Genomic DNA, 72,089 nt, shown 5'->3' with positions numbered 1-72,089 from the left:
CAATGTCTCAACCATTCAAAGAGTATTTCCTTCCATTTCAACCATTCAGAATTGACCATTTGGTTATGTAAATATGGGAGTGGGAGGAGCCACGGTGAACATCGGAAAAAGTCGACGCTCCTTTTGAGGGGTCAGAGGCACGGGTGTGAGGTTATTTCAAGTTATTAAAGCTGAAAAAACAAAAACAAAAATGGGAAAGAAAAAAGCCCCCTCCAGGCTGGATTAACCCCATGTAACGGGGTCCAGTCTTGGGGAAAAAGAAAGACTGCTTGGAACAGAGGTATCCAATCTGGACTATCCCTATTTAGGGGGGTCCAAACTGGAAGAAAAGGCGCAAGGCCAAAACAAAAGAAAACCCAACTCGCCCCGGTGAATCATCACAACGGGACAGGAGAAAAGAAAAAGAAAATAAAAAGTAGCTAAAATGCGGCCAAAACACTCTTTTCACAATTTACTGTTACAAGTTACTGGAATGTTGTCTCCTTATGGGAATAATCAGGACTGGAGTCCTGCTCAGTGTGTTCTTAAAAGGCATCCACAGCTGCAACTTGTCCTTAAATTGGCCTGGTCAGCTGTGGTTGTTAAAGCAATGCGTCACCCTTTAAACAGGGCTCCACCTCCACACTGAACATGCCCCTGCTTTATGCCACAGTTAAAACTCTAACAAAAATTAATTTGATCACTTTATGCTACCCATTCTGTCAATAGTAGCCAATTCCAGACATGCAGATGACAAAGAGTACTGTACCGTGTGAGGTCAGAATTGGCTGAAACAACTTAAATCTACAGTGGCAGATAAAAAATGGGTGTGGAAGGGAAAAGAGAATGGATGTGTTTATGAGAAAGAAAGAATTTTGACATCACATGATAATAGGCTATTAGGTAGGACTTTGTTTTTATTATCATAGACAACTATGTTCAAATTAATTCATGATAATAAAAAGGCTCAACATGGTTGCTCGACTAAATTTGTTGCTACTCTGATGGTTATTAGGCTCCTCAAATTACTGATGTTTATTTTTGTGAAAGAGGTCTGGAGTCCAGCATTACGAAAAAGTATTTTTAAAATATTAATGGCAGGAAACAAAACAAAATCGGCTACAATATGAGCAAAAACACAAATAATTTGAAGTAACACCAGAGACATCAGCACCCAGACAGTTCTGCATTGGAAAGAGACTGTAAAGGGGTAAAGTAGTGGGAGAAACAAAATAACCTTGCTGTAGACATCTGGGCCACAGGCCCCAGGGACAATGGCAATCCTTTGTTGTAAAATGCCACTGCTGTACATTGTGGGTCTTTAGCAGACAAACCCTTTTACATTGCTGTCTAACTCAGCCTCACAAGTTAATGACATAACATCAGCTTAAACGTTTTATGCATCACAGGAAGATAGGTTGGTGTAATGCTTTACCCCGCAGCTACTTTGTGGGCCCAGCTGGCAGAGTCACATCAGCCAGTTATGTCATTGCCTTCCAGTGTCCCCATGCCGGTTGCCATGGAAACGGAGCACCTGGAGTTGGCTTACGGCTACACCCTGGACAGGTGTGGTTTAGAATCAAGAAGTGGATCTGACAGAGCCCCGGGCTCCGCCATTGTGTGTTGGCACTGAGCCCCTTGACCTTGGTTTCTGTGTTCTGTGTTCTATGTTTCTTTCTCAGATTTCCTACTATTTGGGATTCTCTCTCAGACTCCTTACATCTTGGTATTCTCTCTCTTGGATCCCCTACAACTTGGTATTCTCTCTCAGATTCTCTTCTCTTTGGTATGCTCTCACTTGGATTCTGTAACGAAGTTTTCTTTCCAGACCCTATGCAGACGACGCAATCCGGGGACAAGTGAGGAAAACACAGGGAAAAAAGCATGCAGGAGTCAGGAATGTAAACAGGGGGGTGTCCATAGTGCGCAGGTGTTAAGGGGGGTGAGTCTGAGGCAAACAATCCAAGACAGAATCCAAAGAGAAATCCAAGACGAGGCAAAAGTCCAAAGCCAGGCGGTCCATCCGAGACGAAGACCACAGGATAAAAAAACAGATCCGGTGGAGAGTCGGGGGGATAAAGGGGGAACGGTACCAGACGCTCAAATCCCGGACTCGCTTGGTACGGGAACCAATGCAGAGCCTGGAACAGAGTGGGCGTCTGGCTTTTAAGGAGCGCTGGAAGGAGGCTGGAACAGGGGGCAGGTGCACAAAATCAAGTCCGAAGTGAAAGAGCCGGAGCGCCCTTAAGGGGAAGGGATTACAATCGTGACAGATTCCCTACAAATTGGTATTTTGGTCTACCTGGCTCTGAATTTAGATGGATCATTCCAACTCGACTCCTGGATTAAGTCTCTTGGTGCACTCCTAGCTTCCATGGTTCCCTGGCTACGTGTGGCACTGCGTCTGTCTGTGTGCATGGCTGCTCAGCACACCCCCTGTCTGGTGCCCTGCCACTCTCCCTTGAAGTGCACATTCTCCGTCCCACCCAGGAATGCATAGCTCTAGAACCCGGCCCCTGCTAATGTCTGGGTGGTGGTGTTGCGCTTGGCTGGCAGCCCGACCCGGTTACATTTCACACAGCTATTGGGTTCTTTCTTGTGCCTGGATTGCGCTCTGAGTCCCACCTCAATAGTGCATAGTAATAATTACAGTTGAAGGTCAGCAGTGTAATCGAAGTTGAAACCATGATCTATACCACTGGCCACGTTTAAGTGCATGGAGGATCTAGAACAACTGTGTTAACACTTAAACCCAGGAGTGCACACCTTCAGTCCTGAGGGGAAAAAAGGTTTGTGATTTTTTTTTCTACCTGAGCCCTTAATTACCTAAATGTATTTAATATTTTTTAGTTGGACAAGCATTTGATTATACTTACGTTGAAGATTTATAGAGACCTATAAAACCTTAGCGACAGCAGTCCTTCAGAACTGGAATTGTGCACCTGTGACTTAAGCACCCGATGTATTAACCATTTCCAATTGACCATGTCCAAATCAAAAACAGATGACTAAAATAACCCAATGCTGTAAATAATTAGCTTATTTATTTTCCAAAGGTCAGACTCAGGCGACCCCAAGGCAACACCTTAAAATACTGGAATAGACATGTAAACATCAGCAAGAAACAGGTGATCGCCTCAGTACAGAAGGTGACACATCCTGGTCACTGGAGGTGAAATAGTTTATTTTGAAGCTGATAAGAAGTGCCAGATTACTAGGTGATCTGGCTCCTGAAATGTGATTCCTTGAGGGACTGTATCAATGTAATGCATCTTGATTAACTGGTTTATATACTCAGAGGCTGTATACTTTATTTTTATTTAAATGCACTAAAATACACCTTATCCAGTCTTATATATGTACTCCCAACTGCTACATAGACTAGTTTAAAAAGGACTGGAAAAATACTGCACGTTTTTCTGTTAAAACAATTTGTAACTGTGGTTTAGTTTGTCATGTTTGTACTTATTTGAGATGTGGTAGATCAGAATATAACTCTGTTAATTTATTTCTGGCTTAATATCTATCCACTAATTTCTGTGATTTTTAAATATTTAAATTAATCTATATTAGTTGTTTGTTAGTATGTAGGTTACTACAATACATTGTCATGAAAATAAAGTTAATATTATATAATTAAATGAATAGAGTAGCACTCTTTGAGAGTTTGTGTTTTTCACTGGCAGAGGAATAGAAAACTAAGCAAAGAAATAATAAATTCCCAAGTTAATTGACAGTAACCTGCAGAAATAGTTTTTTTTACTTGATGAATGTCTGGTTTATGTTTATATGGTTTTTCATTTTAACATTCTTGCTTTGTAATTTCTCTTTTCCATTATGGCTATTAAAAGTTGTTTTATACAATATGTGTAGCAAGGTTCAAAAGAGAGTCTTTAAGTACCATGGTTTACAATGTGTAAAAGACAGTTCTTTGTAATTGATCATTCCCTTGAATTTCACAATACATGTTTGCTTTGACCACAAGGTGGCATGATTTACAATTTTTGTCTGGTAACTGTCTTAAACTATTTTATTTTATGTCCTGTTATACTTGGTTGGAAATTAAAACTTTCCATAAAAGTCATACCACCTGTTTATAGATATTCCAGTACAGTCCAAACCTTTTTGTAAATATGGAAAATTAATGACCAAGGCATATTTCATGGCACATATTTGAATCTGTATGGGGAGATTTAATAGAAACAGTAATTTTGCTCCTGCAATGCAGAGAAATAAAGAGCTACTACAGTATACCAGTACTGTATATTAACTTTATATAATTGCACAGAAGTGTAAATATTACTGATAGGTTTTTCTGTCTATATTGTTTTGAAATTCTGCCAGCAGCACGGAAAATCAGCCAGACCCAAAAAATGGTCTTTAAAGTGGATTCTAAAGATATTTAATGCATTTGCTCTAGGCAGACAAATCAGTTAAAACTCGAAATATTAAAGCAGTAGCATTAGGATGAATACAGAGCTATTTGCATTATCATAATTGAAGTGATGCAAGTCAGCTTTCTAGAAGTTGTCATGTAATCAAATCCTACTCATTAGTTTTGTTTCCTAATAATCTCAGCCATTTTGATCAATTTAACAACTTTAATTTTAGGTTATTTCTCAATCATTACATTTTTTGCAAGTTTTATTATCAACAGTCCAGTGACTAAGGGCATTAAGTTTAGATGCAGATAATTAGACTCATGAAGCATGTCTAAAACTGCAAATGTAATTGTGACAACATAAAGCATTAGAAAGATGAGCAATTAAACAAATCATATCCGTGATGCATATCAAAGAGTTTTGCTACATACAGGATAGGTTTTTGAAAACCACCCATATATTTGATTTAATTTAAATTGTAAAAGGTCAGATTTAATTAGCATTAAAAGTTGATAAAGCAATAATTCAACATTTGCATCATTTTTGTTTTTAAAGGCACATTCCTTTTTATTCAAACTCTATTGGTATCTATGATTACTGTATATCTGTTGATTCAGATTTACAGTCTTTACTTAACTAACTTACCTTATCTCAGTTCTCTAACAGTATGCAGGACATTGCTTTAAATGATACATTGGTATATTGTGATTTTCATTGTAAATGTTTTCCTTCAAGATGCAAGATAATGTCATAATATTTGAAAGTAAGATTTGCATTTAAACATTTTACAGTTATAGTTACAAAATACTAAATTCTGCTTATAGTAAGATCACTAGACCTGGCAATACCAGACATGGAAATATAAATGATAATGCACAGTTGGAACTTGGAACAGGCATGACAACTTTAAACTGTTATCTAATAGTTGATGGAGCAGCAACCGATGTTTAATATTACAGTGTTACCTAATCTCTTACACAATTTTAAAGATGTGGAAATGAAAGATGTTTCTGGAAGGATTAAAAACATTTCATAAAGTAGTTTGAATATTTGGTGCACACTGCAAAATCTGTTTTCACACAGATATTTAAAATTAGTCTCAGCTGTCACTAATGCTCTATATGATAAATAAATTGACCCTTCAAACAGACTGATTTGCTTCTGAGTTTCACTTCCTCACCAATATTTGTATTTTAGATGATAAAATAATGATTAAAATGTCTGGTACATAGTCTGGCACTGCTTTGACATATTAATAAAGAAAATCAACAATTTATTACAAAATGGTACTTGCTTGGAAGTCCTTGTAGAGCAATTAACATAATTCTGCACACATTTGTTTTTATCAAATATTAATGTTACCTGAAATATTTTTGTCAGTAAAACTTTACAGAATTCTCTACTAAATCAGCAAAAAGTTCATGTAAAATGTTCTTTTCTGAATAAAGGACTAATTTGTTTCTTGCTGCATTTTATTTTAGTTTTTCAATGTCTAGGAAAAGTATTCATACCCTAGCACATTTGATATCTGTCGCATATACTGTATAACTTACTCCACACATCCAAAGCAAAAAATAAGTAAATATGTATAATGAAAGAAAATAGAAAAGTCCTGATTGCTGTAAATATTCCAACCCTTTGCTATAGCAAGCCCAAATTAATTCAGGTGCACAAACTTATCTTAACAAGTCACACAATTAGTTGAGTAGTCTGAGTGACTGTGTGCAATAGTAGTGGTTCACATGTTTTCAGAGTAAAACTGCCTATATCTTTTACATCAATTTCCCTTCGGGATCAATAAAGTCTTATCAATCTATCTATCTTTTAGTTTCCTCAGTCAGGCGATGAATTTCAGGCAAGATTTTCATCAGAAGACTAAGGAGCTTTCAAAACAAATTGGTGATAAAGTTGAATTAAGCTACAAGTCAGGGAAACAGAATAAAAACCTTTAATTTCATACATTATTAGTATGTCTTTGAGCATGGTGAAGTTGACCATTAAAAAATTGAAAGAGTTACAGAGTTCAGTGGCTGAGATAGGAGAAAATGTTCATGGGTCATCAATGTCCTTGTTTAGTCCATCTAGAATCCTGCAAAAGGTTTTCAAATTAAGCTCTTAAATGATACTGCAAACATGTAGCAAAAGGTTTTGTGGCCAAATTGAAACTTTTTGGTCTAAATGCAAAGCATTACATCTGACACAATTGTGCATCTTTCCATCAACTCCATCCCTACTGTCAAACACAGTGATGCCAGCATTCTGTTACAAATCTGCTTTCCATCAGCAGGGACTGGAAAACTTGTCAAGACTGATGGGAACATACAGTAGAAGGAGCAGTGTACTGGGAAATTAGTGGGACACAACCCCAAAAAACAAGGCCAATACTACACTAAAGTGAATGTCCTTGAATTGAGCACTCAAAGTCCTGACTTGAATTCTACTGAGAAACTGTGGAATGACTTGAAAACTGCATTTAATAAGTGATCCCTAAGCAACATGAGAGAGTATGATCAAGACGAATCGGAAACCATACCACCAAGCCTGTGTACAAAGTTGGTAGAAACTTACTCAAAAAGATTTGCAGCTGTAACTGCTGCCAAAGGTGCTTCCAGTTATTATTGGTTTTTGCAATCAATATATTTGTATGTCATTTACTTTCACTTGTCTTACTCTTAGAAGTCTTAGGTTTGAGCATTCAGATCTTGAATAAAATGTTAAGTTTAAAAATGGGTATGCATCGTTTTGTTATTTCCCAAAATGGGACACCATAGGAAGGGTCTGAATAGTTTTTCAAGAGATATATTAACAGAAATATGTTTATAGTTCCTGGCAAATAATTGATATTAAATGGAGGAAATTGCAGCATGAGGTAATCCATATGTTAGGAAATGCTGAGAAAGCATTTGAGATGCAGACCTTGTGTTAATTTATGTATAACCTAATATTAAATAGATCAAGCCAGAATTAAAGGTTTGCTGTGTAATTGAATTTATCCAATACGGAATGAGTTTATTTTACAGATTTAATCATCCCAGAGGATGCTGCAAAGCAGAGCATAAACCTTTTATTTAATTATTCCAGCCCCGATGTGCACGTCAACAGAGCCAGATTTTCTAAAAGCCCAAACTGCTTGTTTATAAACAACAGGGAAAAGTAAATTAAGTTCGGTATTAAAGACAGAGGGAAATGAAAAAAAAATGGTAAGGGAGCATAGAATAGAACAAAATAAGTCTGACCAAAAGTAATGTGTAGCCATTAAAATAAAATTAAAACAATTTTTCTAGAAACATTTTTGCTTGAAGTATACATCCTTTGGCACCAAAATCGAACTATAAAAATATAATTATTTGTTGTTTATTGAAATACTTGTTCCAAATTCAAGTTGCAGTAAAATTCAAACAATTTCAGCATATTGTTCTTAGTAAAAAAACATGTTATCTAAAGGAGCCTAGCACCTATTGAATATTTTGAAATTTTGAAAGTCCTCCGCACAATGGACAAAGTTGGACATTGATGATAACAAAATCCAGATTTGATTGTAGAAACCTACAGTAAAGGTGTTGAGGGAATTTAACACATTTCACTTGTAAGACTGTGAATTCCACCTCCAATATATCTTCCTGTCACAACTTGCTTAGACTTTAGTGAGTAATGAAGGATGGCATTTTTTAGTCTAAATGGTCTGATTTGACTGTAAGTGCAAACAAAAGTAGGTTGAAGCTTGAAGTTCAATTCAGGTGTGTAAAGCCATGTTATGATGTAAATAAAATGTGAATGAACTTTCACTGGAAAACAGCAGTCATGTCATTTGTTGTTATATTCTCCAGCCATCACCAGCAGCAGGATAGAAGGTTATTTTATTGGTAAAGAAACAAGTGTTCACCTGGGGCTATTAAAAGTATTACTTCCAAGAACCCACTTCCCTTCTCTCGTCAGTGTCTTTCACACGTTGTCACACAGCCTTCTTCGTTGAGGGTATCACAGGCCAAAAGACACTGAAAAAAAAAGTCAACCTGACTGCGGCAAGAATGCAGAACCACTTAGTGCAAAAGTATTTATTTCAGAGGCTCCCTTCCAAAACTCCAAGAGCAGTAATCAACCAAACAAAAAAACTAACAATTAACTTGGTATCATCATCTTCCTTGTTGCTGTTGAAATCCTTTCTCTTTCTCCTCCAAACAATACACCCTTATATACTGTATATCTCAGGCTTCTCCCAGAGGAGCCAACCATTTAGATATCACAAAAAGTAGTTATTTACAAAATGACCATTTTTAATATGTTAGTCTTTATGTAACATTTCATACTTTTACAGTATACAACATTTTAGACAGTCTGGATTGCACATACAGTATAATTTACGTTATACTGGATCTCTTCCAGTTTTGTAGAACCTTTAACTTAAGGCCTGCTATTATGGTACTGTTCTGGTTCTTTGGGGTCCTTCAGAAAGGAGGTGAGTGTTAATTTTATCTGATATTTTGTATAAGCGTTTGTGATAAATTGAAAGGATTTTCCAAGCTGTTTTTTTACTTTGTGTCTCATAACACTAAAAAAAGTTGATTATATGTAAAACACATGGACATTGTGATGCTGCATAGGGATGTGCTTTGCAGGTTGTGACTTTCCTTTTGGTTTATGTCTGTTTTTTTATGAAACTTCCCAAGATGGTGGTGCTCAGATCCTGGTGAGTTGACAGACTTAACAATCACTGGAACAGGATCAGTTGCACATCCTGCTCCAGCCAGAATGAATAGAGAGCAACCAGGAAGAGGTTGATACAGATCACTCTACATTCACACTGCACAGACCAGACCTGTCTCTGTCTGGGAGGTTTTCTAAAAGGTTTTTCTTTCCCTGTATGGCTCTGATCGAAGAACAGCACCTCTGCTGTGTTTTTTCACCATGTGATCAAGTGAGGTTATATCCTCAGTGTGGTTATGGCCGGTTATGGTTTGATATCTTGGGAATGAGACAGATTACGAACAAGGGCTGCTCAGTAAAAAAATTATTCAAATTAGTGTAATTGCGAGTTTTTAATATATGATTTTTTTTGCTTAGGTTTCTAAGGAAAAAGCTGTGCCTCAGCTGAACTGTATGGTTCTGACTCACATACATACAGTACTGTCAGTTTTTGAGCATTAGCTGCAGTTGATATCCCTTTTGATTACGTTCTCACATGGGAGGCAGAGAGCTTAAATTGAATGCTTCTCCTCTATCACCCTCTTCTGGTGACAAGCAGAGTCTTGCCTTGATTCATGGAATTTCTTCTCTTCTATATTACGAATCCTCACATTTTGAATGGACGGCACTGGAAGGCAATTGTCACTGGATAAGGCATCAACATGTGGAGCGACCTGCTTGGTGCTCCATTGTTAACCTATTGAGCCGAAGAGCAAGAAACCACAGAGTGATGCAATAATTCTTGTTGGCATTCATCCAGGTCAGAGGGGCATGATCAGTAATTAAAGACATCGGAGAGTCTTCATGGCCCATTTTACGGCCAGGCATTCCTTTTCCTCCGCCTCTTAGTTTCTCTCTCTGGGAAGGAGCTTGCAGCTAATGTATTGGAAGGGATGTTCAACACCTTCAATTACTTGAGACAATACAGTGCCAAGTCCCCTCTCAGACGCATCTGTTTGGAGGAAAAACAGCTTTTCCAAGTCTGGCACCATTTGGACAAGGTTTTCACATTGGGTCCCTGTAGGTGGGCGAAAGCTTATCCAAAGTCCAGCGCACTACCTTCTGACCAGAATGTTTGCCCAATTCAGTAAGCAGAGTTGACCAGTTTGTAAACTCTGGGATGAACCTCCAGTACTATCCTACTAATCTCAAAGAGGTCCAATTCAGTAAGCAGAGTTGACCAGTTTGTAAACTCTGGGATGAACCTCCAGTACTATCCTACTAATCTCAAAGAGGTCCGCACCTGAGTTTTCATCTTGAGTTCTGGCCAATTCCAGATTGCCTTAACCTTGTCGATCTGGGGACAGATTTGCCCATTTCCTACAATGCAGCCCAGGTACCGAGAAGAAGAGAATCCTTTTTGTTGGATTAACTTGTAAGCCGGCCTCTGCTATAGGGGCGATCACAATCTTAGAGTGGAACAGGTGAGTGTCCTGGTTTCCACTGATTATCACAAAAGTGGTCAAGACTGAAGCACAGGAAAATTAGGTCTAAGTATGTACTGGGAGGTGGATGGAGCTTTGTGAAGGTCAAAAGAAGCTTCTAATGATAGTGACCAGAGTGGTTTGAAAAGGCAGTTGCTGGTTTGGTGACTGGTGATAGCGGAATTAGTGAACAGCCATTGGTCAAACCTAGTGCAGTAACATATCTTGCCTCTTCCTAATCTATCCTAAATCCAAAAGCTTGTCTACCTCAGGCATGAGATATGCATTGAAAAACCTCAAATTGACATACCTCCAGCATTTTCTGTACCTCCTGGTGGACCTTGTTACACTTGGCTTCAGGTACTGTATGCAGTATGGATGTACCCTCACAACAACTCCAGGGGTGTCCCAATATGATGCTGAATAAGGTGTATGTGCACTGGTAAGTTGGGTAAGTTGGAAAATACAGCAGAGTTGTGCTGTAAGAGAGTGATAGTTTTGTTGTTCTCGTTTGGTGACAGATTGGAAGAGAGATACAGGTGTTTCTGCTACAAGAAGATAGGAGCAGCAGCAGTGTGCAGAAGTCCCTTCCCCTGAGGAAATTTCTCACAATGGTTTTAATAAGTTGTTGTAGTATATTTTCTCTTTTTGGTTAGGGTCTGAATGATGTATTTTATACTGTAGGTCACAGGGCCCTTTTGTTTGAGGATTTAGTGAGAACCTTGCCATTGAGCATAAAGTTTGTAAAAGAGAGTGCAAAAAGAGAGCCGGTAAAAGGAGCATTACTCGGTCACCGAGATGAAATGTCTAGGACTGAATTTGGTGATTATAATAACAACACTGTCTCCCCTGCACTTTCTTAAAAATGCTCCTCAACAAGAGGTTTCAGGCAAGAAATTTGCTCCTAAATTTTGTTCACATAGGATATTTCTTGATTTTTGCAGGAATCGCAAACCATATCAAGAATTCCCTGGGGTTGTCTCCCATAAAGTAACTCAAATGGAGAGAACCATTTGGAGTTCCCCAGTAGCAAACATTAAAAGTGGTAGCAGTTGATCCCAGTCTTTATGTTTGTTTTTGGCCACCTTCTTAAACATTTGCTTCAGGGCTTCATTGAACCATTCTACAAAGCTGTTGGTTTGTGGATGATATACCAACATCCTTACAAATTTCTACCACAGAAGGCTTGTCCTCAGTTGCGTTACACTGTTATAGAAATTTCTTGTGGAATTGAGGAAAATCTCTTCCGAAGCACACCTGAAGAAGGCTCCACAGTCGAAACATAGTGTTTCTTTTCTTCTCTTTTTTCAGTATGGGATAAACCTTTTCTTGTTTCTTTGCAGAATTATTAACTGTGCCAAAATAGATTTTATTATTAAGAAAGATTCACATTGTCTCTATATAAGATTATTTATTATTAACCCTTTATTACACAATTATATTTTGTATTAAGGAGATCAATACACTTTAAATTGTGCAACAAAGATTTCTGGTTTTTGACAGGATCTTATCAGATGTGTTCAATATTTTATTAGAAATAAATTGTATTATACTGTACCTTTATACATTTTATTATACAAATAAATTCAACTGACTTAAAAGTCCTGACTTAAATGACTAAAATCAATTTTGTAGACTAAATTAAAAGTTACTATGACTTACAGATGCTCTAGTCAACTTGAGTAAGATTAAGTCAATAAATTAATAGTCTCTACAGTGTCTTGTGGAGTCATCTTTTGTAAGATGTGAGCAGGTTAAAATTTCAACTGAGTTGAAGCTGCTGTCTTCGAAGGTGTGGATACCATCCGCTTCACCATCTGTAGTCTTGCTTAAACTTATATAGTGCTTTTCTGGGCAATCTACTCAAAGTGCTTTACAGGTAAGGTGGACTCCCCTCCACCACCACCAATGTACAGCCCCACCTGGATGATGTGCTGGCAGCCATAGTGTGCATAGTACGGTCACCACACACCAGCTATTAGTGGGGAGGAGAACAGAGTGATGAAGTCATGATGAAGTGATGAAGGAGGCCATGATTGGTAAAGGCCAATGGGAAATTTGGTCAGGACATCAAGGTAACACCTCTTTTTGAGAAAAGCCTTGGGATTTTTAATGACCACAGTGAGTCAGGACCTCAGTTTTACATCTCATCCGAAGTACGGCTCCTATTTTACTGTATTGTGTCCTCGCCACTATACTGGGGCATTAGGACCACATTGACCACAGGGTGAGTGCCCCCTACAGGCCCCACTAACACCACTTCTAGTTGCCACCTTAGCTTTGCCCAAGAGGTCTCCCAACAAGGTGCTGTTACCAGGCTCACACCTACTTAGCTTCAGTGGGCTGCCAGTTGTAATATTCTCAATTGGGTGGCAGAGAGCTTGAATTAAATTTGATTTCTTCTCCTTGGATGCCCTCTTCTGGTGACCAGTGGAGTTTTGCCTTGATTAATGGGATTTCGTCTTCGCTGTGTCACAATGAGTACTGACGAAGAACAACCCTGTTACTGAATACTATGGTACTTTTCCCTGATGTTGATAAAAGAGCAGTGCTGTTCAGATATTTTTTCAGCCCAGCTAAGAAGATTGGTAACCTGGTGTGGAATTTTCATTGGCACTTACTTATCACAGGACTAGGTTTATTTTCAATAACTTTAAATCTTGTCTTGTGGGTTTGTCCATGCTTAGGGCCAGTCTAAAATTTGACCCCCTATTGCGGGCCATCCCACGCGGCATTCTGGCATATGTATGCTGTTGCACTAAAATGTATAAAATGGCTATATATTTTGTTGAGTAGAACATCACATATTAATACATACTGTACCTCTTCTGATGCCCTGATAAGAATTTCCATGTTTTGGGTCTGTATGCTATATCTCTTTCCCTTCTGTTGTTCTATGTGTGGAAAATAGCTTTTATTTTGATGCAGCTATGCTCAGTTATTTCACCTTCTCTTTTTGGAATAGCAGGATGAAAAACAATCATGTATAAATGGCTGTGATGACCTTTCACCCAAGTAACTGCTCAAAACTGGGTAACTCCACATAACTATCCTGCTATTTGATAGGTATTCTATCCCTACTTTGAAGTCCTTATTTTAAACAATTGTAAACATTTACAGAGTCCATGGATGTGAAGAAAATGAAATGGGGTATAACATACAAAAAACTGGTTTTATCTTTTTTAACAATCATATCTTCCAGTATTCTTTTGCATTAGGATTTTCTCCCCTTGTCCATTTGAACATATGCTTTAGGTTGATCTTTTCTGGCCAGACACTTTCAGCACTTTAAATATTTAAATCAAATCAAAATGAAGTCATGTTTGTTCTGTGTTCTAAGCACTCCATTATTTTCCTCTTTCTCATGTTGTGCCTGTTGATTCTTGGCATATTCTGTTTGCCTTTGTTTGGACTTACTTGATGTAATGATCAGAACTGCACAAGCTGTCTTGTAAATGCAGATACACAAGAGTATTTGTAAACATTCGTAGCTACTTGATGACATGATAAGAAGCTGTCTTGTATATGTAGGCACACAAGAGCATGTGTAAAAATTCAAAATTATCCAGATTCATGTACTCTTGTTCATTAAATTGAAATGTAGTTTGTAAACGTACTGTGCACAAAGTTTGTACATTCTTGTACATTGGATGGAAACTGAAAGCTTACAGGTCAAGAAGTGAAATCCAATGGACCTCTACAACGATTTTAACTTTGTAACTTATCATGTAATTGACTATTGTTTTTACCGATTCCCTCCAATTTCACTAAATTTATTAAATGTCTAGAAATTAATTGACCGCATTTGCAAGGAATCTACAGGAAATGAGCTGGTATTTGAATTGAAATAATCACCTCTAATGATTACCTCTAATTATTATTATTATTATTATTAAAATAATTTTACCTCTCAATGTAAAATATAGTTTGACACTTTTGAAGGAAACATTAACAAGAAATAAAACAGTACAAAACCTGTTTCCTAACAATTGATAATCGTTGGAGTAGTTCAAGTACTGAACCTATAATATTTGCTGCTCTGTTCTTGTCTTCCTGCATTTGATTTTCTCTTTGATTTAATTTTACCTAATTTATTTTCTTTTTTATTCAGTTACTTGTTGTTTCTTATGAACTTAGCTTTAACTATGTTAATGGAAGTATTAGATTGCTATTTTTGGACTATTTTCCAATCATTTTGTCTCTCATGAACAATCCAATTGTTCAATTGGTCAATGCCCAATGTGTGTATGTCAAATAACCTAGAGAAAACAACCTGTGCCTGATACATCGTGGCACTGCTGTATGTTTTTGATTGGTAAGCTTGAATCACATCATTTGAGGTACATAAATTCACCTGTGTCTAAAGAAAGAGAAAGAAGATCAAAGTTTCAGCAGAAGACTAGACTACAGCCAGGGAGTCCTGCGGGCCTTTGGAGAGACTCCATGAACACCTCCCCTGCTCTGTGGGGAACAACAGTAATATTCCTTTCTGTAGGCAACCAGGTATTAAATTATATTATTTTTTCATTTAAAAAATGAAAGTTGAACTCATTCTGGCTTGGACCTCTGCTCTCTTTTTCAAATCTACAGTAATTAAAATAAATGAATCTTTAAAATGGTAGAATATTCTAAAGAGATCAATTTTAATTCAGCCCCCCAAATAAATTGATATGGCTTTTGTAATATAAAAACAGAATATCTAATTTTTAAGGTTTTATATTTGATGTTCTGTCTTGACTCAGTGACAGTGGAGGCTGCAGTATCTCTAAATTAAATAAATTTATTGAGTACATAATATGGTTTATTTTTAAGTTAAACTGAAAACACCTGTGACATGTATTGCAATAAGAAAAGTATACAGAAAATTATTTTTACATTGTTGTAGTATGACCAGATACATAACATTCATAACATTCACTACTTCAGCAATGGTTTATATTTAAGAAAAAATGGTACATCTGCCAATTGAAACCAGTACTGTCTAGGTTTGCATTTTGCTATACACTTGTATACACTTGTTACCCTGTAGCTGCGATGTGTGCTGTATTTACAGAAATACAAAAAACACCAAACGACAGAGAACCTCTTGTTTTGCTGCTGTGCCAACGCATTGCACACTCTTCCAATGTCAGATGTAAAAAAATGCATAAAAGGTGCAGATTAGCCTTAAGAACATAAAAACCATTACAAACATGAGGATGTCATTCAGCTGCTCTAGCCCATTTGGTAGTTAGTAGTTGATTGATACAAGGAGCCCTATTTCTCAGCAGCATCCTTCATCCCCATTTGACACACTTTACAATCTACAGTAGGATGCTGTTCCTTACATGCAGGACTGAAACTTTCATGAAATAGATCTGGAAGAGCTGCAGGATACTTTTTTGAGAAGATTCACAATTTTGGAATGAGCAGACAGTGTTCAAACTTTACAACATTCTTCTCAGGGTCAGGAGGTGATAAAAGATTTATGATAAAGGTGCAAAATGTTAATGAAAATAAATGTATAACTGACCTATACTTGACCTGACTCCTCAAAACCCCATATATTGCTAGCGTGTCACCTTTTTTTACTTATAAGTGGTTTGTGTCTGTGTTTCCATGTTCCTAGCTCATTGGTCCCCTCTCACAGAAGCTTAGGCTGATTGCTCCTATCTCATGGTCTTCCCGAGTCTCTTCAGGCAACTTGTTACTCATTTCACATTCTGTTCTACACACTCACTAGATCTTCTCATTAACTCTTCACTCACTATATTCATTAATTTTTAGGCTCTTGTTATACTGCATCTGGAGGTAAACGGTGCTGTAGCGTGATGATTGGTCGAGGCCCAAGTGCAGGTTTCAGTGTTCTGTTTAAGATATAGAAACAGCGATGAATCGCACCATCGGGAAATACAAGTGGGATTTGATACATGCAGGAGAAGTGGACAGTTCATGAGGAGCTATCTTAAAAAAATAGGCAAGGCTTGCCTCCCCAAAAAATAAAAAGGGGAGGCTATTGAAAGTTGAAAAAATGATCTCCAAAAATGTGGAAAAAAGGACAAGGAAAAATGAGAAGAAATGTACAAAGAAAAATTAAACAAATGGGAAAAAATGAGGTGAAAAAAGATGACCAAGACAAAAAAGAAAAAAAAGAACCGCTGTATCGCAGCGAAGGCAAGCAAAGAATTTAATGAAGAAACTTTCATTCAGAGAGAAACATCCACTTTCATGGAGTTTGAGGCTCTAATGATGGAGCAACAATACAGCAGGTCCCAGTAACTAAATAAGGCTTCTAATTATCTAAATGGGGAACTAGATTGGGAGCCTGATTTAAAAAGGGTTGGCTTAACTGAACATCAGATCTAGCTTGAGTGAAAGGTTGGGAGCTCGTGAGAATCTTGCTGTTGCCAGGAGCAACATTAGCTGTTAGCTGTGAAGGGTCCTGTTACATCTATCACAATATCTAGTGATTAATATGCTGTCTTCCATTATAGTTGTGTTCCTTCCCTTCACACGTCTACTTTACTTGGCTACAGTTGACAAACAATATCACCATATGCAGCACTGATACACTCCTGTAGTAAATTAAGCACAGATGCTCTTGAACCTTGATTTACTTGTGATTCAAAGAATGTGTACAACTGATGTTAACCAATGATACAACGACATTCATAATTTCTTTGAAATTTAAATACTTCCTAATGTACGTAAGGTCTCCCGGAACCACAGCCCAATCCCTGATAAACTTCTTTGAATGACCAATAAAGCTTAGTTCCAACCACCAGTTTATCCAACTGCAAGATTAATTCATTATCAGTGGCTTTACTTGTTCTTTTTCTATATTTGAGTAGGGAGCAGTTAAGTTAAGGTTGATTCCATTGAGGAGAAATGTTTCAGCTGTTGAGCTTTCTTCAGGTGTCTGCTGAAGAAGGCACAACAGCCGAAACGTTGCATTTCTTTCTATTTCTGTGTGGAATTAACCTTTATATGTTCCTTTTTTTTATATTTCAGGTAGTGGCTCCACGGTCAAAAGGTTGTGTTTTCTTTCTTCTCTTTTCGGCATGGAATAAACCTATTACTTGTATTACTTTGTAAAACCACTAGGGGAGCTGTCCCACCACTGTCACCACATGTGGCTGGTTCCGCTAACCTGGCATCGTGTCATGGAGGACCTGCACACGTGCCCCCCTGTTATAAGGTACCTGTAATGGTGAAAACCTTCCCACCATGACATGGTCTATAAACTGCTTTGCTTCACTGGATGCCCCTGTAAAAAATCATTTTTAAATGAAGGGATGTCAGGTCTCCAGGCTAAAAACCTGCAGCAAAGACCAACACAAACGGCTCATAGAAACAGTTACTCTGTTACAATACCAAAAAAAACAAACAGTTACTGTAAATGGGTGCCATGACGAACCTTTTTGAAGAACAAAAATCGTAAACATACACGAAGTACAAAAGTATTACATGAACTAGGTTTGGTTTTGCCATTGAAGAAGCTGTTACAAGAAACAAATTTTCTAACTGTATTATCCTACACTGTGAATATCACATTATCATCTCCCTGCTTGACCACCTGAATGGCAAATGGCACAGGCTCCAGGGAACTTGTTATCTTAGACCTGACCAAAAAACATGAGACTGCCAGAAATGTATCTCCAACTAATCAATCAGATGTGCACTCATCCTTGGTATTTGTAAGATTCAGTAGTGTTTCCCATACACACAGAGAATACAGCCTTAGCTATATGAGAAATACCACTGGTCAATTAAAAAAGGAAAGACAGGAAAAACAGCTTCTTCAGGTGAAATATATTGTTCTGGACAAAGCTCTAAGTGTTCCAGTTAATTGACTGTACTGCATAGTCATATGCCAAGGAGCTAATTATGCTTCACAGTAGATACAGAGAAGTCATTTCACAGTAACCATATTTATGTGAATACTGATCTCTTTTGCATATAAAGATTAAATAAAGGTTGAATTACTGTATGTTTCCTTCACCACTTTCAACTTCTCCTAACTCTCTGGATTTGCAGAATCGTAGCAATTATCAGTAATGTAAAGCTTTTTAAAGATGCTATCCTTTTCCTTTGTTTCCAGACTTTATCTAAACCTCTTTGTTGGAGACAATATCACCCTACCCCCATAAAAGCCCCACAGCCTGCTGTAGATTTTCTGTATGTAGTTTTCACTGATTTTCTAGAATAATCCATCTTCCACGCCTTTTCAGGTCTCTCAGTGGGAAAGTGCCTCTAGCCATTGCTTCCATTTTGCTGTTATGAATCTAAATAAACTCTGTACTTCTTTTTTTTTTAAAAAGCTGCTGTATTCCCCTGAAAAGAGTGAAGTACCTATTTTACATTATTAAAACACACTCAATGTGTGACAGCTGAGCAAACAAATATAAAAATATCAGGCAGAAACTCAGGGTTGCCTGGATTTATTTCCGCACTTGCTCAATGTGTTAAAGGTCATTTGTGACTGTTTTTCTGTGAGTTTGGCCAATCATGATAACAGAGGCCTTAGGGTTTTACTGTTTGCCTCTAGGTCACTTCTAGCACAGAAATGGCCTCTTGTGGCACTGTATTTTATAATAGATCCATAAAACATTGTTAAGTAGAGTCAAATCAAAGTAGAATCACTTTAGGGAACCTCTTCTTTCAATTGTAAGGAATAAATTGTTAAAATGTCCTGGATAACAATTATTTTTTTTAACATAACTGAAACTGTCTGCTTAGGTTGATCATCCTATGATTTATTAATTATGTTTAGAGAAATATTCTTACATGCAGTCTGACAATATTAATTAATAAAAAGTTTCAGGATAAAGAATTTGAACTTGAAAAAGAATTACAAGAGGTAAAATGCTAATCTACTCATTCTTAAAACATGAATGCCTCATTTATTTTGACAGATGTGCTGAAGACAGCTCTCAAAAGCATCTGCCATTTATCACTGTAAATAATACTAAGAGTAATATCATTCATACTCTAACATGTACCATTCTGAACACTATATTAAGCTCAAAGTTAAAAGAAAACATTGCTTTTTTGTATCTTTGTTACGATCTGTGCTACTGTGTTAAATTACACACTAAAGTTTCTATAAACATTGTTTGACTCTAAAATACTTTGAAAACCTTAAAGAAAACCTATGGTTTTTAAAAAAATATGTTTTCTTTTAATTCAGCATTATTAATTCAACATTTTTGCATGTAATCATCATACATCTTTCAAATATTTTATCATTTAAATTATATCGTTCTGGCATTAATATCTTTCCTGCCACACTAAAAAGTTGCTTTGCAGGAAGAGATAAGACAAGTATGGCATGGTGTTTGCATGCAGATTGTGCCAAGTTGCAGCCATAATGCACACAGTATGCTCACCACACACCAGCTATCAGTGGGGTGGAGAATAGAGTGATGAAGCCAATTCATAGATGGGGATTATTAGGGGGCCATGATTGTTAAAGACCAATGGGAAATTTGTCCAGGGCTGGCCACTGGGGTAAGACCCCTACTCTTTGCAAGAAACACATTGGGATTTTTAATGACCACAGAGAGTCAGGACCTCATTTTTACACCTCATCCGAAAGGATGGTGCCTATTTTACAGTATAGTGTCCCCGTCACTAAACTGGGGCATTAGGACCCACAGAGACTGCAGGGTAAGAGCTCCCTGCTGGCCCCAATAACACCACTTCCAGCAGCAACCTTAGTTTTTCCCAGAAGATCTCCCATCCAGGCTCACACCTGCTTAGCTTTAGTGGGTTGTCAGTTGTGAACTGCAGAGTGATATGGCTGATATGGTGATATTTCATGGGTTGAAAATGGTCCAAGGCAGTATTAGCTCTGCTCCTGCTAGCCTCAGGGTCATCAGGACCTCACAGGGGTTTTGTTCTGAAAAATAAACTAAATTCCTAATTTTACCATATCTTGGACACTAAATCAGCATTAATTACATTTAGGTTAATTCTTACAGAACAACAGCCTAACCCAGAGCAATGTTTAACAGCAAATTACTTTGTGAAATAAACAGCATTAATTAAACAACACCTGAATTCAGTGGCTGGTGAGGTACATAATTGTTTTATGTGAAGTATTTATATTTGAATTTTACAGAAATGTGACAATATTTGTCATTTTGAAAGTCATTTAATAGAAGACTATTATTAGGTTTACCCTAATAAGACAAACAAGCATTAAGGACAGAATAATGAACCTTCACTCCTTGCACTCTTTCCTGAAGATGCCTTTTGAAGTGATGCCATTTGAGGTTGCATTGGTTGAACCACAGTCACTTATTAACATCTCTTTGTAAGCCAGGTTCAGGTAAAGGATGTTACATCTCAATCAGGATTGTGTAATTAATACCTTCTGGTATTAAAAATTAGAAATGGATAATTATAGACTACATTAAAATAGTAAAACAAAAAATGAACAGGCCACATGAAAGTCTCATTGATTTTTAAAAATCACATGTTTGAATCATGGTTTACAGCATTAAACAAAATACTGTACCCTTGGTATTATAATCAGTAGTGTTTGTAAGTAATGTAATAAATAAATGAGGCATTTGTGTTTTCAAAAGATCAGTTACATTGAATTTCTTGGGGTTAAATGCTATTTCTTTTCAATATAAATTCCAGTTCAAGAAATTAATTGGTATTTATCAGCAGTTTTCAGTTCAGTTCAAAATTGACCCCAACCCAGATCTATTGATTGCTTGCTATTCACTAAGATCCCAGTGAAATGATGCAGTGCATCTCATGAGATTTCACTGCAGGGAACACAATATTAATGAATTGTTTTGTGCTAGTGGAAACAGGGCCGTTGCCAGAACACAAAGCAAGGTTACATATAATGTATCATATACAATATTTTACAAAATTATTTACACCTTCCAATGATTTCCCCTTTTTTTCTCTAATTCACTAATCACTGCCTATGAACCCTCGAGACCAATGGTGTAGAAATTGGGGAACTATCATGATGTAAAAGTTATTTTTAGTTTCATCATCAAAATAGGCACAGACCAAGTTCGTTTTCTGAAGTACAAGGAGGGGGTACAAGGAGAATTAATCAGATGTTTGTATAAAAATATAAAATTTAGTTACGTTAAAAGAAAACTGTTTTTCAGATCCGATACTGTATTGCTTAAAAAATAAGGGACATCACTAATAGACAAATTGTACCACCCTTACATGTCATCTTAAAGTAACAAAATGCAGATAAAATACTCCACATTAGAATGCATGCTCTTACAGCAATCCCATGATTGCAGACAAATTCAAAACTATTTTAACAATTATAAAGCAATTATAACAGCTAAACCAGTTTTCATAGTTTCATCTTTTGCATGTGTGGATTCCCCCACTTTTATACGTATCTGCTTTTTTTCATGACTAACTCATTAACTTTGTGTCAGTTTGGACTTGCTCTGTTTAAAGTGTTAGTTACATCATTAATATTTCAAAACACTTATTTTGGAACTATTCTCTTGCTGAAAATGTTAATCAACAATGTTCACTTGGAAGAGACAGCTTAACACCATAATGACATTTTTATATGTTACTAATTTACAGCATTAATCCTAACTAAGCTGCAACATTCTTAAATACACATAAAAATAATTTATAGAGAATTAAAAATACCAAATATAGATACGTTTGATGCAATTTGTGCATCAATTTAAAATTTCATATTCTTCAGATTACTACATTTTTAAATAATCCAACTGCTGTAGCCTTGTATATGAAAAATCAGTGTCCTCACCATTTTTAAACAATAACACGACTTCCATTTTAAACAGTTAAACTTTAAATGTACAAAAAATGTAGTTTATTATACTGTAGTAAAACAGATTTTTACATCACCTTGTTAATCTGTCATTCTTTACCCATTTTTTAACCATCTTTTCTTGAATGTTTACTGAAAAGTACTATTTGTTCTATTTGAAATCCTGAATTCCAAAGCAATTGCTAGTATGAACCTACTATTACAAGAAATTATCAAACCGTGTCTGATTAGGATGTTTCAGTAACAGTTACAAAGCTCAGAGGCATAGTGAGTAAAAATACTTAACCCAGAAGACAACAGGTCCCAAAAATATTTTTATTTGATTAAAATAAGCTGCATACAAAACACGCATTACTATTCCTATGCTAGAAGTCATTACTACTAGCAGAAAAACAGGATTGTATATTTTGTTTATTATCATGGAATAAAGTATATTGATATAGTCATGCCCTCTGCAGCCAGAGGGTGCTCCTTCTCTGTCCTGTCTCTCATTTCCGGTTCTCTGCTGTCCTTCCAGTGTTTCTCTCTCTCTGGGACTAAATATTTCCGGGTCTTTCAGTCTTGCCTTTGCTCAGCATTGACGTTCGGATGTCCTGAGACCCGCCTAGCACCAGGTCTCCTCACGTCTGCTACCTGAGGGCATAGGTTTATATAGGCACTTCCTGAACAGCTGAACCCGGGCTAATCCCTGTCTCGCCGCTACGCATAGGGTCTTTACGCTCTCCTGCCATTCCATGGTTCGTCCCTTCCGACATCCGTGACAGATATGTCAACACTTAATTAACCTTAAGTGAAAAGTGGTTATGGAAGTTAAATACATTTGGCATTATATTAAAAAACTTACAAGTGTTCACGCTACTAGCCTTGCAGCCTCACCCTGCAATAGTTCATATACTGTAGATGAGGTAACATTCCAAACTTGCCAAACAGCATTAGAGTAGTCCTGCTCCAATAACTATGAAAGAGTGTAACTCCAGATCGAAGGCTGTCATTCTCTATGCAGATATACACAGATATTCTCAAGGGACTAATACAAATAGTATGACAACACAAATAATTCAAACTAATGTGGCAGTCACTTGCTGTTGTTCATTGCTTTAATGCACTTAAGGTAGTGATTCTAAAAACCCATAACAAGTCTAGGCATTCTGATAAAACCAATTTGTTAGCAACAAATGTGTCCTTTGGCTCTGAATGCTGTGTCAGCGGTCAGGAGTGGACAGGTCTGTCTGCTTTAAGTGGTCCAATGAGCTCAAGTTCCCTACTCCTAGTAGAGTAAAACAAAGTTCTATCTGCCATTTTGTATTGACAGGCTATCACAGTGGACCATCACCTACCATGACAGAGACTTAACTGACATCATGGTAAACCATTTTGGACTGCAGCTTTACATGACAATCTTTTGTGGATGAAGCACACACAGCCTCACTCCCCAGGGACAAGGTCCCTGTCTCTAGAGCTCAGGGCATAATAGCAGCTAAGCAACTATTTCCTGTATGGAGCTATTGGATTATGTGTCATAGTAGTAAATGGGCCGAGAGAGATGTGTGTATACGTGTATGTATTGCTGCATGACTAGGACTATTGTTTGTTGCTAATGTGTATTTATTTTATTTTGAGGGTTTTCTTTTGTAGCGTTATATGGAGATGCCAAACATTTCTATCTCTGTATTGTTACACCGGGTCCGACAAGGTGTTGAGACGGGCTCGGTGAAAATTAGTCGATGAGCCAAGATATGTGGCGATCAAGGTAATTTATTTGGTAGCAGTACTGAAGAGGATCAACAGAGCTGAAACTGAGAAAACAGCTTGAGCAGTAGCTGTACAGCTGAATCGGGCTAAGGGCTGATACTTTTGAGAAACTCAAGCAGAGTTAGCAACTCAATGTCTGAGCCCTGAGGAATGATTCCTTAGGGCTTAAATACTGTGCGAGGTTCCCTAATTGGCCTGATAGGTCCGGCCTGATCTCATTGAGGAAGGCCCCACTGAGTCTCCAGCATGTGCGGAATGCACATTGGCAATTGATGGAGCTAATGCAGCAGTGCTGGAGCTCGTTGGGGCATAACATGTATACTGTAAAACGTATAACTTATAGCAATAAAGTTATACTGTACCTTATCACTTAGTCCTTTCCCTAGCCAGAGTCTAATGCTCCTGGGCCACATAGGCAGCACTATCCAGGCACTTTCACATGGAATCCACAAATCTCTGGCCAGTTGGGGTTTGAAGTCCAGCAACTATCAAAACATTAAGTCTTCTGAGGTGTAGAGTTCTCTCCCAAACAAAATCCAACTTGCATTGTTCACATTCCTGAGTCCTGCATGTCACATTTACAGTATATGTGTGCTGCACCAGAGGCCTGTGCAAATGTTTACTTACTGTATAAAGTTAGGTCAGGTCCGGCAGATGTGTATGGGAGTGACAAGGGCGGTGTACAAAAAATAAGAGTTTTGTGCTGGTCATTTAAATGTTATCACCAACAGCTTCGTGCTACAGAACCTCTTACCACTAATGCATTACTGTGAGTTACAGTCTCACTCCTATGCGTTTCAAGAAAATTAGGTCACTATTGTACTGTATGAGGTAATGGTACTAAATACTGGTATAAACATGTTAATTGTAATTATGACCTGTCTTCCAATGAAATAAAAAATTGTGCATCCCACTTTTGCTCTAAAGAGACTCCCACTCACTCCCATCCATCCTGGGATCAAGTATAGAATTTCATTTACTCAGTTGTGACCCATTCTTTTGGCATATGCTGCTGTGTGTCAGCCTGATGTGCTTGATACCACTTTCATAAGAGTTATAAAGCGAGTGTCACGCCCTCTGCAGCCAGAGGGCGCTCCTTCTCTGTCCTGTCCCTAGTTTCCGGTCTGCTGTCCTTCCTGTCCCTCTCTTTCCCTTGGGCTATATATTTCCGGGTCTTGCACTCTGTCCTCGCTCAGCATTGAGGTTCGGATGTCCTGAGACCCGCCTAGCACCAGGGCGCCCCACGTCCGCTCCCTGAGGGCATAGGTTTCTATATGGCATTCCTGAACTCTTTGGACTAATGAGCCCGGGCCTTTTTCCCGTCTCGCCGCTACGCATATGGGTCTTTTTCCGCTCTCCTGCTCCCCACGGTTAGTCCCTTTGGATGTCCGTGACAGCGAGCTCCTCTTGTATTTTAGATATCCAACCCCCTCTGATACAAGAAATCAAAAGGTATCCTCAGATAGCTCGCACTGGACTTCAAAGCACTTCCATTAGATCTGATTTGGTGTCCGTGGTAAGCTGGATATTTCATAGAATAATTGTTCTAGATATCAAGCAAGCAGTGGTGTTCTGCTGGTAAAACTTTATTGGTTAAGTGGTCTGCTGTCCACACTAGTCACAGTGGTTTATGTCCCAAGTACTGAGTGGGCATTATGGAAACTCTCCAGTGCTCACTTGCTTGAATTCAAGCATCCCTTTTCATTAGTAGAATACTTTTGGTCTGTGTGGACAGTTATCCAAGTTAATAAACAACACAGCCCATTGGTTATTTAGTTTCTTTACTCTTCCAATGATATCATACTGTATGAATGGAATAGAAATACATGAATACATATTTAGTATTGTAACAGGAGTGTAACTCAAACTATCTGGTCTCTTGAACACATTCATGTTCAAATATGATAAACAGAATATTTATTCAATTCAAGGAAAGCTTTTAACTTTAGAAGATATTAAGATTGCACTAAGAAAGAAAGAAATGTTTCTCAGGAAATACATATTTTTATTATTTTTGATAAGTAATCTGAGCCTTTTCATATGTATCATATTCCATCGGATGTAGTCTGAGTAATTTGAAAGTCAAAACAATTGCAATATCCTATAACGCAGGAGGTGGAAACTATAAAACCGCAAATATAATGTACAGTACATTAAGATATGTGAAAGGGACTAAAAATTCAGCAAGCAAGAGATATTCAAATGCAAAATTTAGTGTCCTTGAGTTATTTTCCAATACATCTTGCTCATTATTTTACTTCTGCAAATTCAAAATAACTTAATTATTTTTTACATGTACTCCTTATTTAAACATCTGCTCACCTCTCATATGCACTAAACTGATTTTCTGGTCTCCAGTTCATACTGTAAGTCATAGTCTTTTCAGAAATACAACTTGAAAAAACAAATATGTGTTACAAGCTGGGGAGTAAATTAATTAAATAAACTGGCTAAAATGTTGAGTTGTAAAATAGTTGTAAAATAGTTTCCCTTGCAGAGGAATTACAAAAGTTAACAATTACACTCCTATTGTAAGAATATACTTGGAGACATCACATGCAAAGACAATTTTGTTCCTGATACATTTAGGTACCAAAATAATTAAAAAGCCACAAATAATAATGTAATGTTTATCACAGCAACACAAATATTTTACAGACTTACAAAAGTAGCAAGTCTGTCAAACCTGTCTAAAGCTGCTCTCACCTGAGGCTGAACAGGTGGACCAAACACACAGTATGGCCACTTATCACCCATTTAAGAAGGTAAGCCTGATCTCCATTCACTACACATGACTGTGTGCTCACTAACGTGTTCAAAACTGGGGTACTATAAATGCCGGATTTTGAGCATTGTTTCTCTCTATATCCACTAACACAGCAGAATTGCACTTCCACATGTACAATATAAAAAATTTTCTAACCCTTACCTTAGCTGGGGTCTAAGATAGTTTTATTTTCACTGCTGCTTATTAAAAAATATAAAACAAGAATTCCAAGCTTATTTTGACGGTGAAAACAACTTTAAAGAAGCAAACAATTGAAGAATATTCTTGACACTTTTGAAATGGATGAGTTAACAGAGTTTTATCTATGAACTTAAGTTACACTTAGCATTTTACTGTACCTAGACATTTTTTCATGTTCATGTTTTTTTTAAGAATGAGAAACACAGAAAGAGGGATTTTTTGCTTCGTTTAGTATTGTTTTGGCAGTATTAATGATATTTTATAGAGCTTTGTAATATAATTCAAAGTGTGGTTCATTAAAATGCATGAAGCAAACCTAATCTACAGTAACTGCCGAACTCTCTTAATTTAGTCATTGAAAGGGCAACCAGTAGGAGAACTGATGTATATTATACTGTACAAGGTTATTCTCACACTAGACCTACAGCAGTTCAGAATGAAAATATGATTTCCAAAATTGACCAAAATGGACACAAACACATGAAATGAAAAAGTGACTTGATAGAAGAGAATGCAATTGAGAATGAACACAACAATTGTGTCATTTTTGTCCAATTTTAAATATTAAAATTAAATAATAATTAAAATAATTAAAACGAATTATTTATGCAGTAAATGGTTATATTTAAGAAGGGATTTAACTATAAGCAAGGGTTAAGATAAGCATTTCACTGTACCTTGACATTTTTTCATGTTGTGGCAGTATTTTTTACAAATGAAATAGCAATATCTTGCTGTATCATTTAATTTATATTATATAGCTATTGACACAATATAGAGCTTTGAAAAAGAATTCAAAGTATGGTTGATTAAAAAGTATGAAGAAAACCTAATCTAACTGCTTAACCCTGGCACAGGATTAAGACAGTTCCACTTTCATTGCCGCATATGAACAACAAATATAACTGTCATGAACAGTTCTTTCCATGCCCTATGCAGATGACACGATCCGGTTGGTGAGGACACAGTAGGGAGAATATCCTGCAGGAGAAGGGTATGGAGACAGAGGATCGTGTCCAAGGTGAGCAGGTGTCCGGGGGAAATGAGTCTGGGGCGAACAATCAAAGACGAAATCCAAAACGGGGAATCCAAAACAGAAGAGTAGTCCAATGCCCGACGATCCATCCGAAGGAATTAAAAACCAGAAGCCGGGCTGGGGGGAATCGGGAAAGAAGGGTTAAAACCATAATGGAGCCAGACGCAGCAGGACCCTGGGTTCTCACGAAACGTGAGTCAATGAGGAACCATGGGTGACGTCTGTGTCTGGCTTTTAAGGGGGAACGGAAATCAGAAACAGGTGCAGGTAATGGGGCAGAACAAGGAAGGGCTGGAGGGCCCTTAAGAGGAGGAGTAGCAATCGTGACAATAACAGGATTCCAAAATTGTGCAAAATGGAAATTAACAAGTTAAATAAACAATGACTTCACAGGTGAAAATGCCATTGAGTAGCAATATCAGTCTATATTGAAATTAATTGTTTAGACATTTAACAGGCATATAAAAATAGGTTTTTAACCCTGACCGAGGGTTAGGTTTAGCATTTGACTCTATCTAGACATTTTCTCATATCATGTTGGGTTTTTTTCAAGAATGGGAAACAGGGAAAGAGTGATGTCTTGCTGTACTGTGTACTTTATATTTTGTTGGTATTAGCTATTGACACTGTACAAGGCTTTGGAATCCAATTCAAAATGTGGCTTATTAAAAAGCATGAAAAAATCTAATTTAACTGTTCAACTCTCTTTATTTGGACATTGAAAGTGCAAACAGTAGTAGATTTGAGTATTAATATACAGTAAATTGTTCTTCCAACTCAACTCTAGCTCACGATTAAGACCACAAGGGATGATGTACCCTGCCTTGCAGGACAGGAACCCTGGGGTCAATTACTAGGTTGCTATCTGTGTGGAGTTTTTTATGTTCTCCCCTTGGTCATGTGGGTTTCCTCCAGGTGCTCTAGTTTCCTCCCACAGTCCAAACACATACTGTACTGGTAAGTTAATTGACTTCTGGAAAACTGGCTCTGGTGCGAGTGTGTGCATACTGTATCTGTATCTCTATATGGCCTATGATGGAATGGGTCCCCTCCAGGGTATATTCTGCCTTGCACTCATTTCTCAATGGGATAGGCTTCATCTCCCCCAGGCCCTTCAAAAGCAGTAAGAAAATGGATGGATGGATGGATATTATGTTAAAATTTTGTTATACATTAATAAAATAATTTAGAATACTACATAGAATTGTAGTTACCATGTAATAGAAAAGATATTGTTGCTGTGGGATCAGTCCATAGAAGAGCAAATGGTCTTAGGAGAAAATCCACTTACACTGAAGGAAAGTATTCTACATTTTACACTAAAGGAACTGAACCTTTTTATCCCTGAGAACATTACAAGGGATCCTGATAGAAGTATATAGGATACTCAATGGCATTGCTTAAATCAACAAAGCAGATTTCTACTAAATGAAGAGTGAAACACGAACCAGAGGGCACAAAATGTGGGGAAATGTGTGGAAGTGCTCTTAAAACTGAGAACAGGCGTCACCCTTTACCCAAAATGTAGGGGTGTATGGAACAAGCTACCCGGCCATGTCATACAGTACATGGGTCAATTAACAACTAATTACTAAACAAGCTACAGTAGGTGGGCCTCCTCTCATTTGTAACCTTTTTTATACTTGTATCTTGGTAGGTGAGCCTTCATCCATTTTTAATAATTGTTGAGCCCAATACAGGATTGTGGAGAGTTATTGCCTTACCTAGTTGACAGGATATGGCAGTCTATTACACATCACTCATGGATGGGAGACAATTTAGAGACAGCAGTTAGCCTAGAAAATGTATCTGGGAGGAATATACCTGTATAGCACCTGGCAAAAATCCAGCTTCATGGGAGAGAACATGCAAATACTAATAAAAAGCTTGTAAATTGTATAAAAAGGTAATTTCATAGAAGAACAAATGGTCTATTTTTTATTCTTTTTTAACATCAATCATGTTTTTCAGTAAAGTAACAGGTTTTGCAGGTTTGAGGTCTATTTTAGTTGTATTATTTTCACACATTTAATAAGATTCTTATAACCTAATGCACCTTTATTCCATGTTTCTGTTCATGCAGGATCAGAGAATCATCCATAAAATAAATCTGGATGTTGGCTGGATTGACCTGGTATCTTACTGTAAGTCTGAGGTATAAGGTGTGGGTGTTGCAGATTTTATCCTTCAGTGAATTAACTTCAGACTATACCAAGCAGGGCATAAAAATCTGCCTCTTTGAGCATGCTTCACTGTGCTGTCACTCAACATTTACTAACTGCAGATTTGCTTACATACAGTATATAGCCATGCATTTGTAATGCACACAAAGTGCTTTACTTTAATTCTGGGTCTCTTGTGTGCTGCCTTTTTGTCTCATTTGAAATCACTACAGTTAGGGCATTTGTAACAAAGAATATTAGAAGCCCTAACACTTTTCCCTTTTGAAAATCACCCTTCAGCATAATTTTGTTTTTGTTTTCCCTCTGTGCTTATGCAGATCATCCCTGTTGAAATTAATTGATTTTTTGTGTAACACCAAATAATAAGTACTGTAGTTTTAAGAAATATTTACCATACCAGTATGGTATACCAGTATAGCAATTACTGTATATCGTAATATAAAATCTCTGTTTTCTCTGGCTAGGAAATATTTTCATCAAAGAAGCACACGGTACCCTTTAAATGTATTTTCCTGCCACTGCCTTGTTTAGTTTTAGCTATTTCCTAGCTATTTCCTACCTGCCAGTTAATCCTTAAATCAAATATCCTTACACCTTAGTTTGCATTTTTTAAGTTTCTTATTGTACCTGTTTTTAAACATTTTTTTGTTAAAGGTTAAATCCATGTGAAGTAGTTTGGCTGCAATTCAGTTGTGCATGTGGCTAGGATTCAAGGGGAGAAGCAGGGGTTAGTAAAATAGAGAAAAGAGCTCCCGGCCCACACAGGGGAAAAAAGATGGCCAACTGGATTGGCTGACTCGGCAGACTCCAGGGCCTCGTGCTTGAGAACTTCCCCAGAAAGGGTCAAGGTGGCTCTGCCATCCTGAGGTCAGGGAAGTGAGCTTCACTTACCCCCCAAAGATGGACCCTGGATCAACACTTTCTCTCTGAACACCCGTGAGGACAAATGAAGTTTGTGCCAATGCATAATTATAACAAACAAGAACAGGAGAGGAAGGTGAAGAGGCTATGTGTGAGCCTGACCGCACAGTGGAGAGGAAAAAAACCCTACATGCCAATTCAGGGAGAAACCTCAGGTGGATCCAGCAGAACAGACACCCCCATTCCGGGCATACTAGATATATATAATGAGTAGCTGAAATGCCTGAGAGAGTGGTGTTGGTGTAAAGGTGGACTGCAGAGGAGGATGACTGGCTCATTGTTTAAATAAGTTGAATACCCAGCACGGGCAGGGGAGATGGCAGCTCCAATTCTGAAGAAATTAGGAGAGTAAACTGAGGGTTAAGTAGTTCAGGTGGGTAGCTGTGTCAGCATGCGTAGGTTGCAAAGGAACAAGTAATAGGTTTATTCCATGCTGAAAAACAGAAGAAAGAATACACAACGTTTCAGCCGTGGAGCCTTCTTCAGGTGTGTCAAGGTGTGACAAGTTGTGAGGAGAAAACATGTATCTGGGTACTGAAGTATCCACAACAAAGTGGATCAGGCTAGAAGAGCATTAAAAAAATGAGAGGCTGGTATACAAGTCGGTTCACTCAATTCTGGAAACGGAATAGACATACTGTACTGGTGAATTACGGCTTTTAGAATCAGCGGCAGTCAAACACATTGCATCCATAAGAGCGTCCTCGAAGGGAAAAAAGCGGAGGATGTTGGAGGAGTTAGGCTTCCTAGAAGGAACTCTTACAGGTGCTGTCTCCAGATTCCATGAAGTGCAAAATGGAGTGCTGGAATAGAAAGCAGTGAGAACATTAAAGAGACTTAAATGTGAGGCAGAACTGAATCAAAAGGTAAGATCCTGTTGTACTTGGAAAACAGTGAGAAGAGCGAGGTTAAAATGGAAATAAAGGCGGCTGGTGGAATAGGGGAAAGGTAGAGCATGCAGTCCTGGCAGAAGAGTAGGCTGTATGCGCATATGGGTGGAGATTTGATTGTAGATGATAAAAGGATGCAGAACTCAGAACCTGAAGGGGAAAAGAGCTGAGATGTGCATGAGGATGCAGGATTTGGGTAACTGTGAATGGTAAAAAACATTGGCTGTAGCATTGGAAAGGCCAGGGAGGTGATCCTCACTAGAGCTGAAGGAAATCCAGGTGAGATGCCGAAGGAAACTTGAAATTAGGGGAAGAGCATCTTCTTTTATCGGTAATGGAAGTAGTGGATTTGATATCAGAAATAAGATTGATTACTGGTCCTGAGGTGTCACAGACATGGATGGCAGCAACTATAGAGTAGAGCTCTAAAAGGGTTGACGGTTATGCAAGGGGAGAGAAAACCACTGAGCATTGAATATTACTGAAAGACTGAAAAAAGCATTAGAGAAAAGGGGAGGTCATGCAGAGTAGAACACCAATTCTTGTAGAAGAGAAGCAGTTCTGAAGACGGAGTAGAGATCCACAGTCTGATATCCTTCTGAACGTCAGCTGATTTAGTAATGTGGGCATTGAGAGACGCGGTTGTAGAAAGCGAGAAGAGAGGAGAAAGATGACGAAGAGAAGACTCTAGGAAAGAACCAACAAGAAAACCTTTCAGAGCTCAGCTGGAATCAATGCAGCAATCTCAGGCGCAGGAGTAGAGGAAGGAAGATTGGGACAAGAATAAGATGGAATTGAAAACGGGCCAGTAGAAACATTTTGAAGAACATCTAGAAGATAGTTAACAAGAAGGGAGTGTCACGGACTTCCAAAGGGATTAACCATGGGAAGTAGGAGATCGGAAAAAGACCCATATGCGGCCATAAGCGGCGAGACGGGAAAAAGGCCCGGGCTCATTAGTGCAAAGAGTTCAGGATTGCCGTATAGAAACCTATGCCCTCAGGGAGCGGACGTGGGGCGCCCTGGTGCTAGGCGGGTCTCAGGACATCCGAACGTCAATGCTGAGCCAGGACAGAGTGCAAGACCCGGAAATATATAGCCCAAAGGAAAGTGAGGGACCGGAAGGACAGCAGACCGGAAACTAGGGACAGGACAGAGAAGGAGCGCCCTCTGGCTGCAGAGGGCGTGACAGGGAGGGAAGATCATAAAAGTGCGCATTCCAGGGTGGGAGTACAAATGGGTGTATGAACTTAGAAGAAAGAAGAGAAACATTTTGGAACACCAGGAAAGATCAATCTAGAGAGGGAAAGGCTGCTAGGTTATGAATATTCAAATAGGGCCGTGCCTTAGAACAGGAAGAGTGGATAAATTACAAATTGATTCAAACTGAAAATTTAATTGGGAAAAATAAAGACCTTTCACATTACATTGTAAAACTCCTGAACTCCTTAACAAACAAAGATAAACAATAGTAGTCCACTCCTGGCTTCATGGAGGGTGGAAAAAAAAGATGGCGTCCCTGAAAATAGAGAAATTCAGAATAAATTTGCAGAGAGTGAAACTTAAGAAGATGTGGATCTCCAGGAACTGGAGATCTCCAGATTTCATTACTCAGTAATTGCGATCAGAGCCATCTAATATTCAAGAAACGGAATTGACATCTGGCAGCGAAAATGAGGATGAGCATGAGGATTTAGTTGTACTGAGGGTGAAAAAAAAATACTGGAGATGGGCGGAGCTGAATTAAGGGAATTTTTAAGCTTGGGTAGACGGGAGTTAATATTAGCTACAGAGTGAGAAAGTGGTTCGAGAGTTTTGTCCGATTTGCAGAAGGCAGAGCTGCTGTAGAGAAAGGTGGAGGACTGGTTGAGCTGAAACTGAATTGCATAAAATTAAAAAAAAGGGGCTAAACAGGGGAATAAGAATCTCTTGAACGGTGATTTGAGGAACCTTGGAAGACGCCCATCCTTGTAAAACAGATGATTCAGCTTATTAGAGGTGGTGCGGAGGCATGTTGAGTGGCGTAATGCGGGAGGCTGGATGAGAGAAGCAGAAGCATCAGCGATGGGGGAGAGGAGGATTAGGTGGAAAATTAGCAGGTCGAGATGGCGAAACAGCAAAAAATGAACGGCATGGAGAATCTTCAAGGTGCTCAAGGAGTAAAGGCGGTCTGGAGATGACGGAGAATTAAGCCTGTGAGCCATTATAGGTCTAGCGCTCAGAATTCAAGTAAGTTGAATTAAAAAAAACTCTAGACGTGTGTGTTAGCAGGGTTAGGGTTTAAATAGGAAAGAGATCATTGAATGATAGAGGAAGGGGCGGAGTACCCCCACGCTTCTCAGCTAAGCCCATAAAATGTACCACAACCCATTTTAAACAATTACATTTTTTATGCTTTAATGGGAAGATTTAATAATTCACTTATTATTACTCTTATGTAACATTATTTCGTTATGCATGTACAGAACAAAATATTTCAAAGAATTGGGTTAAAATAGACTGCAGTATTTGTCATAGGAATCTGAAGTTACGTAGTCAGAAGTCTACATAATCCCCTTCACTAATGCAGGCTAACATGATACAACAACAATGTTATGTTATGTAAATATACAAACCTTTTGTACTAATGTTCACTCTCTACACATGTAAACACGTGTATACATTACTTCCTCTATTTATTTAAGAAATAATCATTTAGCTTTTGGATGTTTATAATCTTCAAAACTCAAATCATAATTATGATTTGCAGTGTACTTTTGACACATTTCAAAATCTGTTTATAAACCTTTCATGAAATTATTTTATGAAATAAATTCAGAAAATCACTTTCTTTTAAAATCTGTACTTATGTAGGCTTTATACTGCATGTATAATTTGTATTTTTCATATTTATTCCTAGGTCACACCATGTGTGATGGTCATTATTTATAGGAGGAAATATACTTTAATTTAAATTCCTAAACTAAATTTTAATGCTTTTTAATACCACCTTTCCTATTCACCGTATTCCCTTTTTATTATAAAATGTGGGCATTCTTCTTCAGAAAGTTAGATTACAGTGCATAATGAATTCAAAAGAAATGCATGTGGTGTTGCAAATTATAATGCCATGCAAAAAGTGAATTCAAAATGAGTCCTCTTTTATTCAGCATTGTGGATGTAAATATGGCTGTTTCTTCTTGTCTTACATTTTATTGTGTGTCACAAACATTGAGGTATCTTTTGAGAAATGAGAGAGAGAAAGAGAGAAACAAAAAGATACATCAAGTTGAATTTATTTTCTTTTCCTATGTATGAAATAAAGTGGCCGAGTAACGTCAAAGACGATTTGGGGCTAAACATAAAATTTGTATTTGTTTTGCCACCTACATGGACCTTGAGGCAGGATTTTTGTTGGGAGACCTAGCAGTAGAAATGTCTGTTTGGCTCTCATTGATATTCCAGGGTTTTGTTTAATAGTCATCAAGCCTAAGGTACAGTGCTTTGGGGTTGGTTGTGGGTTAAATTTTCCTGTGGCATCCTGACCTTGCACATTACGTTGTAAAACTCCTGAAGCAGTTGTTGTTCTACTTTTAACCTATGGCGCAGTCAAAAATGATGATTGCTGTGAAATTCTGCAAAACATAATAAAAAACAAATACTTTTACACACATGACTAAATACTCATATGCATATGGTAAATATAACATCAATACACAACATATTGATTAAACATGGTCTCTGCTAACATTTATCAGCTTAGAAAACCCACACATGTAGTTTGTGCTGCCAGTGTCGTACATGCAGATGTCATGCATTTATTTTATTCACTCATGCTCATTCTCCCAGGCCATTGGCTCAGATTGTACTAGAGTTCTGTGTGCATTAGTTCAGCCTGTTAAACCAAGCCTTAAAGGGAATTTTGATATATTGCTTTGATTATGAGTTAAAGTGTGGTTTTATGTTTAAAGTACATTTTTGGTTAGCACTACCAAAAAGTCAAAAGCAAATGTAGCCTGGCTTTTTCATACTATATTTTTTATTCAGTGTCTATAGTGGCCAATTCCGATTGTGTATTTAAGGTTAATTCTTCCGCAGACACATATCTGAACCTGAACACATTTTTAGTTAAAACAATCAGTGCAGAATAATCTGTGGTAATAAAGATATGAATTCTAAACACACACGATCTTCCCTTTTAACTAGTTTCAACAGCTGTACAAAAGGGCAGATGATGAGGAGGCCAGAGCAGTACAGTGATCAATGTGTTCAATGATTGTACAAATGCTCTAGCAAGGAAAACCAACTAGCGATTGTAATCTTACAATACTTCACCATATTCCTTTTAACTGAAAAAAAACCTAAAACAACCAACCACATGTCATACAAATAAATAGAGATTAGAAAGACATGGAAGGTTGGCACAGTGGTTAGCAACTGAACTGGTGTCCCATCCAAGGTGTATCCTGCCGTAAGCCCTTTGCCTGCCCTGACAGGCTCTTAGATAACCCTGTTTGGATAAAGCGGTTGGAAAATGGATGGAAGGATCGATAGATGGAGGGCTGGAAAGAAAAGGCTGTGGGCAATATAAATCTATTATTGATCAAAGGGCATGAAAGGGAAGTGCCTAATCTGAAAACAAACATTCATTTGCATAAACATCTTCTTCGAAATGAACACAATGAAACATGACATTTGCTAACATTAACTTAAAAAAGAAACAAACATACTTTGTTTCACAATAGTTTGTGGTCAGATGAATCTTCAAAGATTTTTGTTCCTGGATTTTTGCTTTTGATGTGTGGGAGAAAAAAAAGAGGGAAAAGCATGGACTAAGGTTCTTATAGACGTACAGTACATATTACGAAGGCTTTGTTTTTCCAAATAAGTCCTAAGCATACTTAGGAGTACCAAATTGGTTTTACACTGATAGGATGGCAATAAAAATAATCTGACAAAAAACCCAGAAAAATGTCGTGGGTAGATTTAAAGACAGCTGTTGCATCAAAGAGGCCAAATTCAGTAGAGAAGTATGAAGCAGAATGTGCTGAAAAACTGAAAAGACTCCACAGAAAAGATCTCATAAACCCATAAACTCTACAATTATTAAATAGAAGAAAGTGTGACAACAGAAACCAAATAAGGGAAAACTAAATGTTATTTTATGCTATTCTAATACTTTATCTCAGTGAAGCAAAACTTTTGATAATGCAATGTAACTCAGGTCTACCTGTGTTTATATTTTGTGATTTACTGATTACTGTACAGTAGCAAGAGCTTAAATATTTTTCACAAATGAATTACTTTTCAACTTGTTGTTTTGAGAATTTTACTGACATATCTATTTTAAACTATCAGAACCTTTAATTTAAAACAATGTTACTAATATACTATTTTTATATTTAATAAATGATATGCATTTTTGGTGATATAATTTATATATGGATATATACTGTATAGTGTATTGAACACAGATTCTTCACAGTGAGAACTGTCAATTAAAAATATTTCAGGTCATTCAAATGAGTAAAGACAGGGAACAATCCTTTATGCAACTACATAAGAAAGCAAAGAGAAAAGGGATTTGTTCACTCTGCGTCATATTGAAAAAAAAAAGATTTCTATTAGCTTACAGTTTAACGGTAAAAATGTCACACAAGGTTACAGGACATACTGTACCATATTTGCTGTTTTATGTCTAGAAATTAGGATAAGATGTGGCCTGATGATCCATTGTGTATGGCTCCATTGGAATTGCCCATCTATCTAATGAGTCTGTTGATGTGGCATTACTCACTGTAGATCTGCATGAGTCCATTTGGTTGTTAGTATCTAACTGAACCAAGAATGTTTTCCTAGATATTTCATGAAGGAAGTCGGCTCTCAGATATGACAGCATAAGAAGGTATCTTAATAGTTTCCATAAATTAACCATTGGTCCATTTATACAAAGAAGTCCCACCTATTCTCAGTTTCAAATTGGTTGGTTCCACTTGTGGTTTGGTGTTCATGTTTCAATATTCGTCCTCAAGAAACCAACAGGGTTGTTTTATTGTCTTTGATGATTTTAACTACTTGAATTATATATCACCTAATAATCTTCTTTGTTCATAACTACATCGATTAATTTTTTCAGATGCAGGACTAGGCTTACATAGCCAAAATTACTGTTAATCTCTTTGTCCTGTAGGATTAACAGTAATTTTGGCTATGTAAGCCTAGTCCTGCGTCTGAAAAAATCCAGAATCAAATGGCATATGTAACGCTCACCAACTGAAATACACATCATTCTTATTAAAATAATTTTAGTCTGCAAAAATTTAAATAAATGATGGGTGTCATGTGACAAGACAACTTAGTTTCCCTCTGGGATCTATGAGTTCATTTCATTCCTCTTCTGAAAATATAGATAATATTTTCTTGGTTAATGTTCCGCAAATCAAGCTGTTATTTGTCATTTTCCTCCTATTTACTGTTGTCATTAGCATGAGTGAAAAAAGCATCCAAAGCAGCTTAAAGGGAGTCAGATATGTAAATATTTTATAGCTTGTTGCTTGAAGAGTTTGTACAAATGAGATTATTTATCGAATGTGCCACTGAGACTATTGACCTGGACAGAAACTGCAGCTGCTTTAGATAGGAAGGATTAATAACAACATGCCATTTCAGAATGAAAAACAAGTAACAAAAAGTAGTTTGAGCAATGATTTCACAATTTTAGAATTTCAGTCTTGGGTGCTGAAATGCTAAAAAAAAAGTATTTTAAAGAAAATTATAATTTGTTTTTCATTTCAGTTTTATTTTGTGGAAATGAATAGGGTCTTTGGATTAAGGATATTTATAATTTTGCAATGTTTCCATTACTGTACATTACATTATCCAGACCAAACTGTTGTGGTTTGCTGTTTGCTTTCATATACAGTGGCTATCAAAAGATTTTGCAATCAGTTATTTTTTGTTTTAATTAATTTAGGAGGATCTGTAGAATTTTTTTTTTCACTTTGACATTATAGAGTTTTGTGTCAATCAATGGAAAAAATAAGCACTGTAGTTGAATACAAATGTTCATAATCCACACATTATAACATACACCTGGGTTTCTAAATGTTGTACTATATACTGTAACTCCAATAAAAACTGCCTAATGATTCACATTAAGGTTTTCCTTTTCATTCATTAATAATCAAGGCCTCACATCTGTTTTACATTACAAAAATAAAAAAGTGATTTAAAAAAAGATGGATTGTTGCCAGGTTTTGCTGACAGTTTCTTTGTTTTCCAGCTTTGATTTTGTTTTCTTTGTCAATACATACCACAGTGATAAAAATGGAATTTTGCCATTGGTTATTGTTATTCCTTATCATAGTCCGCCATGTGCCATGAAGAGTGCATTATAAAATAAAGGTTATTACTTTCACAATTTCCTCTCTGTCTTCCTTGTGTTGGAAAGATTCGATATGCCTGATGAATCATGTTACTAAGACACCTTTAACACTTTATATTTTATACACAAATTTTAGGTCAGCCCTTAGCCTCCTCTATGGTATAGGGTTCTTAGATGTGAATGCTGCTAAAATAAAAGTACCTTTCCGACTTAGGATGACCTCAATCTAGGCCTCCTTTTTGTACTGCAGCGTGTAAGATTCAGCAATTGCTGGACCAAGATGTACTATACCCTGGCAGACTTTTGGTATCACATTACCATTGAGAGTATATTTGTAACGAGCCACTTCCAAACTCATCTAAGCAAAGGCTCTTGAAAGGCAAACTGAGTTGAATGTGTAATTTATTGTTGTCTTTACTTAAAAGTAATTAGCTTTTTAGTTGTGTTCTAATTTTCAATATGTTTATTTAGTTTTTTTTTAAATTTTGTTTAGTTTTTAACTGGAGTGACTTAGTTCATGATACTTGGGTGATATGGTGGTGCAGTGGGTAGTATTACTGTCTTACAGTCCGAGGGCCTTGGGTTCAGTTCCTGTGATGCTATCTGCATGGAGACTGTACTGTATGTTCTCCCTCTGTTAATTTGGGTTTCCTCCACGTGTTCCGGTTTCTTCCCACAGTCCAAACACATACTGGTGGGTTAATTGGTTTCTGGTAAATTGATCCTGGTATGAATGTGTCTGTGTCTGTGTCTGTCTGCCCTGCGTTAGACTGGCATCTTGTCCAGGGTGAATTCTGCCTTGTGCCCATTGCTTTCTGGAATCTGGCTCCCCTGCCACAATGAATTGTATAAAGGGGTTAGAAAATACATGGATGATACCTGCATTACATTACTATTGGTCAAAAGAAATTCATTTTAAAGAAAATTTCACTTACAGATAGCACTGTTCTGAAAAGGTTACTATTGAATAGAAAGCTTTCCTGTTGACAAACATTGAAAGAATATTATCCTGTAAAATTATCAGTAGTGTGTTCCACCAACTATCCATGTACATTGGAAACTCAAGTTGTTCAAAGCCACCCACAACTTCCTGGATACGTTGTCCAAACAAACTATATGTAGATTGGCAGTAAAACCTTTGCAATTGCTTCATAGTTTTCCCATGTTAAGGAATGTGCAGTACCTGTGTCTGGTTGTGAACAAGATGCATCACTACGCATTTACAGTATCCCAAATTTGTCCGGTGATTGGGTCACATACACTACAGTATACAGGTACTTATCTTATCTTCATTTATATAGCAGTTGACTACAATTTATTGATTCAGCAGTAACACATATTGTCCCTTTAGCAATAGCAGAGTACCCAATAATGCTTTGAAAAATCCTGATGTTCATACATAGTATTGTTAGATGGTAGATCTACTGTATGTAAAAATGTAATATAAATCCTGTTTTAACATATTTTTAGTCCATCAAAAGAACTTTATTCAGTGCTGCGGGAATGGCATGATTTTAATCAAATTGCCATAAGACTGCTGTTGGTGTTGGTTCTGAAACCTAAACTGAGAATAAAAAAATGCTTTACCACAAAACATTCAAACTCTGAATCTGACAACATTCAATCTGACAATAAACAGATTTTAATAGATTTGTGTCTATTTTAACAGATAACTCTTGTCAAATGCTGAAAAGTAGGAAGTCAGAAATGAAATATCCCCCTTGTTTATATTTCTATATACAGTATGTGGTCCTGCCTCTTCTGCCATTGTGTAATTTTGAAAAGAAAAACACTTTTTAATCACAACTATAAATGTGCTTGCCTGCCTTGTCTGCCTTCTCAAATCACAGTGTAAATGCAGAGTAAAAACAGAGAACTGACCTAAATTTGAGCAGCTATGGGCTGCCCCTGGGCTGGTCTAGTAAAAGTAAAAGGAGCTTAAGGAATCAACTGAACTTTATTGTACACCCTTAAGGAGAAGATAAAATACACAATGTAGGAAGAGCTGGCATTCTGGAAACCCTGGCTGTTAGCTTGAAAATGAAGTGCATTGCCTCATCGCCAAAAATCCCAGATTGCCTAACAAGATGCAAACACACTGCCTTCTACCACCTGTAGTGCACATAGACTTCTAGCATTTGGTGATCACACAGCAATAGTGTACCTTATCATTATTACCTTACCTACAGCTGTCTGCCAAAACAAACATGCACTACAATACTGTACAAACGTTTGCAAGGTGAGTGTATCATATAAAATACCAGTTTAATGCTAGTAAAGCACTGCGTGAGGTCAGCTCACTGAAATCGGTCAAATTTAGTTATAGATTCTATTACCCGAGACTCAAGAATGTTAAAAAACTCACAGGCAGTCTCACATTTAAAATCATTATTGTAATGTTATGCATGCTTGAACAGCATTAGTAATGTTTCTCAAAATTTATTTTAAACACTGATGAGCTGTGTTAAACAGCAGACATTAATGCCAGTATAACATATAAAATAATGCCTTTTCTAAGGACTTTCAATGCTGTAATCACCCATTGGGACTCTGTGCTAATGAAAGTAGTGTACTTTAGAGTGCAAAGGAAAACCTAACCAAACTAATGTGACCTTCGCAGTAGATTACAAGTGAGAAATTGCTTCACCAACCACATAAAAGGGAATTATAGGAAGGTTGGATAGTAGAAGCTCAGAGTGGAATGTAAGGAGAGTAAACAAGCTTACTGTTTTGAAAAGCACCCTTTAATTTTTAATTACCAAGGAGTCAACACCTTCATTTGACTTATCATTTGAAAGCTGGCATCTCATACAGCAAAGTATTCACGTACTGGTCCACTTACACCACAGAGCAGTAACCTGGTTTTTCTTTGAAGTCTCACAACTCTGTACTGGCCAGCTCAACCTCAAGCTTTTAAGTTCTGATGAGATCAGGTTATCATGACAAAATAATGCTGCTGTCAATAACAGAAAATGTGGCAAATGAACGTCTGGTCACTTTTATTATTATTCATTTAGAAAAGGTTATGTCAGGGGCAAAGCATGTTTTATGCCATAAAACAGTTAACTTTATTATATAGTTTAGTTATATTTTTTATTTTTAATTTATATCACATCTAAAAACATAGTTCAGTCAGAATTGTTTAATAGCTGGTGGAAAAGTGGGTTTAAGGCTGCACTTTTGTGTCTCTTGTCAAACAAGGCCCAAAAACTGGTACAATAATCTTTACTCTTTTTCTCATTTTCATAAATATGTTGGGTGTACAAAGGTTTCATGGCAAGCTGTTTCCAAGTGTTAGTTACCGTAGCAACAAGAAGAAACAGAACAAAGATATTTGTTTTCATAGATTACATTCCAACAAGGTTTTTTTATATGGAGTAATTCAGATTTCAGCTTGAGTTATTTTAATATGTCATATTCCAGTATTGCTACCGATTACTGAGATGTTAATTTTTAAGTTTATAAAACAATTGCCAACTTGTCATAATTCCTTGTCTACAAGTTTTAGTTCCTTGAAATTAAATAGGCTGTAATTTTGTTTCTTACATTAAACACAAAAGCAGACATAAATTTGTATACCCAAAATAAGAAGGAAATATTTAAAATCAAAATCACTCCAAAATGAATATCTTGCCAGTAGGTTTACATTAATTTAAAGGAAGAAACAATAATTAACATTTCCTTTCAGATATAATTTTTCCTTTTAAATTGTATGTTCTGTCAATAAATTGGCATTGGCCAGAGAAAGATGACATTAATGCTATTTATTATTGTGTTTTTTTCTAATAATAAAACATAATTGGGCTAAAAAGACATGGAAATTAAATTAACCTTTCGTCCCCTTTATTGCAGAGTACTCCCACAGGAAATAATCATGGAACTCAGTGCAATATGGTGGTGTATACTGTAACATTGTGGTCTGTTTTTCTATCTTTCAAACACTTAGTCAGAATTCCTTTTATATTTGAATTTATACAAGTTACATCCATAAACAAATGTAATGTGAGATTTTTCTTAATTTTTACCTGACTTTAAAATATAAAATCTGCTTTGTTAAAATGTTCCTATGATAAATTTACATAAAAAACTGATAACCTACTGTATTTGTTAACTGCAAGGAAGATGTAGTCACTACAGTACACATCACTTACTGTACTTCATATATAGTTCAACATATTCAAATATCATGGGAACACATCTCTCATTATGCTTTGCAAAAAAAGGAAATCCATAATTAGTAAGAGTTATGCATATGCATTTAATTGCAATCAGAAGATAAAAGCAAAGAGCCTGTCAGAGCAATTAACTAGTGATTCATTGTGCTGCTTGTTGTATTTGCTGTAGTGAAAAGGTCTAACTGAAGTCAGTCTCTGTTGATTTGTCTAGATTTTGTTAGAAACTTTTAAAGCAAAGCAAATCTTTTTCAGACTAAATTTAAGACTGCATTAAATTAAAATTCCAGCAAACAAGGAACATCCTCCTGCCGGATAGTTAACAAAAACAAATATGCGCTCCAAGATTGGAGCCCCATTGAATATTAGTTGAATAAGCTAAGACAGTATGTGGCATCTGGACTCATAGACGAATGAGCAGACACATGCTTGTCCAGGCTTGGTGAAAGGAAAGGAATAAAATCACACATGACTGCATCTGCAATATTATTGTAAAGCATCCATTGCAATTGTACAGTTTGTATTGCTAATAATTATGGCCATGCACACTGACTTTTTATTGTAAATCTGTAATGAACAGTTCTTTCTGGACCCTATGTGGACGACACGATCCAGGGAAAAGTGAAGAAACACGAGAAAAAAGTCATGCAGGATACAGGTATGAAAACAGTCCTGGTGCGCTAGTGTTCAGGGGAGGTGTGGCCGAGTCAAACAATCCAGGAGAAAATCCAAGGGCAAATCCAATCGAATGCAAAAGGCCTTAACCGGGCGGTCCATCCAAGACAAACAAGATATAAAAATGGAAACCGGAACCTTCCAGGTCCCGGACTCGCCTGGTGCACAAACCAGAGCAGAGCCCCAAATAAAGTGAGCGCCTGGCTTTTAAGGAGAACTGAAAGGGGTTGGAACAGGGAGCAGGTGCAGGTGATGAGTGGAAAACAAGGAAGGGCTGGAGCGTCCTTAAGAGGAGGGGTCTACAACGTGACAAAATCCCCTGTTGATCGAACTCATTAATACCAAGTCTCAATCAACGGTAGTGATTGGCCTGTGCTATGTCTCTGTGCTTGCTTCAAAAAGGTGTTCTTTTGCAGTTATACGTTTTTTTATGCTCAGTATATCTATTGCATACAATATATTTCACAACACCCCAAACACACACGTTTGCCATGAATGGGGAAGTTACATGTCAGTGTAAATCTTGGGTATCAAATAATTGTAAGACTATTTGTATTACATTCAAAGGATGGATTCAAAAAACAAATGTTATTTGATGTGGAAGTTCTATGTGAGCACAATGGACAGAACAGAATTGTTGAAAGAGATAAACACACATCCATTTGTATGATTTTCCCCATTTGCTTCACCAGTATGTTGGTTCTTTAGAAAAGTGTCTCATCCATAACCATCATTAAATAAATTAAGAATTTGATCAGGATTGTATTGTCTTTGGTTTAGCCTTTCACTTTCTTTCATAATACGTAACAGAGTCATAAGCCTCAGGTCCACATTGATCGAATAACATCAAGCATGAAGAAGTACCTAATCCCATTACACTATTTTCTCCTGAGAATTCAAAGGCTTGTTTAAATTTTACAAGAGATCATTTAACAATTACTAGGCTTATCTGTATGACCTTTAGATTTGTTTTAAAAATGTCAGTGATATTATCTACCAGCTGAATGGCAGATAAAGGCGTCAATCCCATTAGTGGAGGAAAAGCAAAATTACATATCAGCCAAACATGCAAACACAAATAATAGATAAGAAGGGCTCAGCGGAAAACATTTTTCTCTGTCATATGTGTATTTAAAGGAGAGCTTATTTAAAATAATTTAAATGCACTAGTTCTAAAAATACAGCATGTTCATGAAAAAATAAAACATTTCCTCACTACCACTAGATAGACATTCAGTCTTTTATTACCAATTATTATACAGACTTTCAGTGAGTGAGTTTTCAAACCCACTGGGGCTGTAAGCCTTTTAAGAAGATTACTGGAATAATTTGTGTTAATATTGCCATAAATATCTTTTACAGACTCTATATCATGGAGTAATGACAGTAGCATTCTTGTTAACAGCAATAGTATGTTTATATGATCCTGAAATAAAGACATGATAGTATCATGCTATGATTGGGGTACTTTAAAAAAAGCATTCTGATGACACGTAAGACTAGATATATTTAGAATTTGTATTAATTGTTTTTATGGATTACATTCTCAAATAGTAATGATATTATTACAGGCTGAGGTAGATAACAATGAGGATCTCCAAGAAATTAGACATAATGGTTGATACCTAACTAGTACCAATATTTTCACTTCCTAGTGCTTCAAAGCAAAGGGAGTGTTTGGTAAGATGCAGGGTGTCCAGATACTGTGATCAAAGCAATCAAAGTTTACCTTGGTCTACCTTAGTTCATTAAATTCTGGGTAAACGATTAAGTACCAATCAACAGTCCAGAAAAGACACCATAAAGGATCAGATCAGGAAAAGAAAGAAGGGAGGGGGGAAAAGCAGGTGAGAGCACAAGAGAAGTTCTTACTTCATGATCATCCAAAAGACCTGACTGGAGTTTAGTATTTGAACCTTGCTAGAGAGAGCTTGTTATTCTGTGTTTTTAGGGAACTTGTGTTTCCTGAGTCATGAATACTTCAGTTAAACACAGCCTTAACTGCTTGATGGTGGTTTTTTAGGTATACACTGTAGGGAGATAAGCTCTCATTATTTTGTGGCATTAGGGTTTGCAGAGAGGGAGATTTAACTGCAGGTTGTATTGCATTTAGTTTAGAAGGGAGTTTACTGTTTCTCCTATTTTTGCCTCTGAGGCATTATTTAAGAATTGAATAGTTGGTAGCAGTCAGGGGTTTCTGGTTGATTAGGAACGTTAGGAACGCCTTGTTTGTAAACTTGTAAATACAGTAACGTGTGTGCTGTATGTTGTGTGTTATGTAGTCTGTGTCACTGTCATTGTTAATAAATATTTGTTTAACCAAGTCTTCCTGGTGTATTACTGTTTTCATCAAAGCTGTACCAGCGAACAAAGAATTTGTGTGCCTCTAGCTATACCAGCTGCTTGAATATATTCTGGCAGAACTCACTTACGAGTTGGGGGTTATGAATATATAATACTTATTGACTGAACAGCTCGGTCAATTCCTGATATTCTCCATTTTCTTAAAAAACATTTTCTTGTAACAACATCATGCTTGATTTTGACTCAGTTTACATAATAGCCATCCATCTATATCCAATCTGCTTAATACAGTACAGGATCAATTGAAAATTAGAGTCTATAACAGGCAAGCAATAAATGCAAGGCAGGATACACTCTGGATGGGATGCCAGTCCGTCACAGGGCACATAAAGTCACAGACATGCACACACTCACACCAAGGCCAATTTTCCCAGCAGTGTATTAATCCAGCAGTATGTCTTTGGACAGATGGAGGAAACCAGAACACCTGTGTGAACATGAAGAGAACATATAAATTCCCAGGGTTGCAGCACTGCGAGACAGCAATGCACTCTGCCAACGCTATGCCCCTTTACATAAGATTTCCCTGTTAAAATAATAAACATTAAACACAAATTACTTCCTCACAAATTTTTGTCAAGCACAAATAGTATTCCAAAATTAATGTTTTAATGTACATTCATTGTGCTATTCTGTAAAATCCATTCATAGCATGCAGTTAAAATGAACAACCATGAAATGGTGAAAAAGTCATTCAGTGTGAGAATGTCAAATTCAAACTTAAAAAGACTATTTCATAGTTGCTTAGGTGCAGACCCGGCGCCAAGGGGGCAAAAAGCGGCGACTCAACTGAACTGTCCTGCCCCCTGTTTTGGACAAAAGGATTTTTGAACACTTTCGCTTACTTAACTTGCACCCTAAAAATAGTTGTACTTTGTCAATGGTCAGATAACTACACTAACCCCAAATTCACAGTTACTACATCGGACTGTTTGAATTGTAAGAGGGCTTTCTGTCCAGGAACGGCACATATTACATAGTGTCTACATTATTGGGTGTCAACATTATTAAGATCTTGTTTGCTCAGGTGGACTGATTCCATGCAGTAGTTTATCCTTTTACTTACAATTGTTATATATAACTGTAGTTATAGAAGTTTGTGCTTTCTGTTGGTTTTACAACTATTTTTTTCTTAACGATTCAGAACCTTGTTACCGTCGATGTAGCTGCAAAAACGAAAGCAAATGGTATTTAGTTGCTCCAGGCAACAATAATCGCGAGAGTGCTGATGAGCATGAAACTGTACTTCATCGCTAAATACCAGATTGCTCGTCGTTATCTTCTAACATGAAGCACTAATCAGTGGCATAGTTGGCGAGTGTTCACTTGTGTAGTTGCAACGGCTCCGTTTCAACCGAAATAATGAATCACCGCCCCCCCTCAGAATTTCAGATGCCGCCCTCCAGATTTTTCCCCTGGCACCAGCCCTGCTTAGGTGACAGATGACAAGATAAAGGAGTTTTGCATCTGAGGCCTTCAACCGTACGAAGCAAATGCTTTTGTAAATGGAACATTTTATCACAATTAAAGGGTGTGAATATAAAATGAAACATGCCTATGTTTCCAACACAGGTCTTTTTTCAGTTTTCTTTTAACGCTTAACATTGTAATTCAAGTTTTTTCAAAGGAGATATAATCCGTACAAAGTAAGTATATTTTGCTTTCACATAAAACTTTCAAAGTGTCTAGTCACCGTGAAATTACACAGAAATTACTGGAAGAACTAATGTTCTTATAGTTAATTTAAAGCCAAAATCTTATTATGCACAAACAATGAATCTTTATACACGTTGAATGTTTACAACTAACCGCACAGTAAATGTAAATATCAAAACCATCTCTTATTAGTCCATTAAGGTTTTCATGAGCTGAGTTGACCGAGATTTACTATATCTGTTCACACACTGCTTTTAGAAATGTTCTCAAAAGTTGAGTACATTTTGTTTACTAGTAGGACAAGCTGCTAAAAGGTTAATAAAATTTCCAATGCATCAAAAGTACCATAATCAATCACCAAACATCTCTAATTTATGGATTTAATCTTGACCCAATAAATTAGAAATATTGCCTGACTCAGAGCAACATAATTTAATCTGGCAGTGGAATAATCACTTTCAATGCTAATTTAATTCAGTATTTCTAAAAAATTATCTGTATTGTATTTGTAGATGCAGCACTAACTAAATTACTGAATGTAATATTAAATATATTCAATTGCTGATTTTTATATTACAAAATGTATAAAGTGATTGACTAAAACTGTAATAAAGGTTACTGTAAGAATCTCTTGAGACTAGTCATAGGAACACTAGCAGTAGGGTTTTACTGGGGTTGTCCAATTCTTGTCCCGGCATGCCACTATTTTTTGCAGGTTTCTTTAAAGCAGCATGTAAAAAGCTGGGCTAAGCTGTTAAATTAGTAACTAGCTGATGTAACTCATTTAGAGATGAATTGGAATGTAAACCTGCAGACAAATCAGTTCTCCAGGGCTGGGCCTGATTTATACAAACACTGGACTTCACATCCAAGTGTTGCTTCTGCAACTAGATTTGTTTGTTGCTTATTTCATCAATGTTATATTTGTTTCCTTATATTTGAAAGTATAAAATAGTATTTTTGTTATTAACATTTATTTGGCATTTGAGCAGTGCATATTGTTTCTAGGATATATAGTATCAACTACTGTTGAGTAATGAGTACTGTCCTGGAAATATTGGATTACATGTCTGTTTTGTGAATTAAGACCTTCTCTGCCTCAAGCTGGTTTGTATCATTTTAAAAATCTTTGTCTGTTTAAAGAAGGTTGTTTTTGTTAAACTACTTCACTGACTGAGGTCAAGGGATGAAGGAAAAACATTAATGAAAAACTGTTTTCATTTTGAAGCAAGTTATTTTGTTTCCATTCAGGTTTTGTTGGGACTGCTTTCATATTACTGTTTAGTTTTTTTCCGGTTTGATCTTTTTTTCTTCACAAAATCTTGTTTGATTTTTTTCATTTGTATCCTAAAATGTCATTCGCTTTACTACTACTACTGTTTTAGAAACAAAACCACAAAACATCTTTTCTAATTAGAAAATTAAAAAAACATCCTTTTGATATGTTTTTTTTTTAGATGGCAACAGAGAAAATCAATAAAACATAATGGCAACAGAAGCTCCCTCTCTCAAATTGATCAAGATGGTGTTTAAATTTGGCTGCCTTTTTTACAGATGGGGACATTTAAAGATTTTATATGCAATTAAATGCCTGTCAATAGCAAGGAGAATATAGTGCTAAGTAGATTTGCTCATTTATCTTGTTGCAACCACAGTGAATGTGATACTTAAAGTCTTCAGTAGCAAAAAATAACTAATGGAAAAATAAATGGCCAAATTTTTTTTCTGGACACAGGAAAAAATAAACCAAAAAAAAAATGAAAATGTTATTTTATTAATAAATCAGTTAAGAGTGTATGTGTGAGGTGTGGAAAATCCTATATAACAGAAACCTGGCAAAATAATTACATTACAAATATTACATTTTAAAAATATATTTCTATATAGAATATTTTATCAATATACAGTACACTTTTTTGTCTCTGGCCACCTTTATGTATGTTTTAAAGCTACAAAACATACATAAAAACATAAAATATACATAATCTGGTTGAAAGCTACAGTTTCATTTACACTGGCGTGGTTACACAGACAAAACCCCTCACTACCATCATGTATTGTGATTATTTTCCAAGACCACGATGATTTAATCTCTTCAACTCTTATACTAGAGAACCATTGCAGATCATTAGCTTAAGTGCTCCATTTTATATTTGTACATATAAAATTGTGATTATATAGGAACTGTGGCTTTGTATTGGTTCAGGACTGCAGACAAGCACTAAAATGTTGAAATGTTAAAAAGAAAATACTGCCGATAAATGTTTTATTTACTTTTAATCCTTTTTTTCCCACACACACAGCACTAGATTACCAAAGATACATGTTATTAGACCAGAAGGATTCAAGCTGAATGGAAAAGCAGAAAAATTAAATTGAGTAAATTTTTTTTGCTTTATCAAAAAGAAAGCAGGACAAGTTATATACATAAAATAAATACTGTATGTTAATATGTAGAATGAATCTCTGATAATTCCCAGAAACACAGTTAGCATGCTAGTCTTGTGCTATGTGTTTAGCAATATAAATACTGTAAATGTTCTGATAAAGTATAACATTATAATCAGTCAAAAGTGAATTCGGTAACTACACAGCATTAGCTACATGGATAATGGTTGCTTGTACTGTAGATGTCAGGTTTTCATCTACAGAGTCTCAAACTACTGTACATTTTGCTGTTTTCTACTGATTAGTCTGCAGCACACTGTTAATTATTTAGAATATTGAATATTGCCCCATGTACTTATGGATTATAAGAGTCAATAGATTTGGAACTCATACTAATATCTTCAGACATTTTAACTTGCTTTGTGTCAGCTGCAAACCTTTAGAACTAACAATAAGACAAAACAATAATGTTACTCATCATTTATATCATTTATTTATTTAGAAATATTTAAAATTGTATTTCAAGGCAGCTTTTAACATTTAGGAACAATGTTGCATAATTTCAATATATTTCAAAATTACTTAAAACATCTACAAACACACTGACGTATCTAATTTAACATTTCTGGAAGCTATGTCATATCAGCTTATCTTTAAATGAATGTGAAATATCTTTAAGTAAGAAGTAATAAAATAAGTCTCAGAACAATATACTGTAATTTCAAGTGAACAAGAAGTCATTTCAAGATATCTCAAAATTAAAGTGAAACAAAATCTGAAATATTTTTTGAAAAACATTTAAACTTTCAGGATATCTGCTGTTTAATATAACATTTAAATTAAAACCTTAATGATAGTTAGGGTTCTCATATAGTATAACAGTCAGTAGTCTGTTATCATTCTTTTGTATACCTGGTATGAGAGGAGTTGCTTCTAGCATACAATATGTGCACCATTGTGATGTGAAAACATTGAGCATACTGTATGTTTTCTTCTATCTGAAAATTGAGACTCTGCTTAACTTCTTCTTGGACTACATATTCAGTCTATTATCCATGCAATCCTGCAAAACAATTTTAATTTGCAACAAAAACGTAAATTTTGACCTACAAAAAATATTTCTATTTTAAATACTGTATATAATTGAGTTAATAAAACAATGACTGTCGTAGCTTTGCATCATTATTCTACTGTCTTAGAATTTGTACCCTGCATTTATTTTTTTTTTAACTTTGTTTCTTATCAGGGTAAGTTAAGATTTAATTCCTTTGAGTTTGAGTTTTTATTCCAGAAACCCTGGAAATTGTTTATGTTACGCTAACATTTGGAGATATCATTTAGAGATAATTAATTCTGTTAAAAACAAAACCGATCAGTGAGTTAAAATACTGAGTTGTAAAGTAAATATAGAAGGAAATAAAAACACTTCAGGTGGAATAAAAGTGGACCCATAACAATAAAGTTTTTACACATGGTAAATTAATTTACTTCTGCAACTGTACCATTTTTGAAACATGGAGACTTCTAGCAATTAAGCCGTTGTTTTTGAACTGTAATGATTTTAACTAAATTTTTCCTCATTTTGTTTATTGCACCACAGGAGTTTGTGTAAAACTATTACTGAAATGCTAGGTGAAACAGCATGAAACATTGTTGACCATTTTAATTACTGTGGTAATAATTTGGACAACACAAGTAGAAAGTAGTTCAGGTGGGTAGCTGTGTCAGCATGTGTAGGCTGCAAAGGAACAAGTAAAGGTTTATTCCATGCTGAAAAGAGAAGAAAAGAAACACAACATTTCAGCTGTAGAGCCTTTCTTCTATTTTCTGCATGGAATAAACCTTTACTTGTTCCTCCACAAGTAGAAAGTGCTGACTTGATCTCCCAATTTCTTGTATGCTGAACAAAAATAACATTTTCTATAGTGTATATAAAGGATTTTGTGTGGAAGTACTTTGGAGGAAATGGCAATTGACCTAAAAGATTTATTATTCTAAAAGCTAGTAGTTAAAAAATCATCAAAATAAAAATGGAAGGAAGGTAATGAAATGGTATTGACTGAAATTGTTATAAATTTAGAAGTTTCTCAAGGACTTTATGTGACCACAATGCTGGCAGCACTGACTGCAGTTTGGTTTACAACTAGGACTCCTTTGTGCCTTGGATTGTTGCATAAGATGAAACAAAGGGAAATAAAACATAGCTCATTGCTTCAGTAGAGGAGGAAAGAGCAAAATCTGATACACTCGTAAGAGAATCTTATAGGAACACCAATTGCGGTGAATCTTGTATGTACTTATATATTAACTGTGACAACACAAGTGGAATGTGCCATATTAAATCTTTACACTATATGTTAAACAGGTTTTACACGAGACTTTGTTAATGTTGAATGACAAATTAGAAATCTAAAACAATCATAGCAGTGAAAAGTAACAGTCCAAATGGATACTATATACAGTATATTGCATATTTTACAAGCTGATCGCATTATTAATTTTATCAAAAGCCTGCTATCACCGTGCAGCAGTTGGAATGCATTATAGAATTCAATATTGTCTTCTGCTCAGGACGTTAAGTTAAATGCAAGTATCACAGCTCATTTGCCTCTTGTCATTTTCAAATATCAGTTTTATAACCCTTCCTGTTAAAACTTTAAGTGATGGAATTCAGACAAAAGGTTCAATATTAGCCTAAAATTATCAAGATGTTTTATGCAGGGATATTCTACATTAATAAGTAATATACCCTACAGCAGTTAATGCAAAATACATTGAATTTCATTTTATAGCTTTTGTATTTAAGTAACAACCAATACATTTGTAGTTTTTAATCCATTTCCAAAGAAAAAAGGCATCTTACTAGGATTTATACTGAAATCCTGCCAACAGGATGATTAAAGATTGTGATTTAGTGCAAATTAGGATTTTCTTTTCATTTTCTAATACAGAGATTGATTTCCTGCAGAAATAGCACTTTAACAAGCTTAGTATAAGAGCACCATAGCACATCATTTAATTGTCACTTACGTTGAAGATATACATTAACTAGGCATCACTTTTCCTTCTCTTTGATCAAGGTTCCTAGGGTGGCAGTAATAGACTTATTATGCCCCTATTTGTTTTTAAGGGCATTCAATAACAATGACATTTTTAACACAGGACTGAGAAGCTTAAATTAAAAGCTTATTTAAAATGCCCCTGAAGATATTGAGTGGCATTTTCTGTTTGCATACAGTTAGGATAACACTGAGATAACCTGAGAGCTCCAGGAGGAATATCCTTCCTTTGATAAGTAGATGAGAAATGTAATCTAAAAATTAATTCTTAAAAGAAATACACTATTTCTTATAAGATTATAGCATACCTACCTACACCATTTTGTATTGCAAATGACTGTGCTTGAAATCCTACCAATGCCAAATGTGACATTGATGGAACACAAACCAGTGGCATTAAATCACAATAAACTTGACAACAAAAGCTGAGTGCTTTTTGTATTATCAAAACCGGGCTCTGTGACTTGGCACCCTTGACGCTACAGTACATGGAGAAAATTAAGAAATGAACTGGGACACCTTAACATATTTTTTCATGAATTGTTGAATATAAATGTGTGTTCAATAGCAAAATTTCATCACTCTTATAAATACTCTTTTCATTTAATGTTTTATAAGGCTTTCAATTGAACCTTAAAAGTTAAGACATAAATGTTCGTATTTTGTATACCTGAAGCCCTTCAGAATACATTTACCAGAATGCCAAATGTTTAATGTTTAGGATTTGAAGGGCAACATTGTGATCTTATGAAACTGAAATCAAACCCAAGAAACAAAAGCACTGGCATCAGTTCATTGCAACATGCTCTTCATCATATCTAACATAGAAGCTAGTTGATAATACATTTTGTATTGTAGAATCTATTGTCCAAAATATAAATTTAAAGAACTGCTTCCCCAATTGATTCACAATGCAGTAATATGTATTCAATTTTCCTTTTTGATGCACCTTTTCAGACAAATTCAAATATATTACAGTACATCAGGAATCAGGAATATTACATGACTATTGTCCTTGCTAATACAATACTGATGGTTTTATTTTAGCAAAAGTGTGTTTTAAATGAATTAATTTGAAGTATAAAATAATATCAATCCATGTTTGCTTTCCTTCTCTCATTTGATTGAAGTGAGCTTCAAGTGAAGTTTGAAAAGAAAGAGTAACACTGTAACCTGAATTAAACAGGGCAAAATAACTTTTTCTACCAAAACCAAAAACTGCATATTTTGATCACAGGCGTATGAATAATAAAATAAATAAGAAACCTTCGAAAAATAATGGCTTTTTTCAATTTTTACATGATAATAACTCAATTAAAATTGGTTTTTAATCCATTGACAGTATTAGTGAAAATTTTGTTACAATGAAAATGCTAGGAAGAGGCATCTGTAACCTTGATTAAGTTAGAAGAAAAACATGAATTTCATGTAATCTCTGTGATGGCCAACAAATTTCTTCTCAAAACAAGACAAAAAAATAGAAGCAATACTACTTCATTGTAGGAACAACGATAAATGCCATGTTCTTCAGAGAAAAATCAACTGTAGACTGGTTGACAATTTGAGTACGTCCCAAGGTAAGCATCCTGTATTGTTATTTTGGAATTTGAAAAACCCTGATACTTTCCTTTTTACTATTGCATTAAAAAGAGCTGTATTACTCTGATCTGGGGGGAAAAAAATACTGAAAATAAAAACATTGAAAGAAAACATATTGTGCAGGATATCATGTAGTACAGGTGTGCTATAAACCAGTGGAATGAAACTTGAATGGGTATTCTTTAAATAAAATTAAAAAAATGATTACAAGTACCAGTTTTAAACATTAATAATAATCTGCACATTTTTTTTAGCCTTGTGCTTAGTGTTTTCTGCATTGTAAGAATGTTTGGGTTTTCTTTAGTAATACAGTAAATACAGTAAGTGTCCAGAGAAGGCTTTTAGAAGGGACTTAAATGACAATGCTATACTTTCATATACAGTAGCTTTTTTAAAATGTTTTTAGGCTCTTATTCCCCTACATAATGTTTCTTTAAAAACAAAACCGCACAATTAATTTGAGTTTTGCTTGAGCATGCCTTGGCTGTCAACAAACGTCATTACACAATTAGCCATGCAATATGTATGGACTGTAAATGCATTGCAGCTATCATTTGCATGGTCCAGACTGTATACTGTAGATGTTTATTTTAGGTAGTCTTAAATGAAAAAGGTAACCTAATTTAACACCAACAAAATAAAAAGACCATATCAAACACGAATTAGATGTTTTGGAATTACAGCTGTTTATGTCACAGATGTCGGAAAGGTGAAACAGGGGTTAGCCAGGGCTCAGGAGGTCAGATGATGTTGGTTAGAAACCTCTGCCCTCAGGCCGCGGAGGAGATAACCTGGTGCTAGGCGGGTCTCAAGACATCCGAACCCTCAGTGCTGAGTGAGGAGCAGAGCAGACACAGGAAGCAAACAGGCTACACAACAAGACACACCGGAAAGACATGAATAATCACAGGGAACTAGGAACTGGACAGAAGTAGGGTGCCCTCTAGGTGTACAGGGCGTGACAGTTTACTGATAAATCCCTGTAATCTTAATCAAAACCATGACATAAATATATTTAACATTTAATAATTAAATAGTGTTAAATTACCATCAAAATGATGCATGTTTAGAACTCACATTGTTTGCGAATAAGAACTAGAATATGGGATTAAATAGATTAGGATAATAATATCTGTACTAGTTATGTTTTTTACAATACTTATAGAAATATATACACGTATATAATCTCTAAGTGAATACTGCTTGTGTCTAACTAAAGAGAATGAAATATTATTAAATTCAGACTTCTAATGAGTAACTTGGGCATCTGGTAGATACCTGATAGTAATACATGATTTTTAAGAAATTCAGGAAACTATTGAGCTTGTACAGTTCAGATTAATCTGTCTCTTATTGGGTCAAATGTGCATTACAATTCTCTCCAATCGGAAGCTGAAATGCATTGAGCTTCAAGAGATTATTGAATAAGTCATGCATAAATTCACCATCTGGTTTATTTGGAATATAGAATGAGACCAATGCCAGCTTTACATTGTGTATGTTAACTTATAGTATACATAAACAAAACAGACATTTTGCCGGCCCCAGTAACTGTTATTAAAATATAGATTCTCAATTTAAAAATTCTATTGTGAATTATTATTAGCACAGTCAAAATATTTGTTTTTGTAGGTAGAATTAAGGCAGCTGCACATAATCACAGATTTTTCATTTCACTGTGGTTTTTAATAATTCTCACTTCTGGTTTATTTCTGTGTATGAAAAAAATAAACAGATATTAGTTATTAGTATGTGCGAATATACTGGGAATGTTCCCTGCAAATTTAAAATGAAACATAATAACTGTAAATACATTTTACTGCCTAACAGCTGTAGAGTCTTGGTTGGGATTGGGGTGTTGAATTCCTTGTATAATGTTCACCACGTGCTAATGTGGGTTTTTTCTGAGTGTTCTGTTGAATAGGTTTAAATGGCTCCTCTTTATTGTGCATTCTCTATGTCCCAACACTGTCTGATGGTGGTCATGTACGTTTGGTCCCACATCGCACCCTGTTCTTCTAAGCTTCAGCTTGCCGTTGTCCTCACCAGGACTAAGTATTCTGATGCTGGATGGATATACTCTAGTATTCTAATCTCAACAAATGAACAGATTGAGTAACTGTATTTAAAGGAAGCCCTACAGAGACTTAAAGGCAATTCTACTATTACTGAGAAGGAAAAAATACCCAATATAAATGGTTAGGTTAGGTTAGCTTAAGAGTCAGCACCGAGTAGGTTACCGGCTCAGTGTTAGCCTGTCGCCTCGGGGTGAGGCTTAAGTTTCTTAAACAAAGCTGTTTATTGTAAGGACCTGTGGTTTTAAGGAACCTTGGAAGGGGTATTACATAGTTAAGGTTAAAAGACATAAAAGGGAAATCTGGAAGAGAACGTTATTGTACCAGGGTGGTCCGGTCCTTGGCTCCATGATTTCCTTGTAGTTCAAGGGGTTGGGTGCACCAGAACCCTGCTAAAGGGTTAAGAAAGACCTGCAAAAGTCAAATACAAATTAGCTTTTAACTCACCATACTACTGTTTTTGTTCTTTAGTTACTGCAAATGTATTCTGATATTATACGTTTTAATAATGTACAAATGTGAATTAAGCTGCAGCTTGGTTCCTGTCAACTAGGCCTGGTGCAATTCTCAAGAACTCATAATTACATCATCATGTGGGATATTAAAAGTTTAAAAATAAAAACTAATTTTATACATACAGATGCTTAATGAATCTAGATACTCTTCTTGACTTTGTGAAGATACGGGAAGGCAATGAAAAACTTAAAATGGCATTGGAGAATAAACAAATAATTTAGTGTGCAATTTTGAAATAACTTGAAGGAAACAGAAAGATTATGATTTATTCAAAAAGCAAACTAACCATTTGGAATCCAAATCTTTTGTACGAGCAAAACTGTTGACCCGGCTTAAAAGCTAATAATTACCGACTTGTTTTGTTTATCAGTGACATTCAGAAGTTTCTCTTGGCAATATCTTGTTTTAAGAATTACCATCCAAAGCAAGCAGACTTACTTTAGTTCACAGGATCCTGCACATTATTGTTCAATAGTCAGAATGCAGAAACAAAAATTGCTTTGTATTTATTTATATACTCAGTTTGAATCAGATATTGAATACACTCTCATGCACAACTGTTGTGTGATTTAGACATTTTTCTACAGTATGTGGCATGAAGAATCATCAGATTGAAGCAGATGACATAAGCTCTGATAAAGTTAAGAGAATGATGTACTAAAAGGATATAAACAGTGAATAACCAATTAAATTCAATATTCTAATTGGAACTGATCTCTGAACCACTTTCTTTCCAAGGAATCAATGACCTTCTAAGCACAAAAGCTAATCAATATCCATCTCAGGTGATTAGAATCCAAAAGGAGTTTGTAACCTTAATAAAACCTGAGAGTAAGCCAAGTACACACAGTTCTGTTTTTTGTTTTGTTTTTCCTTTATAATTTCTTTACAAAAAACATACAGGAAATTCAAAATCATTACTGATTGCCAATATCCAGCAAAATGTTTTTTTTTTAATCAGTGAGTTTAATCGGTTCCTACTGAGTGTTTAGACTTTGAGTCCAACTTTCTCTTTTTCACAGGGTTTTATGTGTGTTCTTCTGCTCATTTTACAGACAAAATATATCACGAATTGAGCAACATAAGCAAATCATTCAAAAATGAGTGGACTGAATAGGGGTTTATACACTACTTGTGTTCATCTGTGTGGGCAGAAATGCTGGGGATAAGATACAAGAAATAAATAGATCTTTTTTATTTGCCAAGCAGCTAGAAACATAAATTCAACTGGGACCATAGACAATGAGAAATCAATTCACAAAGTGAGCTAGTTAAGTACACATTAAGACATAAGGAGAATGCAAGGCAAATATGACAGACACAATGGTACATATGGTGTCATGTTTTGCGTTGCGTTCGCCTTTTAATGTATATGTACTGTATAGCGATGAAACTGAATTATTTTCACAATTCCTTTTATCATCATTTACATCACAGACAGAGATGGTGGCATGTTTAGAGGTAAAGAATCTGGCTGTGTGGTTTTTATTTTGCAGAGTTGGAGGTGGGGCATTTGGCAGTGTAGAAAAGTCTGTTTTCAATTAAATGCAGCAAAAGCATCATCTGAACAAAAAAATATTTTAACCAAAACTGAAGTCAGAAACAAAATGAATGATCATATATCACCTGCATCTTATACTGATTAGATTTCCCTAGGAGAAACAGTATAAAATAAAAAAATATTGCTACTCAACTTGAATGGTATGGCTCCTAAGTACACCAGTAAACTGTACACTACTTACATTCTTTGAACTTGGTGATTCTTTCAGTACCCCAAATACAAGGACTAAATTGTGACACCAGTGTTTTTTCCTGTCTGTTGCTCAAAGCCTGTGGCATGATCACCAAGACTAGGGACCACATATATATGGAAGATGTAAGGCAAATGTCAAGTGACACTGTGTCACGATGCCTCACAGTGCTGGGGCCTTGGGTTCAGTTCCTAGGGTGCTATCTGTGTTACGTTTGTGTGTTCATTCCATATTCATGTGGGTTTCCTCTGGGTGCTCTGGTTTCCCCACACAGTCCAAAGACATACTGGTAGGTTAATTGGTGTCTGGGATAATTGACCCTGGTGTGAGTGTGTATGTGTCTGTGCCTGTATGTACCCTGAGCTAGCCTCCATCCAGGGGGTATCCTGCTTTTCGCCAGTTGATTGGCAGAATAGGCTCTGGCTTCCCTTCAACCCTGAATTTTATGAAGCTGTTAGAAAATGGATGGATGCACAGAAAATGTGCATATTTCATAAGTAACTTAACAGAATGAGACATAAGTGGAAAGACGTGAAGAGGCTACTCTGGTGTCCTGGCCAAATTTCCACTTGTTCTTTACCAATCATGCCCTCATAATAAACCCTATCTATGAAGAGCTGCATTGTTCTGTTCTCCTCTCCATTGATATCTGTTGTGTTGTGAGTGTACTGACACACTTTGACTGCTGTTGGATCGTCCAGGTGGGGGCTACACTTTGGTGGTGGGAGTCTCCATTACCTGTATAGCACATTGAGTGGAGTGTCAAGAAAATGTCTATATAAGCGTAAGGAATTATCATTTGTAGTAGTAGTGTTGAGGATAGCCTATTGTTTTTACAAGAACATCCATGTTGCTGACAACATCTTTCACACTTAATTGTAAAGAAACATTTTGGACAAAATGGAGGTTGCTATGTTAGATGTTTGCTCATTTCAGCACATATGGAGATATCAATATGGATTGGTTCAACATAATGTCTGTGCTGTTTGTGCTCTGTTACGAACTTTAAAATGCATCTAGAGCCCCACCAAAAGTCACAACACCAAAGAACGCCTCAGAGATAGGACTTCCCTGAGAAAACAAATCAACTTTATTATACCCCAAAAAAAACAGGAAGGCAGAGGTGCACATTTGTATTCCAACATGGAGCGGAAAGGCAAAGAGAACCCCCCCCCCCAACAAACTAACTGACTAAAAAAACAACTAGATAAGGTAGAACCAGAAAAAAAGGTGGTAATGACTAACAATGACGCCGTACCAAAAAAAAGTCTTCCACGTCCTACCCATATCTAGACTAACGACCCAAACCAAAAGCATAAAAAGAAAAGCACACAACATGTTTTTTCCCCATCCCTAAAAGACACCACTCACATAACCTCAACCACCATCTCAGATCTCTCAGTGTTCACCCCCTTTTGCAGTCTCATTTTCCCCCTTTTAAAGGTTTCTGCCTCATTTGCTTAATATATTAATTGGCAGCACCCGGAGAAAAAAGAGAAAAAAATTAAGGAAAAACAAGCTCTTCAACTGAGGACTGTAACACCCCTCCCTCAAAACACATGAAACTATACGAAACTACCACATGAAATCCATACATTAAAATAATCTTTTTAAATAGACACCCATCACACATGAGATAAAGCATCAGCTAAAACATTGTCTGTACCCCAAATATGACGAATATCCAAATGAATATCCAATTGGATATTCCAAATGCGAATATCCAAATTTGCATTCTGCATTCTCCTAAGGAAGACAAGCGGGTTGTGGTCCATGTGAGCAATCACTGGTGTGGAAGCAGACCAAACAAAGTATAAACAAAGTACTTCATTTACCAATCACTGTGACTCAGGTGGTATTCAAGAAGTCCTGTGCTGCCTAAAACCCATGATGGTTAAATTACAGGGGAAGATATATCCAGTATCAACCTGTTTAAGCTTCACTTCTTGATCACAAAAATACAACGTTGTTTGTTTAAGTATTAACCGGTTAATGTTGATAGTTGTGCATTTCATTAATGGTAGATTGTCTAATACAATCATAACTTTGCCTTTCAAACAATAACAGTACATGCACCATACTGTAATGTAGCTAACACTTTTGTTAATCATTTCAAGGAAAGAGGAATTGACATCAAGAAAATGTTTTCTTTAATGACTGACATGCCCTTGCCATTACAAACACAAGGAATTTGTAACAATCAATGCAGATCGTACTGGTCACCCAACAATAAATTTTCATTTTATTATTTGTCAGGAAAATCTTTGTGCTAAGCTTTTAAATTGCGAGCTTAATAATGTGATGATTACATTGGTGAAAATATTGAATTTTCTTGTTACTCAATCTGTCTTGACACAGGCTGTTTCACACTCTACTATGAGCCTGAGACTGGAGAACCCAGCAAGGAAAAGCAAAGGCAAGGACTAAATGGGAAGATGTTTATATTTATGGAGGCCCATTTCCACCAGGGAGTAAAAAAAAAGTGCACTCGTAATTCTGAGATACAATGTCGCTATTGCGAGATATAAACTCGTAATTCTGAGATACAATATCACAATTGCGAGATACCATAGCACGTTTTTTTTGGTCCCCGGTGGAAACAGGCTTCCATATATATTAGTTTATTAATTTTAGATATTATTATATTTTCATATTAAAATATGTATCAATGAAAATGTAAGTAAAGATATTATGGACATTATTACAAGTGTATGAGCCAACTCTTGGCACACCCCGTCAGAGAGGGGTATACATATATACTTATTTAGACTCTTGATTACTTGTTTCTGCACTCAGTTCTTGGTTGCACAAATGTACTAATGTTCTTCTTTTACAGGTATGTTTATCCAACAACAAACATACAGAACTTTGTCCTTTTCTTGCTTATTAAATTTTTCACAGATAGATTTGTGAAGTTCAGTGTTTCCCGTCTACCTGGATGTAATACTCAGGACTTCTATAATAGTAGATGTCATAGCCAGGTGTTTGCCCAGTCTTGAATTCTAAGCCATAGTGAAGTATAGAAGGACTACTTCAGTCTTAGAGTCCCTTTGGTTACTGTGAAGGCCTGTTAGATATGCATCCTCAATATGCAGCTAATGGGGATTTGCAGCCACTTCCTCAATAGTGGAAGGAGGTATACTACTAATCTCAATGATTGATCAGGTAGATGAAGACTGCAGAAAATGAGACCTTAAATTATCTTTGGTGTCCTTGCTATTGGGATAAGTTCTAGTTTTGATCAGATATGTGTGGAATATACAATAGTGTCTTAAGGTTTCTCTAGCATTAAAGATGTCATGCTCAGACATCTTCCATCTCCAGGACATTGTCCAAGTTCTTTTGCAACTAGTTAATGACAACAGGAGCAGCACAATTGATGTCTGGAAGCCTTTAATCTTGACCTATCATGGATTCAGTTGTAACAAGAGGGTTGTCAATCCTCTGTTTTAGGCTGTGGTGCTTTCTTCAGGTGTGTCACCCAAAAAAGTCACCCAAGAAGGCTCCACAGTCACCCAAAGAAGATTTCACAGCCTAAACATTGTGTTTCTTTATTCTCCTTTCAGTATGGAATAAACCTTTACTTGTGTCTTGGTAGCCTACGCATGCTGACGCAGATACCTACTTGAACCACTTCAATCCTCTATTTTAGTTCTAGCGTTTAGTTCTAAGAGGTATAAATGGAACAATATCAGTCTAAGAACTCAGGCCTTAACTTCTAAAGGGATCATGCTCCCCTAGAGAAAACAAAAATAGAGTTTAACATGCAAGAGCTGTAATATGTTGATGTTTGGGAGAAATAAATTGTAACACCCATGTGGGATGCTTTAGTGACTGCACCATCTCCTTTAGTCATGCACACACAAAGCGGGCTGGGAACAGCGCCTTAGGGGCGGGACTTGGGTTACCCGACTATATATAACGGGACGGGGGCTGTGAGGCGCTCTCTTTCCTTCCGTGACTGTCTATAGTGTAGGTGTTTGTGCTGTCCCCCTGTGTATGTGTGCAGAATCCTGTAGCTGTGTGAGGCCAATAAATGTATTGTGTACGTACTTTAGAGCTGTGTCATCGTCATCGAATCTTACATTTCATACCGAAACCCACAGTTGTTACAATATCAACATCTTGATGATAGTCCTTTGAGGCTTTACAATGTTGGGTGTTTCTTATGATTTTTGTATTCTTAATAACAATCATTATCTGAGTATAGTTATATATAGAGTATCGTTTCATAATGCGGGGACATGTTCAGTGTGGAGGCAGAGCCCTTAACAACCACAGCTGACCTGGAGCCACAGCTGTGGAGGCCTTTTAAGAACACACTGAGCACCTTCTTGGAGGGGCAAGCAAGCAGGGCTTCAGTCCTGATACCCCTGTAAAGAGAAAACATTCCAGCAACAGTCCTGGAGGGAATTGTGGAGAGAGCAATAAGGCTGCATTTTTGTTTGTTTTTATTTTCTTTTTCTTTTCTCCTGTCCCATTGTGATGAGTCACCAGGGCAAGTTGAGCTTTCTTTTGTCTTGGCCTTGCTCCTTTTCATCCAGTCTGCACCCAGCTAAATAGGGATAGTCCAGATTGGATACCTCTGTTCCAAGCAGGGCATTTTTCTTTTTTCGTTTTTTTTTTTTTCAGATATTGCTACACGCTAGTGCCTCTGCCCCTCGAACAGGGCATCAGCTCTTGCCAGTGTTCACCGTGGCTCCTCCCACTCCCTCATTGTTCCAGAATGAACTGCTGTTTTTCATTATAACTGATTGAGACATCTACAAAGTCTACACACCTGAAATGAGCGATGAATTCCTTCAAGCATTGCAATGTCCTTCTTTGCTTTTTGAGTAAAAAAGTTTTTTTACTGTCTGAATCATTTAAGTGCAGACGTATATAGTACTATGTTACTAATGCAAGAGCCAAACAACGTTAGTCTCACTTTGAGATCTGACTTAAACTGATGTTATTTACCTCTTCTCCTCTGTTACCATTCCACCTGTTTTCTAGACGGGTGCCACATTAACAATTTTCCAGTCACTGGGTATTACCTTGGTTTCGAGCAACTGCTGGAAGAATGACTGTCACAAATGTCTAAAATAACATATCTGTTTTCTTACACTTCCAATTGATAGAATGTTATCAATTGCTGGACATTTCTTAATTCTTTAATACCTTTAGCATTAATACCTTTAGCCTTTTCTTTTAAAATCTGTAAAACATCTGTTTATTCTAAGCCTATAGTGTTTAATTTAGAACTGTATCTTTTTTTTCCCCCTCAACCAGGGGAATGATATCAATTTCTGTCTTTGTAATGAAGTGAGTGAAATATTCAGGTTGCTCATATTTTCCATAGCAAACAAACAAAAAATATTCTGAAATGAAGATTTTTTTCCTGGAATATCCTGCTCTCTGCATATGTTCAAAATTAATGATTTTCAATATTACTCCAATTTGAAGCTTTTTCGAAGCTACCAATTTGAAGTTTTTCAACAGTTAAAAATATCTGCACTACAATGAAGGAAATTTGAAATTTAATAGGGTATCATAACATACTTCTAACATGTTTTGCAAAAATGCTTTTATATAATGCATATTTAAGATTTACAAATCTGGCTAATAAAGGTAAATACAAAATATATTGTAATATAATACCCTTTTGAACTGATATTCACTGAAAACATTCTTTATGCTCTTAGAATGATGTCTATTACTTTTAATATACAGTATATGTAGTAAAGTAATAAATGATCCTGATAGTCATGATCTCAACTAATTTAAATAACTATAACGACTACATTGCAACAATAATTTAGCAGATAGTTGGGCACTTTCATGTATTCTTGGTAGAGAAATTAGAGTCTTTGCATGGTATTTTGGCATTGTTTGGATTTTGCTTTAATGCTGCAAGAAATCTGTCACAGTAACATGTAGTTTACTTTCAGTAGGTCAAAGCTCAGTTTTAGTTGTCAAACCTTTTATCCTTTAATTACATTAGTTACTATGTTGGACTGGATTCTGGGAACACTCAAGAAATTCCACCTTGGCTTAGTCAGCAAAAGCCGTTAAAAATACTATTGAACTTATTACAGAATTACTTCTCTCAGAAAACAATATCAGTGTGAACTTCAATAGCTCAGTTAATGCAGCTGCTACATTAACTAAGAGACTTAGCAAGCCTTTTAAAATATTACCTTGAGTGCATTAGACATTATAGAACATTGATACCTAATTACATCACTTGTGGTATTATGGTCCATATTTGAAGTGCAGAGTCATCAGAATCCGCTTCCACTGCCTCTAGAGTAGGGCTTTATCCTCCATAACTCCTTGACCCAATCACATTTAAATGATTCTAACCCCATGTATAACTGTCTGGGTGTAGTTGAGTTGTCCCTACAATGACTGTGCAGGGACCTTCCTCATTCCTTGTTCCAATGCAAGTTTTCACTAAGACAATCTGTCAAATGATTTACAGTTTCTTTGTATATAAATTACTCATTATAGACAGCAACTGAATAATAAGAAACATGACATGCACAGCTGTATCATCACTACGTTTCGATGAATCATTAAATCATTTTAGGTATTCATTATTTTGCTATATTATTTCAATTATACACAATATTCAAAGTGTAAGGGGTTTTCCATTGATAACAACACGCAGGTTCTCTAAAGCATTTCCATGTTTTGTTTCAATAAAGGATAATCAGGTTTCCAATGTCTGTTGCCTATGATTGCTAGATTTCTTATCTAACAGTAAATGAGAAAGGTCTCACAGAACAAGGCAAAGTACTTCAGGGAATAAACAAAGGTTTCTCCATGCAGTAGAAAAATACAGAAAAAGATCTTAGCTTAGAGTTACAAAAGTAAAGTCTAGCAAAAATAAAAGGTGTAGTTTTTTTAACCTTGCAATAAAATTGCCCTTAGATACAGATATACAGGACAGACTTTATCCGCTTAACAAACTGCCCTTCCTCTCATCTTCTGTTAGCTAAAATGCCTTTGGGTGTCAGTAACATTGCCAGATGGCAAAAGTAAAAATTAAGTAGATTTACAAGTCTCATTTTTTTGTGAAAAATACAGAAAATTGTTCTGGTTTCCTCCCACAGTCCAAAGACATACTGGTAAATTAATTGGCTTAGGGGGCAAATTAGTCCTGGTGTGATTTTATGTCTGTGTGTGTGCACCCTGTGATGGACTAGCGTATAGCTCCCCTGCAGCCCTGTATGAGATAAAGTGGTTAGATAATTGATGAATAAATATTGAAAATGTCCACACCGAAATGATAAAATAGTTAAGCTTATTCTGCACACAGGATCTTGTGGATTGTTTTTCCTATTTTTAATGTACAAACCACTGGAATGCTTAAGGAGGACACTAATAAAACTGTTAAGTTTTTATATAAGTAGGTTTATAATGTCTGTGCAAAACTAGAGTACTGTAGTTTATGGCTAAATACTAAAAATCAATACAATTTGGTATGTCAATATCTTTTCTGATATCCTAACATGGCTCACAATATAGATGAGATTTTGTAAACACCCACGTTGAAACATACATTAAGAATGAAATTTTCAACTTTGGTTTCCTGAAATAAATAAGTGTCATCTCTGCTGCCCATTTTGAGTACATTCTGATCAGTTTAATTAATGCTTAAATATTCCAAGCTCAGAATGGGCTGTGTTGTTAAGAATGGTGCCCTCCGGGTGGTTTTAACTTCATGCATTAATGCAGAGATAAACATCTAACATTTTACTCATCCTGTGTGGCCAGCAATGGTGCTAACAGATGGACTCAGAAGGTGATGAGCAGTTTGTGGTCTCTTGAAGGTGAATGCATCTCCTGCTGTTTGCAGTAATGGCTTATGAATAAAGTTGGACATGTTAAGCTTTAAACCGTAAAAATAGGTGGCCCCAGGACAACATACTGTACACACATGGAGAAGTACCTGCTTTTCAGTTCTTTAATAAAAAGTGCTCTTTACTTACAGTGCAGAGAAATAGTAGCCTCTGCTTCTTGTTTTGTACCACCTTATTACCAATTTACCAGTTGTTTTATCACCACATCTGCAGATTGAGTGTAGCAGCTCATTAACCACAGCATTCTGGGTAATGTGGTTCAGACAAGGATCTCCATCTTGTCTGAATTAACTCCCCTTTTACAATATGAATAAAGTTTTTGCAGCCAATTTTTAGAGTTTCCTAAATTAAAAACAATGCCATTAATTCTCAGATTTCTGCTAGAATATTTTATAAACATTTTGTGTTTAGTAGGAACTTACGTAGTAGGCTATTAAATAAATTATCCCAGAATTTCCATTGTTTGCCTTTGCAGCTTTTAAGGGTTGTTCTCTGTAAAAGCTTTATTGCTTTGTGTCCCTGTTATATGGTTAAGTCGCTCTGTTTTTCTTTAAATTTTTCTTTAAATCTTTTAAATTTCTTACACCTTATTACAGTAGTTCATCCATGAAGGTGAATTATTGAATTATCGGATGTTAATAACAATCCTGATATACGTGATTAAATTAGAAATCATGCTATTAAATACCATACCATTAGCTTTTATAGTGTGTTTTAGATAGAAGACATTAATTTTGAACTCCATTATGGCTACAGATGAAGGTTGTTTGATTTCATGGAAGTCTGAACTCTGGTGTCTTGGTGACCATGTCATTGTCAGACACAGCAAATTAACCAGAATCCTTGAAAATCCTAATAGTTTTTCATCATTAAGCCAACAAAGAGTGTATTCACATTAACTGATGGAAATTAATGACACTGTTTCAAGTCACATGTCTGCCATGCTTTGGTTCAAAAACAGCCCACTGAGAAAGGTTATAGATCAGTAATAGTTAATTTGCTAGACAGAACAGAATACAAAGTATGTGTCCCTTTCCATACATCTCTTAATTTCAACTGACACATTTCTTTTTGATTAATTGCATGTTGTCAGAAGATGGTAGCTTTTTAACAATAGAAAATGGAATTTATTTTAACAAATTTATATTACCATGAAGGTGACATTTTTTCTTAGATTTCTCCCCACACCTAGAAATTTCCCCTTGATCTTTTTGCAGTTTAGCATTTTCTTTTGATACAGTTTTGTTTAATGAATGTCACTGCCTCTTAATGATTCTGCCTAATGAAAAAGGTATTTCTAATTTTACTATGTGTAAATGCTCTGTGTCTTAACCACATAATTAAGGTTGGACTCTAGCTTGCCAATAGCATCATTGATTGAATCACTTTTGACAGCCTGAATTTGAGTGACTAGTATCATCTCAGGGCCAGTGTTTTCAATCCCTTATGTTTATTTGCCAGGGTACAGTTATAGCTTCTCTGAACTGCAGTGATGAGGGTTTTTGTCTCCATTATAGAGGGCTATATTACTTAGCTTGGTTGAATGATAGCAAGGAGCCTGTAAGAGTAAAAGAACTGTTGTGCAAAAACCAAAAGACATATGAACCTAGTTTTGCAGAAACACTGGTTAATTAGGTAAAAAACTGAAGTAGTTCAGGTGGGTAGCTTCATCGGCATTCCTAGTCTGCAAAGGAACAAGTAATAGGTTTATTCCATGCTGAAAAGAGAAGAGAGAAAACACGCTTCGGCTGTAAAGCCTTCTTCAGGTGTGAGCTCACATCTGAAGAAGGCTTCACAGCCGAAATGTTTTGGTTTTCTCTCTTCTCTTTTCAGCATGGAATAAATCTATTACTTGTTCCAAAAACTGAATACTGCTAATACTTTGTGTAATAAAGCCGCTAATATTTCAGCATCTCATGGAAAAATAAAAACTGCTTTAAAAACCGAAGTAAGCAGAAGGCTACGTGATTCCTCAACAAAATGTTTTGCATGCTGACATTTTTGTTGTTACATAGTGTGGCATTGCTGATTACACTACTGATTACACAAGGTGCTGGTTTAAATGAGGATAATTAATTCCAGCTGGAATTAACTTCAAACTGCTTGCAGGGGAGAACACATGAATGCTACGTTGGGATAGCTCAGAATTAGAGCTGCAAATGCCCACAACTTTATTTGTATTCTTTGCTGTCCCCCAATCCTTTACATCTTATTTGTGTGGTGGTGCCACTAGAGATATTAGGAACCAAGAAAAATGTGCCCCTTTTCCTTCTTCTTTCTCTGCCAAGAAGAAGTTGAAATAATTCAACTCTCCTGAGCTACAGTAACTAAAATGTCTCGTCTGCAAAAAAAAAAATCAATAGAGCAGCACTGTATGGTAGAACTGAATGGTGAGTTCATGAATTGCTGCAGTAAGTGGGGACTAATTATTTATTTATTTGAATGACGTTGAATGCTATTCATCCAATGTGACACATTTGCACTTATTTATACAACTGAGCACTTATATAGGAGTAATGTGGGTGAAATGCCCTGTTCAAGGATACACCAATAATGTGTAATCAATATTTTAACCCAGAACCTTACAGTTAGTCTAGAACCCCATCCACTGCTTCATTTAAATATGAATGATTTAGGAATCAATCTAATACCTGCACTTGGTGAAGAGTGGAAACAGAAAAAAATAATGAATGTTCACACAGTGATTCTAGGGAGGAGAGTGAATGTGGGATTGCCAGAAGTAGCAGAGTGGGACAAAACCTTGACACAGTAAGATTTGGTGGTGGAGATAAAATACAGAATCTATAGAGACTGCTCTTCTTTAGGGCACAACAAGTCCCACTTCTTCATTTTCAAGGTTTTCTGTTACACTGATCTACAATTGCTTCCATTTAACATGCTGAAGGATCTGTGTTATGATTTCATCCAGATTATAGCCTGATGATTGCCCAGAAGAATCTGTTTACATAAATACAGGAAACAGGAGTTCATTACATCTAAAGGGCTGCCTTAAATACATTGAATAAAATAAGTGCTCAAGGACACTAATGATCTCCATGGTACAGGAAACCCTCACTTTAATGGACTTATTTTAATGGACTTTGGATAAAATGGTCAAAACTGGTAAAGGGAAATCTGTGGTTTTGAAATGTAATCTGCAGCAGAGACACTGGCTAGACACATGACATTTCATCTCAAATACAGTGACATTCTGGCTCTGGTTCTGGCTGTTTTGTAAACTTAATGGTAAACTTCAGCCAGCAGAAATATTACTCTGCAACTCACAACTGGCAACCCACTGAAGCTTTTTATATAGAGTATGATATATTAAAAAAATAAAACAGTAAATGTGGCATGTGTATGGGTACCCTATCAGTCAGTACTTAGTAACACTTGCTTTGGCAGAAATCACAGCTTCTAAAAGTTACTTGTAGCCAGCTAACAGCCTTTCTATTCTTTTGTTTAGGAATTTTTTCCCACTCTTCCTTGCAGAACGCTTCTAGTTCAGACATATTCTTGGGTCATCTTGCATGCACTGTATGTTTGAGATCTACCCACAGATTTCAATAATATTCAAGTCTAGGGACTGTGAAGGCCATTCCAAAACCTTACTCTTTCGTTTCTTGAAGTAGTTGCCCAACTTTTGCACATGTCACATTTACTATTTTATTTTTTTCAATCTGTTAAATTTAGCAAATAAATAGTAACTGTGCATTAATATTTGCAGAAACATGTCAAGGTTAAGTTTGTTCGCTGCAAAGGTTGTGTTAAGATTCTTTTCACACAGAAAATCAACAAAACATGTAATTTGGCCAAACCTTTGCATAAAACTGTATATAGTATGTACAGTATATGTTCATATAACAGTGTGTTTTTGGACTGAAAAAAAAAACATCATTTGTGATTTAAGGGCACCTCTTCCCCACCACTGGTCAGTTTAACTTTTATCTGTTGCAGTGTGTCTGTACATATGTGATCTTTCTCCTTTTCTCCTGAAAGGGAGGGACTCTCATGTTCTTTATCTGATTTGTAAGAAAAAATGCACTTGGCTTTTTGGCTGTGTGTCAAGACAGCATGAGGATTACTTGAAAAAGATTCAGGAATGAAACATAGAGAAGCTCCAAACTGGGGTACCTTCTCTTCCCTTAGAATTTTTTCTTGGGAGGAAGATTACTATTCTGTTGGTATTTGAGAACAGTGTTTTCAATGACACCCTGTTAAAAACGATCTGGGCAAATTGTTACCTTACTCTCATTTGATCCAGTCACATCACAGCCATGAATACTTTGTAGGTATTCCTGCTATTAAATTGGCATAAGGTTTTTATTTGCAGATAAACAACATTTAACCACATTTATTCTTCATTATAGAGTTTGGGCATTGAATAGATCTGTATTCTGTTGTTTGGTCAAATCTGATGTTAAACTAATTTGTTTTTTAATGTCTTGCTTTATATTCACAAACTGGCATACAAGAATTCTGGAAAATATTGTGTTCCCTTTGAATGACACATCCTAAAAAAAAGGAAAGAGATGGCTTAACAGCAGATTAGACCTTTTCATCAGTCTGCTAGGGTCAAATAAGTAGTCTAACAAGAGGTACAAGGTAGTTGAGGCACTAACAGAAA

The sequence above is a fragment of the Lepisosteus oculatus genome, chromosome 12 (genome assembly GCF_040954835.1).
Source record: "Lepisosteus oculatus isolate fLepOcu1 chromosome 12, fLepOcu1.hap2, whole genome shotgun sequence".
Taxonomy (NCBI): Eukaryota; Metazoa; Chordata; class Actinopteri; order Semionotiformes; family Lepisosteidae; genus Lepisosteus; species Lepisosteus oculatus.
This window is presented reverse-complemented; position numbering follows the sequence as displayed.